The sequence below is a fragment of the Solea senegalensis genome, linkage group LG3, assembly GCF_019176455.1.
Source record: "Solea senegalensis isolate Sse05_10M linkage group LG3, IFAPA_SoseM_1, whole genome shotgun sequence".
NCBI classification, from domain to species: Eukaryota; Metazoa; Chordata; class Actinopteri; order Pleuronectiformes; family Soleidae; genus Solea; species Solea senegalensis.
Window position 1 is genome coordinate 29561585 of NC_058023.1, and position 59630 is coordinate 29621214.

At 40.3% G+C, this 59630-nt stretch overlaps 5 protein-coding genes across 7 annotated transcripts; 4 read left to right on the forward strand and 1 right to left on the reverse strand.

The window, feature by feature from the left end:
• Positions 1-1282: 1282 nt before the first annotated feature.
• On the forward strand, positions 1283-10632 carry smo (smoothened, frizzled class receptor). Its single transcript, XM_044021493.1, has 12 exons — positions 1283-2205; positions 3392-3591; positions 3803-4012; positions 4094-4266; positions 5237-5456; positions 5536-5659; positions 5747-5839; positions 6386-6494; positions 6855-7040; positions 8024-8172; positions 8611-8745; positions 9281-10632. The coding sequence occupies exons 1-12, from the start codon at positions 1932-1934 to the stop codon at positions 9889-9891; spliced, it is 2484 nt and encodes an 827-aa protein (XP_043877428.1). The 5' UTR covers positions 1283-1931; the 3' UTR covers positions 9892-10632.
• A 1897-nt stretch (positions 10633-12529) lies between these two features.
• On the forward strand, positions 12530-20310 carry cax1 (cation/H+ exchanger protein 1). 2 transcript variants are annotated; one of them, XM_044021494.1, is made up of 20 exons: positions 12530-12697; positions 13733-13909; positions 14900-15030; positions 15856-15958; positions 16057-16173; positions 16245-16306; positions 16400-16588; positions 16664-16849; positions 16996-17095; positions 17229-17370; positions 17480-17663; positions 17810-17909; positions 18035-18153; positions 18295-18332; positions 18414-18655; positions 18968-19104; positions 19510-19604; positions 19712-19790; positions 19905-20013; positions 20114-20310. In XM_044021494.1, exons 1-20 carry the CDS (start codon positions 12622-12624, stop codon positions 20185-20187), a joined length of 2460 nt encoding a protein of 819 aa, XP_043877429.1. In that variant the 5' UTR covers positions 12530-12621; the 3' UTR covers positions 20188-20310. The 2 variants fall into 2 exon arrangements, with proteins under 2 accessions (XP_043877429.1, XP_043877430.1); XM_044021495.1 differs by having other exon boundaries at positions 18414-18541.
• Positions 20311-20511: 201 nt separating this feature from the next.
• klhdc10 (kelch domain containing 10) lies at positions 20512-25665 on the reverse strand. 2 transcript variants are annotated; one of them, XM_044022686.1, is made up of 9 exons: positions 25433-25665; positions 23966-24187; positions 23696-23850; positions 23402-23550; positions 23247-23331; positions 22993-23059; positions 22870-22917; positions 22638-22777; positions 20512-22538 (listed from the first exon to the last, which is right to left on the reverse strand). In XM_044022686.1, the coding sequence occupies exons 1-9, from the start codon at positions 25506-25508 to the stop codon at positions 22329-22331; spliced, it is 1152 nt and encodes a 383-aa protein (XP_043878621.1). In that variant the 5' UTR covers positions 25509-25665; the 3' UTR covers positions 20512-22328. The 2 variants fall into 2 exon arrangements, with proteins under 2 accessions (XP_043878621.1, XP_043878620.1); XM_044022685.1 differs by having other exon boundaries at positions 25418-25665.
• Positions 25666-27207: 1542 nt separating this feature from the next.
• On the forward strand, positions 27208-32085 carry zc3hc1 (zinc finger, C3HC-type containing 1). Its single transcript, XM_044022838.1, has 10 exons — positions 27208-27374; positions 28259-28361; positions 28573-28723; positions 28838-28921; positions 29028-29155; positions 29338-29477; positions 29660-29933; positions 30035-30211; positions 30558-30770; positions 30859-32085. The coding sequence occupies exons 1-10, from the start codon at positions 27241-27243 to the stop codon at positions 30964-30966; spliced, it is 1512 nt and encodes a 503-aa protein (XP_043878773.1). The 5' UTR covers positions 27208-27240; the 3' UTR covers positions 30967-32085.
• A 748-nt stretch (positions 32086-32833) lies between these two features.
• ube2h (ubiquitin-conjugating enzyme E2H (UBC8 homolog, yeast)) lies at positions 32834-53594 on the forward strand. Its single transcript, XM_044021628.1, has 7 exons — positions 32834-33116; positions 46652-46728; positions 47676-47750; positions 47867-47906; positions 48630-48682; positions 49564-49692; positions 50050-53594. The coding sequence occupies exons 1-7, from the start codon at positions 33064-33066 to the stop codon at positions 50172-50174; spliced, it is 552 nt and encodes a 183-aa protein (XP_043877563.1). The 5' UTR covers positions 32834-33063; the 3' UTR covers positions 50175-53594.
• The last annotated feature ends 6036 nt before the right edge of the window (positions 53595-59630 follow it).

A 59630-nucleotide genomic window follows, 5' to 3' on the forward strand; every position in this document is an offset into this window, starting at 1 on the left:
CACCTTTACCGGACGAGAGGAAGCTCTGTCCATGACCATCTCAAACATGCTCTCAAAACATGCTCTCTTATCTATATTATAGCATGTTTGTATTTTCAAAATAAAGGCTCCTGCAGTTTTTAATAGATATGGAGTCAGAGAGTGACAGAGAGCACGTGTATGAACTCTGTTTACGATGCTGTGTTATAGTTAAAGTTATTGGAAAAAAATATTTAAGAATGAACAGATACGGTGCAAATATCTTCTTGTTGTTTACATGTTTTACACAGTATTTGTTTTTAAGTGCGTTATATAAATGAACTTTGATCTATTCCAAGATTCAAACCTAATAATAATAATAATAATAATAATGAATAATGAATGAGAAACGTCTGTGTGTCACTGAGATTCATACATTTAACATTTATTGGTGATTAACTACACTAAATGAACAGCATGGGTAATTGTTGGAGCTATTTATTATTAGTTTTTGTTCTTTAGTAAGTCTTAGAATAGTTTGTTTACTGTATCTTATTTTGTTTACATTATAGTTCTGTTTTTAATAAGATCGCTTAAGATTGCTTAAAATATTTATTTTTTTATATCTTTATTCGGGCACTGGCAGGAAGCTAGTAGGAGACACATTTGTTTGTTTGCTTCATTGGATTAAATAAACCATCAAAACTATCAGTTTTCTTTTGCCCGAGTGTTTTTAGTGTTTTTAAGTTTATTAAGATCAGTTTTGAACATACAGTCTTTTTTGCTGTTTCTGTTATGGTTAATACACCAGCATGTAGACGTATATTTTAATGATAAAATGTTATTATTATTGTTCTTATCCATGAATTTTTCACATATGCGGTTTGTTTACATCATTATTTCTTGATTTAAAATGTCAAATTACAGTTAAAGGTTGAATTCAGTTTGTTGTTTGCCGAATAACTACCAATAACATTTATAGTTGCATTAGTATTTTTCTATTTTCATGACATACGTTTGTTAAGCACTGTATGGAAGAAGAAAAACAACAATTTGTAAAGAGAAAACTACCTTTATTTTGTCTTTCAATCATTTCTTGTACATTTAACTCAGTGCTCCATGAAAAGCAGATATTTGTTTGAGGTCCAAACTAAAGGTCACATCACCTTCACACTCCAACAAACATCTTCTCACATGAGAGACTGGACTTTTTTCAGAGTCTGAGCTGTTTCAGACACATTCTTCCACTTGCAGAGGAGGGGGATGATGGGATGTGATGTGATGTGATGGGAGGGGAGGGAGAGTTGTGTTGCTTTGGCTCGACCATGTGCATACCAGAGGAGGGAACACAACAACAAGAGCTTCAGCAGCTCCTCAGCAGACGCGTCACACAGGAGAAATCACGTCTGTGTTCATGTACAAAGATGTAGAAGAGCAGTTATCATCTTGTTGTTTTTTTTCTTGCCTGTGTTTAAAAAGAGGGGGCTGTGGAGGAAAAAAGAGGGCGGAGCTTCTGAGCTGGAGATCTGGTTACACACACACACACACATCCAGACTTTTTCATGGCAGGTTTTTTGGAAGTGGGGGGAGGGCGAATCTGCAACTTTTTCCTTGGCCTTCATGCCTTTTCTTTTCTTTTTCTTTTTCTTTTTTTTTTAACCAAATGAAGACTTCATCTTAAGTCAACTCAGCGCCTGTGTTTTTTTAATCTTTTTTTTGTCTGGATAATAAGCGGATTCAACAAGAAACGGAGGAGAAAGAAGAAGTGCAGACTAAAAAAAAAGAAAAGAAAAAAAGAAGTGGCCCGGAGACGAAACTTTGAAGCGCAGCGCAGATCTTCTTCAAACATGCCGCGTCTGCAGACTCATTTCAAACCAAACAAGGGAATCATCCTCTCCGGAACTCTTTGGGAACGAGGTCATTAGAACTGAAGAATTCCTTTAAGTAAATCACTTTTTATCCTGCTTCCCAAGATGTCTTCCCACAGTTGGAGCTCCATTGTTGGATTTCCCTGGATGCTGTGCTCGCTGCTCGCTGCTGCTGCTGCCTGGCTCTCCGGCTGCGGGGCAGTGTTGTCTCCTAACGGCACCATGTTTGAGGACAACTGCAAGAAGACGACGACCTGTGAGGCCCTGAAGTACAACACATGTCTGGGGTCGCCTTTGCCTTACACACACACCTCTCTGGTCCTGGCTGAAGACTCCACCACACAAGAAGAAGCCTTTGAGAAGTTGACCATGTGGTCTGGTAAGAAGATGTTCTAGTCTGACATTTCTATAGTTATGATCATCCTGTAATAGCATCAGAACACTGTGGACACACTGTGGTAATCCCATATTTGGTCCCTGTGTAGGTGCTTTCTTCGCTTTAATGTGTTAATAGTGTTAATTGGAGTGACAATAGGCTGTGATGGGCGAGGAGGAGTGAGGAGTCTGGGAGGAAATGAAGGGTTAAAGGCCTTTTAAAGGAAACAAAAAGCACTCACTCATAGGTGTGAGTGTGGGGAACAATACAGGAAAACAAGGTGCAGATTATTCTGCTGCAGGACAGATTATTCAACAATGACCTGTCAGTGACTGACAGCTGTGACTGTAGCACATTAGAGGGACTGAATCTTCTATTTATATAGTAATAAGAATACTTATAAACTTTAAAAAAAGTGTGAAAACACTATTAAATATAAGAATTAGTATAATATAGAATCATGTATACAATGTAAACTGTGCAAAAGCTAAATATACACAACAATATACAAAGAATTACCAGAATCTAGTTATTAAAAGTTTTATTTTTTAGGTTATTTCTCAGACTGTGTTTGTCATGTATCATGCAGACTAGTCTTTACTAAATTCCCTGTATTATTTATCACTTCTGGGATCGTTTTTCTACCATTAAGTTCTTTATCCTCCACTTCTCATGTCAATAAAATAAAATATCTTCATCCTCTATTAGAGGTCAACATATTAATCCATCAAGCAGATTTTTGTAATCTCAGAATTTGCACTGGCCACATGAATATACCTTTTTAGACACTTGTGTTCCAAAAAACTTGATAAATGCTGATAAAAGTGCACTGTAACTTTGTTTTTTTACCCAAACAGTCATTTAAAGAAATCATAATTTTTGATTGCTTTTTCATTTATAATATTTAGTGTTTTTTCTATCTACTAGTGTCACAGTGGACAATTTTGTGCATTATTATCTATATTATTAATTTGTTATATTTCTTTTATATCAAACGGCCAGAAAAACGGCTGCTCCCACTATAGAAAAACCCATTTTGGTCAACCGCTGTATTTTGAAAGACATTGGGGGTCTAGGAAACTGTAATAACATGAAGTCACTGTCCTCTAACACACACACAAGCCATGACCTTTGAAAATCATCTTTTCTCACGCTCAACTGTTTTTACTCTTTTTTTTTTTTTTTTCAGGACTAAGAAACGCTCCTCGCTGCTGGTCGGTCATCCAGCCGCTGCTCTGTGCCGTCTACATGCCCAAGTGTGAGAACGGTCACGTGGAGTTGCCCAGCCAGAGTCTGTGTCTGGCCACGCGTCGGCCGTGCAGCATCGTGGACCAGGAGAGAGGCTGGCCCAACTTCCTTAAATGTGACCACTTCCCCGTCGGATGTTCGGTACGAAATTTACTACGTGAGCGGATAAAAATGTGTCATTTCTGGTATGTAAAGGCCACCGTAGATTACTCCAGCGGGAACAAAGGAGTCTTTCGTTGTTTACGAGCTGCAGTCTTACCAGTTGAATGTCACTCATTTTCACACCTCAGTTTAAAAGTTTGGGTGTGACTTTACATATGTGCTGACTGAAGTGAACTGACTCCCTGTGCAGAACGAGGTGCAGAAGCTGAAGTTCAACACATCCGGTCAGTGTGAGGCTCCTCTGGTGAAGACGGACATTCAGTCCAGTTGGTACAAGGACGTGGAGGGCTGCGGCATCCAGTGTGACAACCCTCTGTTCACTGAGGCCGAGCACAACGACATGCACATCTACATCGCCTACTTCGGCACCATCACCCTCCTCTGCACCTTCTTCACCCTGGTGAAACACTAGTACACTCCTTCAATCGTTGACTTGTTTTGATCTTGAGGTTTAACTTTTACCTTTTCTTTTTTTTCTCAGGCTACATTTCTTGCTGACTGGAAAAACTCCAACCGCTACCCAGCTGTCATTCTCTTCTACATCAACGCCTGTTTCTTTGTGGGCAGCATCGGCTGGCTGGCACAGTTCCTCGACGGAGCGCGCGACGAGATCGTGTGCAAGAGCGACAACACCATGCGCCTCGGAGAGCCGTCGTAAGCAAGCGTCCTCAAACAGTTAAAGCAAATTATGAAATGGATTTATATATCAGGAGTGAAGCGGTCACGTGTCTGTGTTTGATCACAGAAATCAAGATTCAAACTGTACAATGCCGAATTGTACATCAGTTAGAAAGACTTAACAATCCTGAAAACGTGGGTTAATCTCCCAACATTTAGCAAGGAAATGTCTAAAATCTTCATCATTTAGCAAGGAAATGTCTAAAATCTTCATCATTTAACAAGGAAATGTCTAAAATCTTCATCATTTAACAAGGAAATGTCTAAAATCTTCATCATTTAACAAGGAAATGTCTAAAATCCTCATCATTTAACAAGGAAATGTCTAAAATCCTCATCATTTAACAAAAGTCTAAAATCTTCGTCATTAACAAGGAAATGTCTAAAATCTTCATCATTTAACAAGGAAATGTCTAAAATCTTCATCATTTAACTAGGAAATGTCTAAAATCCTCATCATTTAACAAGGAAATGTCTAAAATCCTCATCATTTAACAAGGAAATGTCTAAAATCTTCATCATTTAACAAGGAAAAGTCTAAAATCTTCTTCATTTAACAAGGAAATGTCTAAAATCTTCATCATTTAACAAGGAAAAGTCTAAAATCTTCTTCATTTAACAAGGAAATGTCTAAAATCATTTAACAAGGAAATGTCTAAAATCTTCATTAACAAGAAAAAGTCTAAAATCTTCATCATTTAACAAGGAAATGTCTAAAATCTTCATCATTTAACTAGGAAATGTCTAAAATCCTCATCATTTAACAAGGAAATGTCTAAAATCCTCATCATTTATTTATATATATATATATATATATGTATATATGTATAAAACAGAGTCACGGCAGTTTTGTGCGGCCACTGTGATGACTCCGCCTTCAAATCTTCATTGAACTGCAAATATACAAAAAGTAAAGTCACACTCATGTTTGTCCACTTGTCTGCAGCTCTTCAGAGACACTGTCGTGCGTCACCATCTTCATCATTGTCTACTACTCGCTGATGTCGGGTGTGATTTGGTTCGTCATGCTGACGTATGCCTGGCACACGTCCTTCAAAGCCCTGGGCACCACCCATCAGCCACTGTCGGGCAGGACCTCCTACTTCCACATGGTCACCTGGTCCGTCCCCTTCATCCTCACTGTGGCCATCCTGGCGATCGCCGAGGTGACTCTCACACTTGACTGTTTTAATGCGTTCATTTCGTTCCCACAGTGAGTGAAACTGTTTGTCCGCTGCTCCACAGGTGGACGGAGACTCCGTGAGCGGCATCTGTTTCGTCGGCTACAAAAACTACAGATACCGTGCCGGGTTTGTGTTGGCACCCATCGGTGTTGTGCTTGTTGTCGGTGGATATTTCCTCATTCGGGGTCAGTTCACACACACACGGCAGCAGCAGCATGGCATGAGTTGATCTTGTCACAGTGATTTAATTTAGTGAGTTTCTCTGTTTTTAGGCGTCATGACCTTGTTCTCCATCAAGAGTAACCACCCGGGATTATTGAGTGAGAAAGCAGCGAGCAAAATTAACGAGACCATGCTGAGACTCGGTATGTTTTTAGTTGTTTTTTTTGTCCATTTCTATGATTTTTAACCAGTGCTGAAGCTCAGAGTTGTATTTATTATTGAACCTTTATTTCTTAACCAGAATTACCAGAATAATCCCATTGAGATTGCAAATCTCTTTCCCAAGGGTGTCCTTGGCAACACACACACACACACAACAAAATCAAGATAACTCATCCAAATTGCAATAAGACAATAAAACCGAAAAAAATGTGAAATGATCCAGAAAACCAGATTTGTCTGTTTGTACACTGAGGAGAGAGAGTGTGGAAAAAGTCCTGACATGTTTATGTTGAATATAAACAAATGTCGTGTTTAATGTGTCAGTATCAGTTTGTCATTGATCACAGAGAACACACTGTACACAACTGTTATACTGATAGGATATCCCAGAATTCACTGTGGGTCATTCTGATTAACTATCCTGAGAATGAGAGGAATAATCAATACAATCATTTTCATTTTTCTGTACGAGTTGTGTTGGTGCTGAAATGTAATTTCACCACTCTGCTTCTTTTTTTTTTTGTCAGGCATATTCGGGTTCCTCGCTTTTGGATTTGTCCTCATCACCTTCGGCTGCCACTTTTACGACTTCTTTAACCAGGCTGAATGGGAGAGGAGCTTCAGGGAATATGTGCTGTACGTTTTCTTTTCTGCTTTCTTTTGTAAACAGAGGTTTCACACCTGTCTGTTTCACAGCTTACTCCGCCGTCATAGACCCCCTTTGCATCCAATCATATGCAGAAATCCACAAAACGTGATTGTGGTAAGATTCCAAACCACTGCTTAACTCACGACTGTGAATGCAGCCCTGTCCCCCCACAGTGTTGACACTGGCTGCAGTGCAATTAATTTAGCCTCAAAAATGTAAACAGCTCTTTCCTGCTCGGCCATGCAACAGTCGTCCTCATTCACCAGAACCAGCGTTTGAATGAACCACGCACACGCAGCGTCGTGTGGACACTGACCCGATCGTGCGTCTGTGTTATTCTCCCACAGGTGTGAAGCCAACGTGACAATCGCCTCTCAGACCAACAAGCCAATCCCAGAATGCACCATCAAGAACCGGCCGAGCCTCATGGTGGAGAAAATCAACCTGTTCTCCATGTTTGGGACGGGAATCGCTATGAGCACCTGGGTCTGGACCAAAGCCACCATCCTGATCTGGAAACGCACCTGGTGCAAGTGAGATATCTTTCATTATCTAGCTATCATTTCACTCACCAAGTGTGAGCATATGGTGGCTGCGTACCCAGAAAATGTCACATTAATGACATTTGGGAGGTTCTTTAACTGCAGAAACTATATATATATATAAAGTATATATGAATATACTTACCCTAAGTATGCATGTATATGTGTGCAATCACTTTTTTGTTGTTTGTAGCCTTAGAATAAGTATTTTACAGGTCCTTTTAGACAAGGCTTGTGCCTCAAGGACTCATGTTTCTACAGCAACCCTGAAGTGACGAATCAGGCGTGTTGTTTAAGTGTGTGTTTAGCATTTCTAAGCAAAATCTGACAATGATAAGAAATAGAAACAAGTCTTTCTGGTGTGTAAAGACTGCCATGGATTTTGTGAAGCGCTTACAAAAGTGAATTTGTCACATTTGGACATTTTATCCTCCATATAAATATGTTATCACGTGTGTAATACTGTTATATCATTATTTATCTATCTATTTATTTATTATTTATATATATCAGCTTCCCTGGTAGATGGCAGTATTTTGTTGTGCCCATTGTCCATTGATTTTGTGGCTGGCTCAATTTTTTGATTTTATTTATTTATTTGAACAATTATTTATTATTTATTGTGCTGAATTCTTGGACTCTTTTGTTTTTTCTGTCGTTTTTGATGTTGAAAAGACAGTGAAGCTCAAAAGCTCAGATGTCAGCGTTGAAAACACTGAAGCATAGATATTTAGCCAAAATCTTCAAATAATTCAGGATTAAATCCCTGGATTTATAACCACACTCACACTCATATTACTGTGTTCTGGAGGAGAGAACTGAATAATCCAGCTTTGGAATTGTTGTTCTTAGTTTTAAGTCTGGTTTATCAATGGTTTTCAGTAGCCACACAAAGATGTAAGATGTTTCCTGGTTCTAACCGTGAGGTGAGTTTGTTAATCACTCTTTTCGTTTGCTTCACGTTTTCGTGTCAGGATTATCGGCCGCAGTGACAACGAACCCAAGCGGATCAAGAAGAGCAAGATGATCGCCAAGGCGTTTGCGATGAGGAAAGAGCTCCATAAGGACCCAGAGAAGGAGCTGTCGTTCAGCATGCACACGGTGTCACATGACGGCCCAGTGGGTGAGTGACAAATAAAACATTAACTCATTGTTTTGTTATACAGAGAAGACTATTTTAATTAGTCTTTGATGCTACGAGTATTGACTTCATCCTCCACTCTTTGGAGTGAGTTATCAACCGTTGGAAGCCTCATCTGCACTGCCACCTTGTGGTGAATTATTGAAACCACAACCATGACAATACTCAAATTGTGTACTGATGAAATAATGAACGTCCTTGTGTCAGTGTGTTTATTTTTGCCTCTACGTTAGTTTTTTTGTGGCTTAAATGCTGCGCGATCAGAGGCGACTGTTAGGTCTGTTGCTGAGAAGTGAACGACGGCTGAATAAGCTGCCGCGTTTATTCACTTTGGAGCAGTTCAGAGCTGTTGAGGCACCACAGGGGAGCCATTGTAAGAGTATGTTGAATTTAATGATTTTTTTTTTTTGTCATTCATAGCTGGAATCAATTTTGAACTCAACGAGCCCTCCAATGAAATGTCATCAGCATGGGCGCAGCATGTGACCAAGATCGTTGCTCGACGAGGGGCCATCCTGCCTCAGGACATTTCTGTGACTCCTACTGGTACACCAGGTGAGAACTGAGATATTATACTTACTTCAGTACATGCTTTTCTATTAGCAATCGTACCTGGTCCTAGGGTTCAGAGGTTAAGATTTTGAATAAATATCTCGTTGCAATTATTTGTGATATCAGAGGGAATGGTAATTTTTACAAAATGATTCCCATTTTCATTTAAATAAGATATTTGAAATGATTACTGTGTGATGTTTGTGCAGATTTGTGAGAAACAAAGATGTTTTCCTCAGTCTGCAGAATATGATCTGCAAACGTCGGGACAGTATTTGATCTAAAATGGTATTTTGATTGGTCAGAGCGTGTCGTCACTAAGAGAGTCATGAGCGCGGCGTCCGACACAGGAATCAAAGCGAACAATGCCGAACTGTAGATCAGTTGGAAAGACTTAAAAATCTGGAAAACATGTGTTAATCGGCAACATTTAGCAAAGGAAATGTAACACACAAAGACACTGAATTTCAAGCACATAAAATGTACATGGATATACGTAAGAAAGTGAGATAACAGGTTGATCACATTTTCTCCACAGTGCCACCACCTGAGGAGAGGAACAGACTGTGGATGGTGGAGGCCGAGATTTCACCCGAGATGATAAAGAGGAAGAAGAAGAAAAAGAAGAGGAAGAAGGAGGTGCGTCCGGTGAAAGAGGGGGCGGATCACCAGACGTATCGCCAGCGCGAATTCGGCCGCAGTTCCGTGCCTCGTCTGCCGAAACTGCCCTGTCACCCGAGCCTGGTCGCCAATCTACAGGAGCAGCAGAAGCTGGAGGAGGAAGTCCTGCCAGGTTCTTACCCAGACTTCCAAACCTCACACCCTCTGCCCTGCGAGGAGCGATGTCCTTACCCGCCCTACCAGAGCAACCACGTCAGCTACGGCCGCAGCCTGCGCTCCAATCGTCTGGCCCTCAGTGATCGTCCAGAGGATCTGGGTCTTGGCCCACGCTGTCCCCCCTTGACGTCCTCCTGGCAGCATCACGGATCTACTCACTACCCTCGAGAGGTGGATCTTACAGACGGTCTATCAGAGAGGTTGGCCCATGTGGCCCGAGTTCCAGCGGGCCGGAGGACTGGCTATGGACCAATCCACTCCCGGACCAATTTAATGGAGGCGGAGCTAATGGATGCTGACTCTGACTTTTAAGACTTTTTTTCCTTTGCGGTACACAGACAGTAAGCTATTAAAAAAAAGTGCTGGATACTTCTTATAAATCCTTATTAAAGTGCACCCAAATGATGACGTCCAGCCGTCACGATGGAACTGAGCTGTTCATTTTCTTTTTTTGTGTTTTTACAGAAAAAAAAGGAAAATGATAAAATGAAAAAAATATGTTGTGAATAAGTTAAGGTAAAAGACTTTTTTTTGTCATTTGTGTCATTATCATTTCAAACGGTAACGCCACAGTGATGAGACATGAGGCAGCTAAACTGTACGTGGCGAGGAACGATATATATATTCATTATATATAGTCTGAAACCCTATAAGCTGTCAGTCACATGACAACATTTATGACGGACAGTGTTTCGTATTTCAATGTTTTACACAGTGGGTGCTACGTTTTAAGTTGTTTTGTTTTTTTAGGTGAAATGCTATGAAACTGTTTGAGAGTTTAATAGTTGACCTCTAATTGTACCAGTTCCGTAAAATCAGACTTATATACTTCACCTTTTTTAAAAACAAAACAAACTACAGGCTGCTTTCAAACACAGGTTCTCCTCTTGTATTATATGTTATTGTTTGTAAGCCTCCTCCTACTATTTAGCCCATAAGTGTTAGTGTTTATGTACAGAGTGTTATCTAACCATTACGCCCCCCTTGCTTTATTAGAATAAATATTACTGCTAAACGAGTGCACACTAAAATAAATGTTAGTTTGACAAATCATTAATGAATCAACTTCACTCTTTTGGCGCCATTTAAAAAAACTAAATGTGGCTTGAACACGTCATCTGTTGCCTGGTGCAACAAAACCAACACTTGTTGCAGTTAAATTAGGTAAAAACAAACTGACTGACTTCTCTTTGTATATTACAGAATGAAAAAAAGAGGATTTTTGCCTTGTACAATTATTTTTATAGGATTATTTTTCTACAGCCGTGTTTCTCCTTGTTGTTTATTTTCACTATAAACTGGGCTTCATGTGCGGTTTCCTCTTTACAGTCCAAATGCAAATTTCTGGTGGTTTTTACACTGCGGTCAGCACAGAAATATATTCTACCTTAATTTGAACAACACATGCTATTGTTCTGTGGCTTTTTACCCCTCCTTAAATGTGTTTATTGTACATAGGCTGTTCATAGATTTCTCAATAAGGGTATTATTTGTACAGATCTCTAATGAATCCCTTGATACTGATGTGCTGTTACCAAAATATCACTTTGTGTTGTCATTTCACTCTCGTTGTAGTAAATGAGGCTTCAGTAGACTGTGCTAGATCAGGACTTGGCCAATGAAACGGCTGAATATGTCGAGTTACTCGCGTGACAAGTGTTTGACAGAGGACTATTTATGTTAGCAGTAGTTAGCGCTCCACTATGAAATCCACAATATAGTAAAATCATATCTGCCCGAAAGTGTTGCGTTCAAAGACAATTAGAGAAGTATGTTACTTTTTATTCCTTTAAACGTAATCGTCTGTTAGTAAATGGTATCAAAAATGTATCATTGGACCTTTTTCAGTGTTGCTTTCTGATTTCCGTCTGCTCGCTGTGTAAAAAAGAAAGAAAGAAAAAAACACATTTACTGTCACCTTTTATTGAGCAAGTGTTTTGTTTTGTTTATGTTTTTCATGAAAATAAAAGTAAGCCGTCATGTTTGTGTGAGTTCTATATTCTAACAGTGATTCTCAGATGTTCTCCCCAACGTTATAATCATTTTTTGTTTATTTGTTTCATTTTCTACGCACTCTGGTCAAAATGACCCGATCACACACCCTGTGTGTGTATATATATATATATATATATATATATATATATATATATATATATATATAGGGTACCAGGTACCAACAGGAAGCTCAGGTACCACTGGGGGTACACGTACCACAGTTTGAAAACCATGGTGCTATACTGTCCAGTATTGCTGCAACAAGTAATCGATCCATCAGCTTCTGAATTAATGGTCAACTCTTCTGAAAATGGATTATTTAGTGAATTATTTAGGTGCTTATTTGTCCTTTTGAGATTTGTGGAAATAATTGATAGACTAATCAATTTTCTTTCTTTGTAAACTTCTGCCACAGTTTTAATTTTTGCAAAAACTTCACATGTAGTTTTCAAATAGGAATCTATATAAATATATCTAAATAAAAGAGTCATATTTTGGGCTGTTTATTTCTTCTTTTTTGTGAGAACTATATTTTTTTAAGTGTTTGACATGACTCATGAAATGTGTTGTTAACAGCTTCATACGTTCATAAGTGTTCTAAAATGACTGATATCGGACTAATATCAGTATGAGCAGAGTTTGTGATATTGATATCAGACACAGAAAAGTGGCATCATCCCACGTCTAGTTTTAAATTTCCTTTTATATATTATATATATATATATATATATATATACGATAATTATTATATATATATATATAATTATTATTATTATTATAAGTTAATTTCCAAGTATATCCATCTTTAATGGACATAATTCAGAGCTGAGCTGAAAGGAAGTGGGGCTTAAATGTTTAGAACGTGTTGAATTGTATGTAAATGAATACAAACTCTCCCCACCCACTCCGGGCGTCAGTGCGCAGTCACTGCGCAGTGTGTGCGCAGTTTATAAAGAGCGCAGGAAAGCTCGACGCTTCGATTAAGGAGCAACACTCGGGGTGAAGTGAAGACAAGTGAAGCGAAGAAGTGAGTGGTAAACAGACAACATGTCGGACAGGAAGTCGTTGTTGGTGCCTGCTGAGGTGGAGAACCTTCGCAGAAGATCCGCCGCTGATTCCTCAGGTGAGAACAAACAACTTAAAATTAAAAAAAAGGTTATTATTCATGACATACATTCACTGCAGCAGCATGTGTGAGAGAGGTTGTTCTTATTTTGTGTTTTACCTAAAACCTGCTCGCCAAACAACTATATTTAATAGTGTTCTGACAGACAGACAGACAGACAGGTACCAGGTGAGGATGGTTTATGACATCATAGGCATTGATTGATGCACGTCACTGAATATGAGCAACTATAGATGTTTCTGAGGCCATGCATTTCCTTCTATCAGTTATGTATTGCGTTTAAAAACTATAATAAATAGAATAATTCAATTGCAACCTTAGTGATTGGCCAATTTTACACTACACTACAACTTTAATTGTCCTCAGAGAAGCCTGATATTCACATACACAACACTGGATCATGTAGATGAATGAATTAAAAATAGAGTAAAAAAACAAACAAATTACATTTTCTCACTAGAATTCCCAGTTGTTTACTATCACCTATATTGACATTACATATCTATTTTCAGATTGTACTTAATTTATTGAAATTATATGCAAATAATACATCATTTCTGGTAGTTTGAGTGTTTAACCTACTGTATATTGTCTTCTTTTAATGTGAGTGTGTGTGTGTGTGTATTTGGTGTCTTCACATCCTTCAATCTACCCGAAAAGTCGATTTCTCATGACCCACATTAGCAGCTGCAGTCTCAGTGCCTCCTATTTTTATTTATAAATCATAGCACACTCTGCAAAAATGTGCTTATTTCCATGTGTGTCGCAGCAATGCATGGCTAACAGGATCAGTCTTGGCTGGCAGCAGTTGACGGGACAGGGGGAGAGGACACTCTGCATGACTCTCAGGAGGTTTTTGTTAGTCACACACATTTCCCACGGCAGAGCCTCTGGCCGTCTCTCCTGGATGCGTGTTGTCCTGCACACCTTGAATGCATCACCTCTGTGTTCACTTTCTGTTACACTGCTGAAAACAGTGGGGTTTATATGCTTTAATCGTTTTTTTTTTTTCCATGCCATGTCCTTATTCAGAGAACTATGTTGATCCTGAACAGCATCGGCGGTTTCCACAGCGACAGCCCCACACGGACAGACTCTGTGTGGGCCCCCATCATCCAGAGCTGGGAACGGTGGCGACGCCTTCCCCGGAAGCTGCTGCGCCGCACTTCTGCCACTACTCGCCCAAAGGCTTCCTCGCTGTGCACAGAGGTAAAATGACACAGTAGCTGAAGCCAGAAAGGAGCATCGTTGCCATAGAAACCCTTCTTACAAAATGAACTGACGGTATGATGATACCATGAATAAATGGTTTTATTTCAAACACATTTCCTTTTCATTCTGGTCACATGTTTGAAAAGGAGTAGGCCGAAGTATAAACTTCAAACTCAATTTATAGACTACTTCTTCTACTAAATATTTACTTTGTATTTTATACAAGTACAACACAAGAATATGTCTGGCTTTAAGAACGGCTGTTCTTCATCCTTATATTTATTTAAAATTAGTTTTTTAGTATATTCTTTTAAACTGATTCATTCAACCCCCGAGATCTAAACACACATACTTTTTAAAGTTGTCCTGGTACGCTGCATTTTTACATTTAGTCCCGCCTGACTCTCTTAAAACAACGTCTTTTTTTTAAATTTGGAAGTAAGTTATTTTTTGCTTTTGAATATTATTTGCTCTGTTTTAAACTGAATCAGATCTCATATGTTTGTTTTAGTTTCTAAGGCGAACGAAACAGAAATGACAGTAACGTGTCATTTAAATGATAACAATTGAATGTATGAAAGTGGAAGATCAAGTCAAGAACTTTTTCTGATCCTTTCTCCTTCTTTTCCCTTCTTTCTAAAACTTAAAAACTCAGTCAAATCAATGTGAACCAAATCATGTCATTTTTCCCTTTTTTGTTTTTTTACAATTGTCTAAAATGTTTTTTAAGGACCACTCACTCGCTGTCTACTGCTTTATCCTCAGTTTAAACTTTATTTCTTCTGTAGATTTCCACATATTTACTCTTTTTTAACAATGATATTCCCATGTAGTTTGATGGAGGTGTTCAAATATAGACGGAGATTAAGTGAAAACTGCAGGAACAGGAAATAATCATCATCATCGTCATCTGCTGCTGTATTTAGGACAATGTTCTTCTGGCCTCACCCGCAAAGACTTAACTGACGGTTGTGATTTGTGTAACAGGACACGGCACCTCGGCCCGCTCCACTCCTCCCTCACAGTACGCAGAGGAAGGTTGGCATGAAGCCACGACAAAGACCACCATCAGAGCTGAGAATGAAGTGGAGGCTCACAGGGAGGCCAACAACTACAAGGTGAGCCACGAATGGGTCCATTTACTGTAGAATTAAAAAAAAAAAAAAAAGACTATTGTCGCAGGATGTCTGACAAGTCCTCCCTGGGGTTGTTTTTATTCTGGACATGAGTTAATCCTAAAAGGTGAAAGAAAGTTTCCACCCTTTTTTAAATGAAGTTACATTCAAGCATGTTCGTGTATGATTTAGTGACATCTAGAGGTGAAGTTGCATATTGCAACATCATACCTACACTTACTCCCAAATTAAATGCCTACAAAAGATGACAAAAGGGACAGGGGGCACTGCAATGACCCGGAACACATGCAGAAGGAGAAACGAGCTGTATATTCACAAACGCTGCAGATTCAAAAACAAAATGTGAACACGCTGCAAAAACAAAACCATGCAAAACCCAAGACCCCAAATCCCGAAACACCAGCAGGAGAGAAAACACCAGCTTGATCAGTGATCAGTGTTTTGAATCTGCAGTAGTTTGCTCTGGGCGTAGTGAGATTTTGTCCAAAAGTGGGAAAGCCGTCATGTGACCGTGCTAGACCAATAAGGTGGCAGCTTTTTGTAAACACGATCCAATCTCTGAAAATGACGACAAAAAGCCCTCCCTCTGTTTGATTTGTCCAAGATGGGCCACTGTACAAAGAGGACCTGCTCCCTGTGTACTATAAAGGGCACATTCATTCAAATGATATTTGTGTATTTGTGTATCTTGTGTATTTGTGTTGATGTATTCCTCCTAAATCTGAAGTTCTCATAGTAAAACATTATGAGACCATTCTGCATCAGTGCAGCATATTTATTGAATGTTTTATTGTTGTTTTTTTGTAGTTTGGCTTCAGGAAGTGGAAAGGCAGCGTCACAGAGAGGCCCATTGAAGAAAGATCCTCAAGAGAGCTGTACACTGATCTAAGTGTTGCCAAGCCTCTAAAAGGTCCTTCTCTTTCTTTATTTTATAAAAACAAAATAAGGTGGTTGTTGTAAAGTAAAATGGGAAGCAGTAACCTGAATGTTATGTCTCCTCTCTTTTAGGCTCGGTGGTTACCTTTGGAAACATCATTTATGTGTTTTTATTTGGATGGTGGATATCTCTGTTCTACTTCCTCCTCTGTGCTCTCATGTTTCTAACCGTCGTCGGCGCTCCTTATGGTACGTGTGCTGCTCTGTGAATGGCTGTGTCGGCACATTGACATGATGTGAAACATCTTTCCTGTTTCCAGGCAAACTTTGTTGCAAGATGGCCTGTTACTTTCTCTGGCCCTTTGAGAAGACAATAGAGAAGGTGATAGTTGGAGTTCTGATGATGCACAATACTTCATAAGCTTTATACGCTTCAGCCTCAAATCTCCCAATATGCTTTCATGTCCTTTTTCAGGCCGGTGGTAAAGTGAAGAGATCCACTGTGATTCTGCCAAAGTGTGAGGTTATAATTAAAGAGGGGGACACCGAGGACAGCAGGGACCTCACCAGTGACAAGGATACAAAGCCCCTTCTCGTGTCTTCCCCTGTCTCTTTGGACATTCCCGTCCCACAACCACCGACTAAAACCACGTCAAAGCACTGGGTACGCAAGGCAGAATAAACATTATCACGACACATTTTGATTTCATTTAAATCATTCTCCGTGCGCCTCCTGCAGTGTCGCGTCAGTACGTATGTTTGGTTGTTGCTGGGTTACCCTGTGCTGGCTGTGGTCCACTCGCTTGCCTGCGTGATCTCCTGGATGCTGATCTTCACCATCCCAGTTGCTAAGATGAACGCTCGCACGCTCACCACCGTCCTCCTCATGGCACCGGAGGACGTCACCATCCGCAAGCGGTCAAAGGTACAGGGTGTGAGATGGATGCGAGCGGTGTTCTTCTACTGGACACACTTGCGTTTGCGTTGTGTAAATAATGTGTGTTCAATTTATAAATGTGTGTCATATCCCTAACCATCTCGATGTTGAATGTCTCATCCTCCGTCTTCCAGACGACTGAATACGAGTACAGAGTGACCTTGTGCTGCTACCAGGCGTGTAATGTGTATTACTGCAAATACACTGTACATGGAATCAACATCTTTGCTCTCAGTATCCTTTTTCAAGGTGGTTGGACCTTCACAGACTTCATATGCTGTAATGGTCGAGTGCAGGGGTCAAGGAGGCCCGGATAACCATCAGTACTGGTGTCTCTTTATTCTCCTTAAGTCCGTGTTCCCTACAGACCTGCTTCCCCTGGTATTGATCACTTTGATTATTGGCTATACTGACCATGACCACTATTACTTCAGTGCGGAGACAAAGTTTGCGACAGCCATCACCTCCATCATTCCTCTGTCTTACTATATCGGCATGGGAATCGCCAGGTACGTGTGAGCTCCTTTTGCAAATTCTGGCTTATTTCTTTATTGTTTGATTGCCTTTTGCGTTGTCATGCATTGTTGTTTTTATCCTCTCGCATGCGTGCGTCCACAGCATTTCTGCACAGAGTAACTTTGCAGTGGGAGCCGTGGTGAATGCGACTTTTGGCTCCTTCACTGAGATGACGTTCTACATTACAGCACTGCTCCAGGGATACCAGACCTCGAACAAGTGTTATGAAGAGATCGTTAAATCGGCACTCACTGGAACCCTGCTTGGATGTATTCTGTTCATACCTGTGAGTGAGTGCCTAACAGGAAGGATCGTGGGGCAGCTGACACTTTAACTTCTTGATTTTTGCATCCATGAGATTCAGGTCTGATGTGGTTGGGTGTGTTCTTGCATCCATCTTCTGGTCATGTGTGTTGTGTGTCACCTGCACAGGGCATCTGCATGATCATCGGTGGAATCAAACACAGGGAGCAGCGGTTTAACAGTCGCTCGGCTGGAGTGAGCTCGGCTTTGCTTTTCATATCCATCGGAGGTGTGTGTGTGTGTCTGTGTGTGTCTGTGTGTGAGTGTGTGTGTACACACAGCAGCCACGAGCACAATCCAAGATTTCATCAAATTCAACATGTGACCCACGTGCTGCACACGTTGTGTCCACAGGTGTTTTTGCTCCCACCCTTTTCTCGAAGACGTTCGGTAATCTGGTGTGTGAGAGCTGCACCAGCATCCCGAGCAATGTCAGCGTACCCTTAGTCTGCAAGGACTGTCACTATGACACGGTGGGAAGCTTCTCCAAAGTAACTTGTACCTGTTCTTCGTTGTGCTTTGCGTGCTTGTTTTTGCAAACTTTTCTCAGAAAATATTTAAAAACTTTACTTTAAATAACTTTTAAACTTTTCATTGTCTTTCTTTATTCTCAGATTGGAACTGACGCACATACCATTCTCTTACATATAGAGTAAGAATGAATGAATTCGAATAGATTCTGCTGTGTTTTTGTCTACTATTAATGGTGGGGGATAAAACCCATGTTTTTCAGGCCTTTGGTGTACACCATTTCTGTGCTACTGCCTGCTGCTTACCTGATAGGCCTCATCTTCACACTGAAGACCCACTCCCACATCTATGATGTCCACATCAGTGACGGCCACGGGGGCCATGCACATGGTCAGTACACACGAGAGGACGTCCTCACCTGCCTCCCGGTTACTGCAGGTCATCCGTATGCTGCCAACGCGTGTATAAATGACAGCATTTTAACCACCAGCGAGGTCGCAGAAGGTGTGTGTGTGTGTGTGGTGTGTGAGCATGTCCTGTTTATCGTAGCGGTCCTAACTGCCTGCTGCCTGCCACATTAACCCGCTCGCATGCATGGGGAGTTACAAAAAGGAAAGATGTTCCTCTTGTGCCTGTTGTGCATGTCTACGCTCTGAAGCACGAGAGAGTGAGAGAGGTGAAGTTACAGGAGAAAGTCTCGGCTTTGATCGTGAATGGATGTGTTTTGAAACTTAAACGTCAACATCAAGGTAAGTCAGAAATGTTAAACTCACCTGCTCGTGAGTCTTAGAAGTGTGTGTTTTTTAACGTCACCAGGAGGTCACCATGTCGTCCTCTGGTCACGATGGAGGGCTCTCGCGGTGTTGATCGTTGCCACGGTGCTGATGGCCTGTTGTGCTGACCTCAGCACAGAGAACATCGGACCCATTCTGACCCATTCGTCCGTCTCACAGGTATAGAAGACAAAAAAGAGACATTTAGGTTGGAGGATGGAAACCTTCCAGTATGATTGGCACTGTAAGTGACTGGTTTTATATTAAAATACACAGAGGCAATGGCTACACTGTGTGCAAGCAACGTGAGACCTAAGAAAGGTCTCGGAAGTTAATTCTTCTGCTCCAAAAAACCCCCCCCAAAACCTGCGTATTCAGATGATTAACTGGATAAGTGCTTCTTGCACCCACCCTCTCCTGCACTGCTGATAATACTGATTTGTCATTTGTGTTCACCAAGACTAAATTGAGGAAGAAGAATACACACTGCAGCTAGAATATTTAAAAACTGCTAAGGTAATGCTTGGTTTATGTTTTATAATTGATCTAACCTTCTCTTTACTTGTGGTGTTTGGTTTCTTTCAGTGCTTCATTGGTGTCACAGTGTTGGCCATGGTGCCAGAAATTCCTGAGATTGTTACTGGGATTCAGTTTGCTCTGCAGAACAATATCAGCCTGAGGTATGACTGACTGTTCTCTGCTGTACTGTGGCAGTATGAGAAACCAAATGAATTTATTTATCTTTCAAATACAGCAAAGTTTGTGTGTTTTTTGTTTGGTCCCGCAGCCTTGAGGTGGGCAGTTGCATCGCTGTCCAGGTCTGCATGATTCAGATCCCACTGCTTATCCTCTTCAATGCATTCTATGTGAGTTTAAATGCTTGTTTTATTTTATTTTATTTTATTTTATTTTATTGTTAGCTTTAATATTTCCCCTGTGCATCCATGGTGATGCTGACTTTGATATGTAATACTTTCCAGGATGTTGGATTTGTGCTCGTGTTCAGTGATATCCATCTGTGGGCCAGCATCTTCAGTGTCATCCTGGTCAATTACATCTTCATGGATGGAAAATGTGACTACTTTCAGGGTAAGTTGAGCAAAACTGATTTCATCACTTGAAAACCATCAAAAATAAATGTGCATGTATGTATAGAAATGTGGATTGTAATAGACTGTTCTGTCTCCAGGCACTGCTCTTGTGGTGATTTACCTCATCCTTTTGGCACTTTACTTCTTTGCTCCTTCTCCACAGTCTTGTTGATCTCTTTGTTCAAGAAATTTATGTAATATTTGTGTGCTGTTTAAAGTTAAAAAAAAAAAAAATTAAATGTGCCTGTTTAGGGTTATTTTTTGTGTACTTTGTGGTTTGTACTGAATATAATAAATGCAGTTTGTAAAAAAAGAAAAAAAAATGCATCTGAAGTTTTAGTATTTTATTTATTTTAACTGGCATTTGGACACGTGTATACCAGGCATATGTGTATATTGTAGCCATTATCTAGTGTGTGTGTACAAGTTTTAAAAACGAAGGGTTGTATCGTGGATCGTGCCGTTGACTAGTTAGGCAAAGAAAATGGAGCAGAGCTATTTACGGAACACTTTTATTGACAACTCCAACATGACATTCACATTCAAGTCTACTGTACAACTATCATCTTAGAACTATGTCTCAAAGTAAAGTTATGATGATGATGATGATGATATAAAAAGAGCATTATGGAGCACACATTTTGTTTTTTGAACATAAAGGTAGGGTGGAGAAAGAAAGCAGGCAAATCCATGCATTTGTGGGAGTCCAGTCCAACATCCCTCTCCATCATTTATAATCATACTTTGCTCAAGGTGCAGTATTATTTGGCAACGGTGAATTCACTTAAATATGACCTTTAAAATGGTACAGATGTTCTTGTAGGATTAATACTCAGAAGACTTTGTGCTGCCTCAATGTTGACAGGAAGAGAACTATATCTCCCTGATGAGTCATAATTTTAACTACCAGCATGTTTACTGATTATGGTGTATTTTTTTTTTTTATTATTAATGGCTGGATTGTTTAGTCGTTAAAATGTTCACTTTTAAATCATTCATAAAATGTTCCAAAATAGAACGCATTTGTCTAAACATGAAAAGCTCTTAATACTGCTAATCATAGTAACATTTCAACTTCATCAGGTTTGAAAGGCACTAGAGTACAGTACACACAGATGTTTTTACAAGTCTGCTACTAAAGTGACTCCCTGTGACAAATGACAAGAAAGGGAGTAAACTTAACAGTTACAGCAAGTCTTTATTTGAATAAAAGCATTTTAAATATTTTTTATTTTAAGAGCACCAAATTCACAGTGATGGGTTGCATGATTTACTTTACAAATGAGAGCTGCAAGCAAACATGATGAAAGATTTCATTACATACCCACCTTCCATTTACCTTTTTTTCCCAGATTAGTCTATACTGTAACAATGTAAAATGAAAACACCAGGGCTCAGACAACCAACAATCAACCCTTTCTTCAGATTATAGTCAATTTCCCACAAATAATAGTGCTTACGACCAACTCCAGTGTGTTTTCCTTACCACAAGGCAAACACGTTTAAACACATTCATATAAAAACAAGGAAAGACTGAAGGTTTGAGATTCAATATCCCCGACAGTGAAGGTTATGTCTAATTTTTATTTATGTCAACATTTTGCAAGTATAAGCTAAACAGTCAAAGTAATGGGTTTAATGTGAATACCTTAAAGAGAAAACTGAAAAAACTTCCAACTAAAAAAAACAAAACTACAGCATGTCAACAGCAATTAAAGTTATGACATTTGTATTAAATTGACTAAAACTTGCAAAAATACTGGCATGAGCCTTCTTCAAACCCTCTGTGCCACTTTTAAAACCATTTGTCCCCTCTATTAAAAAAAGTAAAGACAGTGTGTGCAAACAGCAGTTTCAGGTGATGAGAATATCCCCAAAACAGATCTAGTCTTTCAAATAAATATACATGCATTCTTCCTTTGCATTGATTTCCTAAAAGTTCTAGAGAAAGTGGGTTAAAAATAAATTGGGAGAGGGCAGTCTGTGAAAACATGGAGCAAAATAAAGTACCTCCAGCGGTCAATTTGGCTGATGAGAAGCAGGATTTCATACTTGACACAAAGGCATCATGTCAGGAATCAAACATTCCATGTTTGTATCCTCATTGTCACTGGAACTGCAAAAAACAATGAACAAAAACAAAAAAGGCACCCCACTGTTTTTGGTTTTAAGGCAGGGCTATGTTAGGCAGGGGAGTGAGAGGGCATTTCCCCAAGAATTTTGTCGTGAATCAACTTCTGTGCTCTTTCAGACCTCATCCCCTTAAGTCCAGCCCAAATCAGCCATTCCTCGGTCCATCCTCCACTGTGCCACTCATTTCAAGCGTTCAATGAGTTCCTGCGTTAGGCCCAGGTTGAGCAGCTGGATGGTGGGAAGTGAAGACAGATGGGGGAAAGCCTTGATGAGCTTCTCCCAGCATAGCTCCAGTAGGCTGGGCACTGCCAGCCAGATCTTAAATAGAGAGCCAGTCCTCTTGTTCTCGTGAATGTTTACAACACCGCCATGGATGTACATGCAGCCAGCCTAAAGACAGAGTGAAGGGAAGACAGAAAGATGCACATTTTATATGAAATAGAGACTGAGACGCACACAACGTTTAGTAAAAGGTAGCATTACACTTACTGGAGTGACAGCAGCACAGTGAAAATAGGCCGGCTCGGGCATCACTGCTGGTAATTTACCCCACTGGAAAGTCTGCAGGTTGAGCTTCCACAGATCAGCCAATATCAACTCCCCGTTGTAGCCTCCACAGATAAATACATCTGCAACAGACAAAAACAAACAATCTGATATTGTTCAGACTGAGTAGCTGACAGTTACTTTCAAATAATAATAATTAAAAAAAACACCTCACCATTTCGTATTTGCACACAGCTATGGCATCTCCTAGGAGCAGGATACCCTGTAAAAACAAACATTTTAGAATCATTTGACTGAGAACATAACAATATCAGGTAATGTCGAAAAGGTTACACACCTATTTTGTCATGAGGTTTTGTAGTGATCTCCTCCCAGGAGTTGGTCTCTAGATTGTAAGCATGCACCTGTTAATAGAAAGTGTATTTACCATGGCTTTAGCGACCTTTCATAAAGATGTGAATTTTTTTTAATTCTTATAAAATTGTCTGCAAAAAAAAATAATTTGTTTAGAGTTTTGCTCATGTAACATTTTAAATTTGAAACTAGTTGCCACACAATTTTGGGGTGATATCATGGTGTAAAGCCCAGTACCTTGTCCAGAGGATAAGATGTCCAGGAAGTCCCTCCTCCAAGAATGTAGATCCTTTGTCCATCATGTGCTATTTCATGCCTGTAGCTGTGACATGCATAACAATGAGCCATGTGAGTTCCTACAACAATGAAAAGGTGAAAAAATTACAGCTTACCGCTCCTCAGGCAGATCGTCAGGAGGATTATTGGGTTTGAGGTGGATCCACTCCCTGGTGGTCAGGTCCAGCCTGTGCAGGTCTGTGCTGTAGATGTAGCCCGTCGTTCCTCCAAACACATACAGGAAGCCATTAATAATGACCATTGCCTGGAGGAGAAAAGATAATAAAGTCTAATATATGGTAGCTCAGTAAACGCAGTTAAAATATTGGATCTTTCAATAACTGGATAAAAAAACCCCGTTTTTTTAAGAAGGTGGAAACATGGAATACAAACTATATTTCTGTAGCTACCTGTCCATAGATTCTGTTTGGCTTCTTCCCACGGCAGTTGAGCAGAGACCATCGCTTGTATTTCACATTACAAACGTGAACATCGTTGCCGTTATTTTCACCAAAGGGGATCCCAGTGCCTCCAAACACCAGGAGGTTGTTTCCGTGCAAAACAGCTGAATAAAGAATATAAACATAATTATTTTCCATACAAATTCAACAGATATCAGGACTCTAATTCATTTTACTATAGCTCCATTATTGTAAAAATTAGGATATAAAATGTTTCACCTGACATGGATGCCAGCTCTGTGGGCATGTAGCCTTCTGTTCGAATCTGCTGCCAACAACCTGTGACAAAGTGGTACCTCCACAGCTCCCTGAATAGTGGATAATCTTCATTGTCTGAGCCTCCCGACTCATCGTAGTCGGGGTTGTAGCCTCCAAAAACGTACAGGTTTGTGTTGTCTGCAACACAACGATGCCCACTGCGGGCAGGAGGAGTGCGATAACCTGGAGATGGAGGATCCAAATTTTCAGAGGAGACAAAAAGAGAAACATGTGCAAACATCTACAAGTAAACCAACAATAAAAGCTTTCATCACTTTCCTACAATACAAGTAGGTCAAACCAAAATAATCTGATTTAATTTACCATACAGGTCTGACTGAATGTCCAAATGAATTGTTTGTTAATCCAAAAAGCTCCTTAAAAGATAATAATAACAATAATAATACTCTCCAGGACAGCCAAGAAAATAAGAGTATACTCTTATGTCTTTGCGGCAGCACTACTCGGATGAATGAGGGAAACTTAGGCAGAAATTACTAGGCTGAAGAAGAAAGTTTACAGTGGGAAAATGGTGGAGAAAGTAATGTAAAGAGATGGCCCATCCATGTTCAATGCATACACTTTATGCACTTTGTTCTTCATGTTGTGACTAAACAGAGAAATCCTGCACTTTCAACTTCTCACAGACTTTTTCTTCAGTTAGACAGATATCATGATGTATCACTATATGACTGTTTGCAATATACAGTGATTATCACAGAATCATTGAATCGTGGACCATGTATCGTGAGGTAATAAGGTAATTAAAAGTTTTAAAGGAGGAACCACTGAAACAAGTATTGCAGAGGAAGAGCTACAGTACTATACATATACAATAGTAATTAATAATAAAACTGTTCCAAACACGTTGAGGACAGAAATAAGATTAGGTATTAAGGGGACATGGTAAAGGTTAGGGGTCTGTGAGTGTCCTCACAACATAGGCAGGCCAATTTTGAGTACATTTACTTGTTTATTTACTACGTTTATGATTATTATTATTGTAGTTTGCTGTGAAGAGAAACTAAAGTGTAGGAGCTGATACCTAAATGCATTCATTGTAAGCCATCAAAGTGAAAGAGTTGAAAAGACAACAGTTTCGAGACAATATTTCACTCACTGTAGAAATTACATGTAAAAATGATTCTATCTTAGCCGGGATTTGTAAAAAGCTATAAATAAAATATAAATAAACAAGCACCATGATTGATGTTGCTAGCTCGAATGCCATGGTTAGCAATGTCGACAGTTAGTGCAGCGTTTACTCTTTTTACATGCAGCAAAAAACATGAAGCGGCAACAGTACTGGTAGTAGCAAGTAGTCAAGCGCTTCGTAACAAAATGGTCAAATTTAAACTGGCATAGATTCAAATCTGAGGTTAGCATGTTCTGCTAACAGTGCCGTCAACGAACCTGCTAGCGTCTCACCGTGCGGCGGCCTGCCTGTCAGTCTCTCGAATTTGTTCAGCTGGTCAGGACTGCGAGCACCTTCAGCGTCCGACATCGTTTATCCAGTCCTGGAGAAGGTCACATCAAAATTAAAAGCCACATCTACTAAAGTGCTGGTAAAACCTTTTAAGTCATTTCACATTTTTGTCCCTTTGATGCCACACATTTTAGCCTCCGGCCGTCAGACCATCAGCCAATCAGAGGGCTACTTGGGGACGGTGCGTCATCAGTGATGGGCGGGGCCGCGCGTGTCCGTCTCATGGTTTGTCTCCAAAACAACTACGAACCAAGTCTAGACTGTAGTCTTGTAATTTCTAGATTTGTACAGCAGAGATTCTCCATGTTATTTATATCTACCAAGGGCCCTCAAAAATGCAATACAATGAGATGGAAATTATATTTAAATGAAAAATCCCCATCATGTTGGAATAATTTGACTAAAATGTGATTGGTTTGAAATTATGTATTGCAAAAGTACAGAAACACTGTGTATTCTCACTGAAAAATAGTTATTTGAATTGAATTGAATTGGATTGCACTGAACTGAACTGAACTGAATTGAACTTTGCTCTGAAAAAAGAAGAAAGAAACAACATGTTCCGGAAGCTACTAAAGTATAAAAGCAAACAGTAAAATAATTATTGTTTAACATGTACAATAAAGTAAACACAACACACTAAATACCTAGTCCTTAGAAAGATTCTGAAATTGAAATTAATAATCTTTCCCATCAAAAACCCTCAACCCAAACAAGTGTAAAATGTACTCAGTATTTATAAATGACTAATGCCCTCTGCAGTTTGAAGTCATTTATCACAGTTTGACATTAATTAATATTTATTGTACGTGTAACTAAACCCAGTATTGTAATGTACTTGCGTACAAAATTCCCATATCTGTACTTCACTTTGTTATTTATATTTCTAGCTACTTTTACATTTACTCCACAGCATTTAGTAAAATAAATTGTATACTGTACTCCACCACAATTCCTCGAATTGTTACTCGTTTCTACCAAATAAAATAAGAGGAAGAAGAGTTGGTAATGGTCTGTATTTATATAGATCTTTTCTAGTCTTGAATTGCTTTACACTACAGTTTTGCCATTCACAATATAGACTAGCAGGGCCTAGGAACTGAACCCACAACCTTCCAGTTGAAAGACTACTCACCCTACCACTGAGCACTCACTTTTTTTATACCTTTACTTCTAAGTACATTTTATATCAGAAAATTACTTTTGATACTTTTACTTAAGTAAGACAGTAGTAAGCAGAACAGTAACTCAACTTCATATGCAGACACTCTTGATAAAATAAAAGTCCCTTTAAACTAAATATTGTATCCAATCATAGTGAATATCAAACATTTGACTACTATAATGTGTTTATAAAATAAGTCACTTTGTCAAGTGAGGAAGTTTGAAAGAAAAAATATTAAATTTTTGTCCTGATTTAAATCAAATAAAACAAAACTTGAAAAGGCACAACATAGATAACATTTATTTTTCAATTATATAAATTCCTTATCTTTTAGTGGCTATACTCAAATCCCAAATCAGGATCAATGATGGGTTGTGTTAGATGCTTCGATCCTGGTTGGTTATTGTGGTGATTATCATCTACAATGTTTTAAATACGTATAAATGTTTTCTGAGAGCATGTATCAATTTTAACACATGTAAAACTGAGGCTGGATGAGAAGAGGGCAGGGGACCCTCACCCCTCCTCTTACAAAGCGGAACGTTTGTTTGCTGGGTCTATTTTCTGGGGACACCAGAACCGAACATGGCGACGCTCAGCAGCAGTAGCGGGGATCGCCTGGGCAGCTCTAATCTTCAAAGATCTTCTGTGGTATCTCCGGAGAAAGTCCGCGAAATCCTCAGTGAAGGGGTGTCATCGACAGACAGCGGATCCAACAGGTGCAATTTCTGAACAAACGCACAAGTGACTGATTTAAACTATAGGTTCACGTTAGCTAGTGTAGTTAGCCACTGTAGCCTGGCAGCGCTGCAACTTTAGCCGCCTTCAATCCACGCGATTTGAGCAGAAACAAGTTTTGTTTTTGTTTTTTTTAAAGAAAATGTTGGTCAGAATTAGGAGTTCACATATGGCTACAATGTATTGCGTTAATTAATTTTGCTCAACAATGTTTTGCTCTGTTGCAGTCGTTGTCTAATCGCGTTTGTGCAGGGTAGCATATAAAGGGGGTGGGGACCTTAAAACTTAACTCTTGTGTGTCTTGGGTGTAAATTTCCTGTCAGGTCAAATGCATGTAGTTTGATTCTATTCTGCATCGGTTCAACAGGCAATTGATGTTGATTTAAACAAAAGGGAGGAGTTGAACTTTGCTCCATGTTTTCTCTTCACAAGGTTCAGTGAAGTTTACAGCCCATTCACTGTTTACCAGCCCAAATAGACCTTGTCCTGCCTGCACCAAGCCTTTCTGTCCATCAGTCCATATGTATTTAAAGAAACAAGATGTACAATGTAGAGTACATTATATTTATGTTGGATGGATATTGTATTTATTCTTTTATTATTCATGTCCATGATGCTTGTGCATGTCTTAATTAAAAAGTACAGAATTTTAAAAACGCTGTTTTCCAGACATCTGGTTGGGGAAAAGTCTAGCTCATAGTAGAATTTTAGAGTCTGCACAAAAGCATTTTAAAAATACATATTACATAAAGCAAATAAAAACTCTATGAATTATATATACATTCTTCCATTCATTTGTGCAGATGTGTTCTTGACATGTATAAATGACAATAAAACATCTCTCTCGCTCTCTCTCTGTCTTCAGTGAACATGGAGATTTGAAAGTTCTGGAAGCAAAGAACAACACTCTCACACCTTGCGACGCAACGAACAAAGAAGCATTTTTTTCAAGAGTGGAATCCTATTCAATATCCTTTTTAAACTTGTGACCTAGTCTAAGGCATGCGATCACTTATAATGAAAGCACTTCTTGATCTGTCTTTTTGATATGCTTTTGATTTATCATGCAACTTAAAGTATCCACCTTGGACATGCATAATTATCTCTTTTAATTTGAGTGATAATGAGTGTGACAGTACTTGTTTTGAGGCTGAGTGAAAGTTTTCCTTAGCGGAGCACTGCTTGAAATGGACAGGCAAACCCCGCATATTGTCCCCACTGATGTGCGCCAGATATGGCTGGGTCAATGTTGGCTGCGATATGCTCAAGTGCTCCAGCTGCCAGGCTTTTCTATGCACTTCACTACAACCAACTCTTGACATTGAAAAATGTAAGCATATTTGTAAGAGAAGGCAGAGAATGTCAATAACATAACAAGGGCACACTTTATTTTGGAAAGGTTATGCTAGAGTAACGGGCTAAGAAACTCTCTTCTTTTAAATAGATGAATCCCGCATTGCAGAGATATCAAGGCAGCTTCAGACGCAGCATGAAAAGTTCTGTCCTTGGCCCGATTTTCCATGTCCAGGTAAGATCTTTTTTTTTTTTTTGCAAGCACTATGTACATGGTCATTTCATTTCATTTGAATTAAGCTCGAGGTCCACATCCAATGTGAATGTTGATTTTATTTTAGAGCGACTCTGGCTCGTTCCAGCCTGTGAACCATCAACACTCCTGACAGCCTTCTTGGAACGCTTCCACGGTGCCTGTGTCCTTGCACAGCAGCTGCCAGCCATGAAGCCAGAGCAGCTGAAATCTATGGTGAGTTATGAGAAAAGTCTTAACGCTGTGACAAAAAAACACTCAACGTTATTCATATTACAGGAAAAGGTTATCTTTGATGAATGGGGATTATAGAGAGGATGATCTGATTATTGCAGAAATAATATGAGTGTTACAGGATTTTGAGTTATTTACAGGTGCTCTCCACTCTTTCTTTGTAGTCTTTGACTGAGGACGTTATCAGTGTTATACTGCAACTTGTTGAGGAAGAACAAAAAAGAAAGGGAGGAACTCCATGCTCTGAACCTCTGGCTGTCCAGGTGGCTGCATGCATCGTTTCTCTCTGTGGCTGGGCCGCAAGGTAAGACAAAAAAAACTTCCTTCCATAAATCACTGATTTTTGCTGTAAAGATTCTCACAGGAGCTCCAACACAATGTCTATGACTAATGTATAATTAAAGAATATGTGAGTGTGTTCTTAAAACTGCCCCCACTCCCCCACCTGATGATGTCTGAACCAAGGATTATTTTTTTTATTCCCAGCCCAGCTCTGTATGCCATGAACCTGCCCATCCTCACCTGCTCCTGTTGTATGCGAAAGGTGGGTTTGTGGAACTTCCATCAGATGGAGGGAGCAGGTGGTGATGGAGAGGCCCTAGTAAGCACTGTCGGCCAGTCTCCTCAAGCAACAGGTACTGCCGCCGCAGCAGCAGCAAACGAGGCCCAAGGAGACCGTTCCTCATCTGCCTCACCCACACCTGCTTCAACTCCATGTCGCATGAAACTTAGGAGCCAGGACACCATGCGCACTGACCAGGTACGTTTAATGCAAATGAAGGTTAACCGGCTACGCTGGGCTTGTAATCACATACTCATTTTAGTAAGAAATCATTCCAACAATGTTGTAATGTATATTAGGGTGAAGGAAACTCTCCTGTGGCCCTGCGGGCTCGAAGCAGGGACTCACCAAGCCCCAGTGAGGAGCTGCCAAGTCCTTTGTCCAAGGGAAAGAGACCTGCAACTCGCAGCAGAGGACAGGGAGACAATCTGCAACACCCCTCTAAACGCCTGTGCTTTTCCTCCATTGGTGGTCCTGTAAGAACCAACATTTTTGTTTGAAGTTTTGAAGTCATGGCAGACTTTGATCTGTAACTGATGGTGATATTGAAATAGTCTTTTATGAAAGGTTTTGCCTTTTGTTATTGAGGGCTGAGTGATTAATCTTTAACTCCAACTGTTGCTCTCCATAGTGCTCCACCACTATGGACTGCAGACTTTCCTTAGAGGGACTAACAACACTAATACATGGCAACAAGCACTGTTCTGTATAATGGCAGAGCCTGCTACTTTGTATTAAAGCATATTCTAGATTTAGAAGAGAGTATTTTCAGCCATGTGCTATCACAAACCACGTATTTGATTTACTTCCCTTTCATTTCAGGATGAGCTCCTTCCCAAAAACACATTTGACCCTCTCACTCAGCACAGAGACTGGTGTCCATGGATCTCTGTGGGACAGGAGAATGTGGATGAGGGGGTTATTCCATTTGTTGATGGAGGCTCAGAACTTCACCAGCAGGGCTGGAAGGCTGCACTTGATCTCCTCATGCCCATGAAGAAGAACTCTGGCACACCAGGAGGCAGTCCAGCACAGGCAAATCAAAATTTCTGGTGGTTATATTTCATAATAGAGTGATCAAACGTGGAATGTCCCATTTCATCTTTTTCCTCTGTCTTTGCAGGATGCTCGTGAAAAGTCTAAAAGAGTGTTTGCTATATTCCGTCAGTGGCAAGTATCCTGCACTCCGTCTCAGCAGATTGCTTCCAACGAAACGCCATCTCGGCAATGAATAGGTGGACCGACGTGTTTTTGCAGTACAGAAACGGAAGCATCAATGACAGCCGTGTCCTATCATATCAGTGTGTGTCATCCCATAAAGTCATGTTTACAGTCGAGGTGTTTCTGGAGGGATAGAAAGTTCATTGTGCTTTTAAACTAATGAGTAAGTATCTTCTCTGTGAACAGTTAAGTAAGTGAAGAACGCCTGTATGGCTTTGAAACACTTGAATTTTGTGAAAAGCTTGCAGTCTATATGGCCTTGCATTCTGTGTGTGCATGTATAGTCATTAAGTAATAGGACATGACTCGGTATAGATACTGGCCACAAGCCAGGCACTTACTTAAAGTCTGCCTCAGTAGTGACTCAGTCGTGACATCCTGATGTTCTGTGTTTCTGTGGAGTGTATGAGACATGGAGTCCTTGATCATAAAAAAAGAAAAAGAAATGGCTCAACACTGGATTGGTAATGTTTACCTTCATTGTATATTGAGTCATTTATGGGAGTGAAACATTAACCTCAGATTAGCAAAAAAACAAACTGTGAGTAAGTCCTTTTTGTATTTGTACTGTTTTGGTGTGGATATGAGGTGTCTTTGTAAAGAACATTCTTTTTATTAAAATAAGAAAATACTGATTATTGCAGGCAGGCAGAAATGTGCCATGAGCTTAAAACCTGTTTTAAATTAGAATCAGATATCCTGTGTTTTCTTATTGCCTCCCTGTGACATCTCAATGCTAATCCAGTCCTCACTCTTTTCTCTTAGTAGAATTTTCTTTTAAGGTTTGAATAAAAATGCTCATCTGGAGGCTTTCACGTCATTTGTTGTTGCTCTGATGCAAAGCAGGAGTAACAGACATCAACTTCAAAAAGGCAGCCATTTTGTAGTCTGCACACATTTTAACCAAATGCCTGATGGTGTGACATTTAACAATGTGTGTCACCACTTTTGAAATATGTTCAACAGTAAATCAAAAAACTACCTTGTCAAATAAAATTTTGAATGATGTGCATGATCTTTATTTGGTTTCAGATATTGTTTTTGTACCAGAGTTTCCACCATTGTATTATGAGATTGATATTAAGAATTGTCATCTAATGCAATATTAAAAGGCACTTTTGTACTGTGATGGAGGTCATGGTCATGGGACTAAGAATTGCTTGTGAAAAGTTTCTGACACAAATAGATGACAATCTCACAGTTTGAATTGCTCCTAGATTGTATCATCTATTGAACAGTGTAAGAGGCAAAAAATGAGATTAGAATCACAACACTCCAGATCATGATCGGATCAAGCCATGTCAGGTTAAGGTCATCAGATCGTAGTATCCCATTCAGACAGTTGCTTTAATCTGGCAACTATCTGTTCTTATAATTGGTTTGGTTGACTAACGTAAATCAAGTACAGCGCAAGGATATTTAAATATACAGGGACTTGGTCATGACTTCATATGGAAGTTATTGTACTAATCCAAGACAGATACATGTTTAGCTGTATTTTTTAAAATGGAGTGAGGCTATACATTTCTTTGATTTGCTTGTATGAATGTGATGTTTACCAAATAATATTTACTAAATGTGACATTGCATCTGAGAGACAGTCATTTAAAAAAATAAAACCTGATAACTGTCAAAGGAATGAGCGTCTGTTGCAACGTCCAGCCAGATCCAAAACTGCATTACATAACTGGACAAGAGAAAAATAAACGTTGAGTGTTTTCAAGGCTTTCCAAACACAATCCACACGCATCAAGTTCAGTTTGAAAGGCACTTTGTTGTCACATCAACTTGAAAGACAAGAAAAAAGAACTACACAGATGGCCTTTGATTATGACGTATTGTCGCGCAGGTATGACGGCGCACGCGGAGGGATCCCAGCTTGTCAGAAACATGGTCAGAACGCTGGAAGCCTCTGAACAGTGTAGGTCTAACGTAAGCTCAGCCAGTCAGTAGGACAGAGAGACATTGAACTGTATAGACGTTTTGTTGGGAACATTTCCGAAAGCAAATGTTAAATTTGGGGTAGTGCCGTTAGCTAGGTTGTCTAGCGTTTCGGGGGCTAGCGTTCAGTTTACTCACTGGTGTTCTGCGGTGGAAATAGCCAAAAATGTCGTCTCCAAGTCCGGGTAAAAGGCGAATGGATACCGATGTGGTGAAACTGTATCCTTTCTGAACATAAACAACAGTATCTCAGTCGCTGCATATTCAAGTGTGTCCAGTTAAATGCTTGTATAATACGAGGAAACCGTGTTTGTTGATGTATCTTGTGTGTAATGCTAACCTTTAGATACAGAGCTCTCATTGTGAATGATTGGTGTTTTTGTGTAAACAACATTTTGCTAGCAAAGCCAAGTGTTAGCTATTCCTGTCCTGCGAGCCTTCCTTTGCTCATCGGGACAGCTCTGCTAGCTAATCACGTCGGTCCCGTGTCCTTTCAGCCGTTTTCCAACAAAAGTATTTTTGTGACGTTGACGTTAGCTGACTAGCTTGTAGTCTTTATTTGAAAATGTACTGCAACACCCGAAAAAAACTCGTTTCACACAATGTCTCTTATCTCGCTCCAACACCTATAGATTTGGCAGCGGTTGGTTTTATTAGAAAAAGACATAATGTTAGTTGAGTTTCTTTATCCAGCCTGTTGTTTGTCAAGGGAGTCAAGTCAAACTGTCCGTTTACACGCTGATACAGGAGCTTGTTTACATAACGTAAGGCTAACGTCACCTGAAAATGCTGCTGTCTTTTGTTCTGCTTTTGTAAAGATATCAGCTCTTTTGAAGCTCGTATATAAATCTAGGCCCAGTGTGCTTTGGTTTGTAACCTTACTTGGGGTTTTTGGCAATGTTGTTATTTTATCAGCCACTTGAAATGTTACCTTGTGACGCTGCTGAACTGGCTTGTTGGTCTGCTGGTTAATTTCAACATCAAAATGGCCACCTGATCTGTGTTTCTCACTGTACTAAAGTGCCTGCAGGGAAACATGTGGAAGGTCAACTTACATCAGTTTATAGTGGTTATAATTTGTTGTGTTATGAGTATTGGAAGTGGTTATGAGTTTGTGAAGTGGCACAGCAGGTGTCATGAGTCTGCAATCGATTTTCACTGTGAAATGCTTGAACTTTTAGACAACATCTACTCTGCTCTTGTTGTCACCTCTTTTATGCTTAAACTGTACGTTATTTGTCCAGGGCTGACTAGGAGACTCTAAAAATAAACCAGAATGACATATTTCCATTCCACACAGTGTTTCAAAGGAACAGTATGAACAGGTATTTTTGTTTTTGTCCCAGCACAGTGAAAGCCAGCTTAATGATTGGGTAGTCTGTTACTAGCCGGAAACCACTAGAGGGAGGGCCTAAGAACAGCTGATGGGATGGCAATAAAGCTTTTAGTCAAATATGGGGCTCAAACTGAGCAGGTCAAAAGAAACCAAATGTGTGGAGATGATTGCCTTAGTGGGCCTACCAAGTAGTTTTATCTTTTAAGTTTTTGAGACAGTATTCAAAGTTATTTTAACTCTGAGACATAACCTATCTGCCTTATGCAACACATTATGCATTTCATACTACATCCTGCCTCATACCGCCACAGTAAAGTGAGGTATATAACTGCATGTGGCTTCAATATGTGATTACACGTCAACACAAAGAGGCTGCAGCTAGTTCTATTAAATCAAAAATTTCCTTGTTGTTTTGGCCTGCTGCCTGAGGCAATTTGGTACATATGCTAACTAACAACAGTGCTTGTTTGAGCAAGTTTCTTTCCCCCCCTCCCCCCACACACACATGCACTGAACTTTGCTGATGTGTAGGCTATATGAACCACCGGTGCTGAAACAGACAGAGCAACAGCCTTTCAGAACTGTAGCAGACTCATTCACTCGCAGAGCCTTGTAGTAGTTGAACCCCCCCCTCTCCTTCCTAAGCCGCTTGACTGACGGGCAAGAGCAGGTTTGCTGCATGCCACCTGCTCAATTCCATACAATGACTGGTGTGTTTTAGGATACTATGAGTTAGCAGTGGTCAGCAAGTGTCGGGAACAGCTACAGTCTGTCAAAGACCCTGCCCACTGTAGTGTTTAGAAGTAGGTATGCAAAGTTGAGATTTACTTGCTTATATATGGCTCATTGGTTCACTGCTGACTATGCTGGCTTGTTGGGCTGAAGTATGGACTGCTTCGGGCAACAGTTCCTTCCTTCTGTTTCTGTCCCCAGAGCAAAACTAGCTGTAACAACCTCCTCTCTGTGCTCCATATGCCTGTGTCTCCCTCTGCTGTAACCAAACCCTGAAACTCACACTGCCTTTTAGACAGGAGCAGCTTCTTTCTCATGTGCTGACACTGTGAGCCCTCACGCATTAATTTGCCGTGGCCACTGGAGAGCTGAGAATCTGGAGCGGAGACCATTAGGGGATTCATGAAAATGAATGTCAGAATGACCTCAGCATGTACTTGAATGGCAGCCTGCTTTAGGAACTAATATAAGTCCTGTGTTTGCATTACTATGGTGATTGTTGTAGTCTGAACTCTTTTTGAAAAAAATGATAGTGGAAATGGAAAAAAAGTTGGTTTCCACCAACTTTACTCCGTTTTTTCTGAATTCCCTTAATCCTTCACCCCTCTCTGCCCCTGCAAACGTACAGCTTCGAATGGCTAGGGACAACTTATTTTCTGTCCAATATTTGCCAGGCTGTATTCCTGGCTAAAACCTTAAATTAGAGTTATTCTCTAGTGACCTGCATATTCTCTGAATTCACTCTCACTGTTGGACACGATGCTTTCTTTTGTGAGCGTGCTGCTCTTGAAAAAGAGTCTTATTAGACGGTGTCATTCGAAAGAGCTTTACGTTCAGCCTATTGTGTGGGGTTGACTGCACAAACTGTGTAGGTAGTTGTGCTATTATTTGTATGTATTCATCATTGGCCTACTCTCTTTACACATTCTCTCAAGCTGTAAGCTGCTGGAATTTGAGCACAGGTAGATTACAAAGGACTAAGCCTATTGTGAATGCTAACACAAGCCCTTATGGTCTCTGGCCTGTGGATGCTAATACAGTGAGTGGAACAAAAATGCAATATATAGAGTTATCTGTACATTTTACACAATCAACATGAGGGATGTTTATTTGCACATTTGTTTGATTTTGCTGCAGTTACATAGTTCATTGATCAAGATTTCAGGTAAGCAGTCTGTCAACTCTGTGTTTTATGTCTTTGAATTTTAATAAGCTAATGCATGTACATACATAAGATGAAGGAAAAGTAAAGCAACCTATAAAACTGCACTTCTTAGTGTCTGTTCGTCTGAACAGCGTCTTAGGTTTGGAAATTAGAGTTGTGTATTTCTTTATAGATGAAAGTCTCTCACAGTGCGGCTCGTAGTTCTGTGAAGCATGGCCTCCAGTCAATTGTATCCAAGACTGTGACGAGTTGTTGCGAGGGGTGTTGCATGCTTCATCAGGCCCAGTATCATTACGATACCCGGCATTTATACCAGTGTGTGTGTGTATATATGGTCTTTGTCTTTTAACCCAAAACAGAATTATCAGATGATTTAAGCACGCCATGTGTCATGTTTGTGCTTCTGTCTTTCACAATTCAAGGTGAGTTTACATTTTCAAGCTGTTAATTCCTCAGGATTTCTTTTCATCATGAATTGACTGTTGAGACAGCTCTTGGCTTTCAGTAATCCCGATTCATTCAGTTGTCCACGATCAGGGTTAGCTTGTTGGGGCAGTATCTGCCACATCACTGCCTTTTTTTTCCTTTCTTTTTTTTCATTTAAACCTTTTCCCACCCCCTTCATCAACACATCCCTCTCCCCTCCCTGAGTGGAATACCAAACCATCTCTCCTCTCTGCTTGGTGTTTCAGCCCCATTGTACCGTTGTAAGATGACATCCGGATAGCATAAGCAGCAAAGTCTTTTGTGTTTTAGCCGTTTACAGGAGCCCCTCAGACGTCCACCTCCTGCTGCTGTGTCAGATCATGTCATACAGTCGCCAGCAGCAAATCTGCACCAGACGCTATAACGCAAAACTAAAACAATTACATGCACTTTAATATAGGGAAGGAACTAGGCCTTTTTTGCCTGTTTCTGTCCGAGAGATTAAAGGAATTGATAGCAGCAGGGTTTCTCTGCCATTTTTCTCAATGTTAATATTTAACCCATAGTAAGAAGCTCAAACGCTGACCCAGACAACGTTGGGAAAACCTATCCAGTGTACACAATTGACCAGTAATGGTATGGAATTACAAAGTCTGAACAGAGATATTTATAATATTTTCATGTCCTCGGCATGCTAAATATATAATGCCGAAATTCAAATGGTTTTGTTTTATATACAGTCAAATACAGTGTATGCCTTAAGATTTATATTTTGTGGTTTTTGGGCTGTGTGCTTGTGGAGAGTCATGAAAGGAATGTAATTAGTGGAAAAATGTTTTTCTTCTCCAACCAAGTTATGTGATATAAAAAAAGCTTTGGCATACAGTGATTCATGTAGATGTTATGTGCGTCTTCATATCTTACCAGTGTCGAGTCCAAGTTGCTGTTGTGAGATGCGTTTTTCTTAATGTTATCTTCTTAAGACTAAATGTTTAAAACGGCACAGTTTCTTCTTGTGCTTAAAAATGTGTTACTTCATCTAGACCCAAGGGAAGTCCTGCGCCTCCTGCTTTTAATTTCTCCATGACTGAGCATAATGTAACTTAGTAAATGGTAGATGAGGCCCCCCTCTAGTCATGGGGTACCCCACCTTGATTGGCAGTCCTGTTCTGGGTGCAAGGCATCTCTGACGGTATGAGATTTGAGGCCCTTACTGTTAATCCCAGAGTACAAATAGCGAGGCTTCCTGCATGCATGGCTGAGTTCCCTTACAAAAACAGATGGACTGAAGTTCCTCTCTTTGTTTTGCATGATATTTTTTTCTGGCACCTGGGAGTTCAGCCTGCTTTGGCTGCTGACATCCACTGCTGCTTTCATGTGGAAAATCGAGTGACAACAGCACGTTTGGTCTTATGGGCCAGTGACACTGAATCCAGTTGTCTAAAGATGTTGACTTAAAGTCGTAGGCTAAAATATCATACACATATGAGCCTTATCAAGTGTACTCTACACTAGCCACACCCTTTACTTTACTATATCTGGTTTTTACACCTCTCTCTCTCTCTCATGTGTGTCAAGTTGATAAAATTAGCTTTGTATCTTTCTTACACACAGATGCTGAAATTCTGGGAAGTTTCCTCTGCATGGCACTGTTGAAATTTGATGTTTTCTTTGTCTTCACAACTCACAGTGGATCTTGTCTTTTAGATTTAGATCATTAGACAGATGCCTCAGATCCAGGTCATTGTTCCACCTGGCTCAGATTTTGATCATTAATGGTCATTTCATTTGTGTGTACATGCACGACTCAAGCACATGCATACACACAGACACTCTGCCATTGCTGCAAATGGGCTGTTGATTTAGTGAGGGGCTGAGAGCAGACGCAGCTGAAGGATTCACATTTGATTGCAGTGGGTGGGCTCTCATCCCTCGCCAGTGAAGACAAAGAACTTCGCCTGAGCAGTACTGTGCTGGCCCAGCTCTCATGCAGCGAGGTAGCCGTCAGCTAAGCACAGTGTCTTGAGGCCTGTATCTAATGGAAACCAAATTTGCATTGATTATGGTATTTGTATTAACTGCTTAGCATTGTATGGTAGTTTTTATTGCATTCTTTTTTGTGGGTGCTTTTAAAAAGTTGGCCTTTATTGTGTTTTGCTGCATTTGCATTATGCAAATGATGATGGTCAAAGACTGCTTTTAGAATTTCCAAGACGTGTGCTGTATTGCTTGTCAGAAAGGTTCATCCAAAGGTGTTTTGGCCTCAGGGGTGAGCTGAGTAAATATACACTTGTTGCAATTCAATTTAGCAGATTTTGTTTTTTGGTTAGGGTTAAATATATAAAATATAAATATAAAACAAAATGTGATGTAGATGTTGACTTAGATTTTCTTTTCAAAGCAGAAATTAAACAGGTGTTCATTTGCCATAATTTTCTTCACTCAACAGCTACCAGACAATTTACATGTGGATTTCAGTGAGTCAGCCATTTGGGGCCGTACGTCTATTGATATGTAAAACCTGCTGGGATTTTTTTTTCTTTTGCACAGGCTGCACATGCTGGCACCAAGTGGCCCATCAGTATTCAAACACTTGAGTGCTTCTAGAACAGACCGTGTAAACCAGCCGTTGCATTATAGTGACATGATGTTGCAAGGGTATTAAACATTTTAAACTGATGTTAGTGCAGTACAGGATATTCTTCTTTGTTGTTTTATAAAGTAGCTTTCTGTCCAAAAACGTCCTGATTTTTGCAAGTGTGCTTGTGGACCTTGTAGTCATCTAACTATATTGTTTTTTACAATGTCTCCTCCTCACATAGTTCTGCTCAAATCTCTCTGTAAATCAGTACTTTTCGAGCCCACTCTTTGAAGGAATAATCATTCACTGTGTCTAATTCTTCTGCTTTGATTCCACATAGAACTATCACGTGTTAAATCTGTTTACAAGTACAGTATGTTGTAGTACAAGCCGTTAAGACCCCTCTAGCTCTGTTGACTTGCTCAGGTTGTCATAGTTGGATCTCTTAGAGCAGCTGGAATGACTCCAGTGCTGTTCCTATCATTACACCTGTAATGAAAGGTGTACATCTTTTCTTTTATCAAAGCCTGCAAGTTGTAGCATGAGTCTACTTCATAGTTGTGTACTATCAACATGTATAAAGATATAACATGTAACATTTCTGCATGAATATATGTAAAGAACAATGAGCTTTAATGTTATATATTTTCTTGAATTTTGTACTTACATGAGTCAAGATTTCTCCAACACTCTTTAAATCCATGTAAATAATTTCTATTAATTCAGCTCTTAATGACATCATGTGCTTTAACCTGTCCCATGAAACATCAGGTTGAGGAATGAAGTGTTCAATGCTACTAGTTAGCCAGTGCGATGTCTTTTGTTTTTCATTTGATTTGTTTATTTAATAAGTCACATCTATTCATTGCTGCACGCTCTGCCGTGCTCCCCCCAAATATGCAAACGCTCGGGGGAACCAAATGAGACAACAGTGCCCGTGATTCCATGCTGCTTTGGGATGTCATCAAACTTGGCCTTTTGTTATTGTTTTTACTGAGAGACCTTAGTGTTAGACATGTGCATTTAACACATTATTACCTCCAGTACCTCTGTTCTGTCATGACAAAGCCCACGGGCTGTGCATCACTGGTAAAGTGGGCCATTCTTCAACTGGAAGGTCATGTGTTTGATTCCCGGCTCCGTTAATCTACTTACCAATGGAGACCCTTAACCCCTAGTTGCACCTGACAACTGTGGCAGCAGTGTATGATTGATGTGTACAAGAAAACGTGCTGCATGTAGATGTGCTATATGTGTAGATGCTGTGTAAGAGACGGGTGAATGGCAAACGGTAGTGTAAAGCAGCTTTGATTGGTGATCGAGAAGAGAGAAGTGCTAGATAAATACAGACCATTTACCATTCTTTACCATATCTTGTACTATGTGCAAAGTGGCACCTACTCTACTCTTACAGTGCAGTTAATTGTGTTGTCATTTTTCCTTCCAGTTTCTATTTTTTCTAAGGAGCAAATGAAATTCACTTGTGTGCATTCGAGCACCCATGGGTGTGAACATTTGTATTGAGCCATCTGCAGGCTGGCTGAACTGGAGATTTAGTTTTTTTTGTCTCTTCATTTTTTGGTCTTCATCCCCCTTGAAGCCCACAATATAATGACAGGATTATCTGTTTACAGAGTCATTGAGTTGGTGTTTTCAAGGAGCTGAAATCATCCAGTAAGGCACCACATCTTCATTAACATTAAGTAGAGTTTGACTTGATTGGGAATAAAAGGAAGCAAACAGATGGGTGAGAGTTGACCTTCGTGTGAGAGGAAAAAAGCAAAGAAGAGGGTCAGCGAGGTTGACTGGTAACGGCTGCAGAGGAACCGGTGTTTGTTTGGTGGTGAGCTGATTAAATCACACTCTCACAGCAACACCCCTGCCTGTCACTCACCCTGCCTGCTATGGCAGGCTGGTTGCTGTGCTACACGAGCTGCCTCTGTTTTCAGGCTGCGGAGTGTTGTTGAGGTCACACAATAATCCTGCTTGGCTCAGTGCTTTGCACTAATACATAGAAAGTTGAATTGAGAAACACAAATACATTTTCAAACAAGGCTAGAATGCAGTTAAAGATAAAGGTTTGTGCTGGTAGAGAATACAGATGAGCAAAAACAAACCATACAAACAATAAGCATAAAAAAATTAATCTTCCTCTGGCAGTCTTTCATTAAGGCCCCATATCAGCAAGTGGGCACAGAGCCTGTTTTAGAAGGAAGACGAAGGCACTGCTTTGTTGTTTTGTTGGTATCAACTTTGTTTAAGCTCGACAAAGCTTTTTTCTTTTGTGCCGAGTGCAAAATGTAGCTTGCTGACTTAAAAGTGACCATTCTTTCTTAATCATATGTGGGTAATAATGAATATTAGCCTTTGCATTTTATTTGATACGGTATGATTGTGTATTGTCTGTCGTTGGAGGAAGCCTCCCCATTGTTAACACCCCCGAGGACTGCTGCTATATTTCCTGTCTTTCATCTGTAAGGCCTTTGATTGTACATTTGCTGTTGCAATCTCTTTGTAAAGAGGTGAAATGAAAGAGACATTGCTGCCTCTGAGTACCTCCTATCTGAACAAAGCTGTGGCCAAATACACGTTAGTTGCCATTTAAAAAAACAAAAAACTTATTTGACAGTAGCATAATCCAGTCCATGTGCACTGAAATTCATCCTTATAATTATCATTTCATTTCTTTAAGCCAACGCAACCAAAACAAAGACTGTTGTTGTCAGTATTAAGCAGTAAACTGCATACCTACACTATACACTATAGATGGTGCTTACCAGTGGCAGGATGTGGCATAAAAATCCGCCTCACCTCTATTATTAGCTGTTAAATATCATCAGGGTATTTATAATGTGAAATATTATATGTACAAAATGGATGGGATAGACCGACATCTGACGGATGTAGCATACATTACCTGGAAATGTGGATCAACTTAAGCCATTCTAATCAAATCCAGACCCTGGGTTTGCCCGTTGTCTGTCTGTGCTGTGCACTCAGGCAAAACTGTCATCGTTTGTCTGCAGTCCACAGCAGTGATGTCATTCACGTTCACAGATCTGCCTGCAAGGCTTGATTGACATTTACTCTTTTCGTTTATTATCTCTGCATCACTTTCTCTTTGCCTCTCCTCTGGCATCACTCTTGGTCACATTTCTTTTTCTCACTTAATTCCCCAACAGCTCTCCTTATCTTCCTCTCTTTTCTCCCCCTGTTGCATCCTTTTTTGTTGGTTGAACTTATGCTACTCTCTTTTCTTTTTTTTTTACATTGCGTCACCCTGCTGGCATTTGGGAGGTATTGGCATCATTGAAGCAGAAATCTTAGCTTTGTTTTCTTAGTCTGAAACACAAACACTGCTTCTTCTGTCCATTCTTAAATTCTACATAGTTTCCCTCATGTTTCTCTCGCTGATCTTTTAGACAGTGCGTCCTTTTCAACAGATCCAACAGTGCCATGAGAGAAATGTCCAAGTGTCGCTGACAGAGTGACAGAGCGCTGTTTATGATTCTCCATCATGTTTGTTTTCCATATTTAGACACTTGGTTAGGGTGGGATATTTTGATCTTGGGTCACACAGGGATAGTGGCCTGAACGGACCAGAATGAAAACAAGACATGTCTAGACCACAACTGTAAATGCTATTTACTGCATATTTTTACACTTGACCATTTTATTATCCTTTATAAAGTTCAAAATCAGCATCGCGTTGACCTTGAATACACTTTTTCACGTTTTCAACAGCGTGAACGTTTGTCCACAGTCCGATTTGTCTCTATGAATCAGATTTTATATATATATATATATATATATATATATATATATATATATATATATATATATATATATATATGTGCGTGTGTAAGGATATTGACCCGGTACAATCTACAGATTATGACTTATCTTTACTAATCCATGGTTGGTTGGGGGGCGGGTGCTGAACAGACAGTTGTGTTGGGAATGCAGAACATTTAAATGCTTGTCATTTGGTAGTGAAACTGAATCGTGACTGGGTTACAATTAGTGTATTATATGGGTCGTGAGTCAAATCCTGTTTAGAAAGACATGGGCACCAACAGATTTGTTGTTTTAGCAATGCTATAATGACCATACAGTGCAATTATGTCTCAAAACTGTAAAGTATTTAGTGTGACCTACCCTGACAGTTGAACAATAGCATGACCCTGGATGTCTTAGAGCTGGAGTGGAATCCCTAATTAATGCCAATGGTATAATCTATGTTTGTCCTACTATTTCATGTCGAAAATGGTCTGCTGTAAAGTTTATTTGTTGCTTGAGCATTTCATACATGTTGTGTGAGTTAAGCTAATTGACATGTATATAAAATAATGTTTAAGCCCAACTTTCAGTGGCATTATTACAACCCAAATCACAGAAATTGACTGACAGAAAAACACAACTGTTTATACTTATTTTCAAATCCATAATATGCACCATATTAGTGCAGTGGCTGATGTTTGTCAATTCAGGTGACCTGAAATCTACACACAGCAGAACATACATTTAGACACGGCAAATGTAAATGTCCCTGTTGTCTTCCTTTCTGCCGTTGAGTTAAAACCAGTTTGCCCTTCCTTGATGGAGTGTGTGTGTGTGTCATGTCACATTCATTTAAGAACCCCAAAACAAACAAGTGAGATTTATAGCGTATATATAGTATGCACTGTATGTCCGGCCAATCCAGTTCATTTTGTCTGTCATCTTTTGTCATCGCTCACTCTGCGTGTGTGAATTTACAAGCTCTCCTTGGGAGCTGTTCTCATAGACTCGCCAAACTCCTTTAGCGCCAGTGGTAACCAGTGAGACTTGTAGTTGTTTACTAGGTGAGATTAAGAGGGAGTGCTGCTGGGAGCCTTGGGTGTATCTCTGTATGAAAACACTGTGACATGATCTCATAGAGAATGGCAATGCTCCCGTCGAAATAAATCGACTTTGGTTCAGAAACCGATGACACAATGAATGAGCTGCAGGTTTTGTGAGGAAGCCCAGTGTTCTTTGACTGTGTGTGTGATGTGGAGTTGTCGGATGAAAGCAGAGTGTGTGTGTGTGTGTGTGTGTGTGTGTGTGTGTGTGTGTGTGTAGGTTGTATTTGCATCATTATCAAAGTATTGCAGTATGTGGCAAGTCGGTTGTTGCAATGAGCTACATCCTTTCCCTAACTCTTTAAGACACTGCCTGCTTGTTATTGTGGTAAAAGTTAAGTTCTGCATACCTCTACTCAACCCTTTTTAATGGTTAAAAGGGGTTCCACTTCCATAACATAACACACACAGGTCTATACCATCCCCCCTCTCTGCATAGCTGGTTAGACTTGCATTAACTCCACACCAGTGGTTTCACTAGTGGTTTGGTGCAGTTTTAGATTTGTGTGAGCTGCATAAAGTAAACATAATGCACGTAGTCCGACAAGAAATGATGTTGCTTCAGATCCACATTGCACTGGTGGTGGTAGTGGTTGTTCGTGCTGCTTTACTTATTGAATCAAAGAGTCACAGTCAGGCTTCTCCAACATAAGCCAGTACAGACAGGTTCCTCTTCTGTCTGACAATGACACATTTCCTTGCTGAAGCCAGGGATTCAGTCTCTTGCAGACTCGACCAGAGCTTAAAATACCCTCAAGTTTGATTTAACCCTTTGGGGGTCAGTGCTGTAGCTAATGGGATACACACTCAATCTGGATTGTCAAGCCATCTGCTACTGCGTGGCAGAGAAAAGTGTTTTTTCTCCCCCCCTTATCTCTGTCTTTAATGTGATGTGTTCTGTCAGCCTTTAACTCTTTCCTCTCTGTGAGATCATTTCCCCTCTTTCTTTTACATAGTTTGTAGTTTATTTTCTCCTCAGATGAACTTTATTCACTGTGCTACTTCCCTCTGCTCTCTTGAAAGGGAAATAATTTTCCTGTAAACGGTTTGTGTTCAGACTGGGGACCGTGGTTGGTTATTATTTTAATTACGTCCATAGAGGAAAACAGTGGATGATTACTTCCTCTGTTAACTATAAACCCTCTGGTGGATGAATGCAGTTTTCCTATAGCTCCGCCTTTAAATTTGTGCATTAGATGTTTATGTTTTAGTCACTTAGGCCCTGTTCAAACCTGGGATTAACATCCACACTCAGTGATCCTATCGTGGCTAGGTCATGTTGACTAGGACTGTTCACACCTGGAATTAAAATGCATCCTGAATGTGACCACATGATCAGATCAGCCTGTTTGTCTAGGTTGATTTGTGTGTGTGTGTGTGTGTGTGTGTGTGTGTGTGTGTGTGCGCGCACAAGTAGTAGAAGAGGGGAGAGAAATGAGCTTGATTTGATCAAATCTCTCATTGTGCTGAATTTAAAGTTTTGGCCACTGGTGAGCAGATTTTATATTGCGGTGGTGGCTGAAGATAAATGAATTTATGCGGGCTGCTTAGTGTCATAATCGTGAATCTACGACATCAGCTGAGAAGGCGGTCTCTAATCTATTCCGAGGACAGGCTGCATTCATGCAGCTCAGGAATGTGCATAAATGCGTCTGCGAACCACCTCCCAATGTGGTTTCTGTGATCAGATCTGAGGATTAGGACCTTTTCCGCTCAGACCTGTACTTGGCGTGATCTGGCCGTGAGCAGATCACTGAGGATAGATGTTTATACTTGGTCTGATTGGGGTCCGACTTGTTGACTTTCCATAAATAATGGTAACTGTATCCAACCACAAACAAGCGCTGCACACTGACATTATAGGTAGATATTGTGCTTAGTAAATTGATTCGATATTTAGGATTGGTAACATCCGATACTGCTCAAAACAACCTGATCAGATATTGGCAAAAGGACACTGTCGAATGAACTGATATTGGTATCAGAAGATAATCAAGGCTATGATTTTATATTTGTCTCAAAAGTTTCATTGAATCATTCCTATACAGCTGTCATTTTACAACAAAGTCAAGGCAGGGAGCCGTTGTTTGCCAGGTTTGTTACCAGCATGTGTGGAAACAGTTTACTGCTGCAACGTAAAACCTTCTGTGCTTGGTTTTATCCAGCAGGACTTGTGTTTTATGTCCAGTGGTGCTGTTAGAAAGTGACAGGTGGGAGGAGGCCTGTGTGCTTCATAAAGATGGCTCAATATGCTCAACTGGCCAACTTAAGTGTGTTTGTGTGCTTGCGATTCCGAAACACAAATCATGCATTGATTTGTGTTTACTGTCAGAAGCTGTCGTTTCACTCATTAGTCCTCGTAAGTCTGTGCGGTATGGAAGAATGATGTTTGGGTAGAGGAGAGGTGAAAAGGTCACACAGCTAATGTCTTTCCTGTAACAAAACATCACCAGGAGAAGAAAAAAAAAGAAGCTGCAGCTGAATTAACAATCTAGAGAGGACATATTGTCAGCGAGTGACCCTGGATACTATTCAAGCGCTCTTCATCATTGTGGCGGCACAGGTTGAGTACTTGTTTATGTGCACGCGCTTGGTCACATGAAACTTTCCCCTCCTTAACGACATTTACAGCATCGAGAGCAAGCATGAAGTCACCATCCTCAGCGGACTCAATGAATTTGTAGTCAAGTTTTTCGGACCACAAGGAAGTAAGTGTTTGTCTATTCTGATTTCAGCTAAATGTTGTTGTTTTTTTGTTTTTTTTTTACCAACACATTGAACAAGCTACAGTATATCCTCCTTGGACTCAAATGAGTCCCAGATGTCTGTGTTCTTGGCTGGTTTTTCATCCAAGAAAAAAAAAAAGTGTTTGTGTGTACTCCACTTAAGAATCTTCACTGTTCTTTGATAAACCCTCCCTCCTTTTTTTTTTGCTCAGACATGTTACATTGTCTGTTGTTCTCCTGGTTGGAAAAGCTGTTCTTTCCAGCAAGCCAGGACTGAAACCAGGCCTGAGGGCCCCTAAGTGTGAAGCAGAGAGGAGACAGTCTTGAGGGGAATTATGACAAGAGCGCTTTTGGCATCAAATGCTTTGGCATCATCTGTCACACTCAAAACCACTGTCACTTTTACACCAATAAATAGAGGAAGTGGGTGATCTACGATTCCTCAAAACTATGCCGAATAAGATGATACTGGTGTCAGTATGCGCAGGATTACTGCCATTTATCCTCAGTCACTGTGTTTGCACTTCATCTACATGCTCTGCTCAGTTTCAGTCGGGCACATGAGGGTCCTGTTACACACAGCTATTCTGGGACAACACCGCACACTCAAACACAATCTAATTCTCCATTCTCTTTGATGTCGGTGCATTTTGTGAAGTGATTTGGAAGTGAAGATTTCTCTCGGGTGCAAATATATTCATGGAATGAAATGAAGTGGCAGAGGGAGAGGAAGAGAGAGAGAGAGAGTGGAGGCATGTATAACTCATTTCTCAAGCAGCTCTCCCCCTCTGTTGTTTTTTGAGTAAAGGAGAAAAGAGTGTGAGAGAGTATGGGTTTAACTCCGCTCCAGTGTGCGGAGGATGGAATATGAGGCTCAGTGGATTGTCAAGTCATGTTCTCTCTTCTCTGTGTCCCCTCGTCATGTGCAGCACCATATGAGGGAGGCGTGTGGAAGGTGCGAGTAGATCTTCCAGACAAATACCCTTTTAAATCACCATCAATAGGTAGGAAATCTAGTGTCATATTATTATATTATTATTATCATTACTGAGCGTTGTTATTTCTTATTTACCTCCTTTTTATGCAGTTCTCATCCCTGCTTCTTTCTTTCTTCTTTCAGGATTCATGAACAAGATTTTTCATCCCAACATTGATGAAGCGTAAGTTGAATTACTTTGTGTATTGAACCAAGTGGTTATCCTGTCATTTTAATATACAGTCTATCCTAATGTTTCCTGTGTTACTTTTTCCTATTTGGAAGTTTTAGAAAACAAAAGAAATTCTATGCTGTTACTTGATTATAAGCCACCAACTTTAGCACAGTCACGCAAATATCCAAATATCCAAAGCATTTTTGTTTCCCTGGGCAATCCATAAAGGTGGGTGGGTGTCTGTCTGTCAGGGCGGACAGGCTGAACCTGTGCCTCCTCCCTGAATGAGACTCTGACCTCACAAAGGCCAAGAATAATACTGTGTGTCAGTGGATATTATTGCATTGTACTTATCACCAGGAACAACATATACCAATCTTAACAGTTAAAGTATTCCAATGTTGTGTAAAGTGCAGTGTAACTGTAACGTGTGTGTGTGACCTGCTCCCCTCTGAAGTCACAGTGAGTTGGTGTTTTTTTTTGTCACTTGACTGGCCCCCACTGACCAGACTAGATGCTCATTGGCCCTTAGGTCATTTGAGTTTGAGACCCCTGGTGTGATATGTGTCAGGTTTCTATTATTTATTCTGTCCTCTTCAAGTCATAATACCCTGTATGTTATTGCAACTCAAAATGAGACAATAAATATATTTGGATCAGAAAATATGGATGTAAGCAGACCTTGTTGACCTTACCCGTCTTAACTCGTAACATTTCTTCTCGGTCTCCCAGGTCAGGGACGGTGTGCTTAGACGTCATTAACCAGACATGGACAGCCCTTTATGGTAAGTGACACCGCTGTGTATGTGTTTGTATTAAGTTTCCACACTGGCGTATCTGATTATGTGCGAGGACGCTTGAACCAGTGCCACCGAAGCCTCAAAGGTGACTGCTGTGGCCCCATGGCTACAGAGAAGTGGGCGCATTAGACACCGGCGCACAATTGGCCCTAATCTACTTAGCGAGGGGAGAAGTGAACTCTAATGAGGTAAACCCTCGCCCACCAAGGTCAGAGAACAGTCACCTTTGACAGGAGTGATTTACTGTCTGTCAGCTGTAAGAGACATGAACACAAACCCCCAATACTTAACTGTTCCTGTAACAGTGTCTCTCTCTTTCTGTGTGTGTGTGTGTGTGTGTGTGTTACCCACCTATCCTTGTGCCCTTCTCTCTACTATTGTCCTAAATGGCTTTTCAGTGATAATATCCCCAGCAGATGTATGAACTGGTAATGTAGAATAAAGTCAGATTCAGATGTTGTTTAAATTACTAACCAAGTGAGGTGTCTTTTAAAAAAACATCGACTATACTCACTTTTGTGATATTTAGTTTGAACTTGCTGCAGATTTTGTTCTGTGTTTAAAACCCAGCATTGTGTGCAATGAGGAGGGGGAACAAAAGCAACCGATTGAATGGCTTAAAACGTGATAATACCGAACAATGGACTGTAGGAAAAACTTGAACAGACCCAACACTGACACCTAGGAGATGAAACGAGAATTGCAGGTAGATTTCCTCTCAGGCTGCAGCTCTGAGTGAAAGCTCAGAGATTAGAGCGGGTCCAGCATTTGTCGTCGGCTCGTACATAAGACACAGGATGATGACGGACTGATGCGTGTGAATGGATTCTAATGTTCTTTTGATATCATGTCGTCCGTTTCTTCAGACCTGACCAACATCTTTGAGTCGTTCCTGCCGCAGCTGCTGGCTTACCCCAACCCCATCGACCCCTTAAATGGAGATGCAGCTGCCATGTACCTTCACCGGCCAGAGGAGTACAAGCAGAAAATCAAAGGTTCAGTCCAAAAAAGATCAATATCATCCCTCTGTGTTCTGTGGCCGGGGCCACACTTGGACGCGTGAGCAGTCGCACGTTAGCTGGCGGCAGTTTCTTTTGAGAATAAGATAAGATGTGCTTTTATTAAGGGGGAAATTCAGATTGACACAGCCGACAATAAAGTAATAGAAATTAGAGTTTCTCGATTAAATAGACAGTGAAAATGATTCCGTGTGTCCAGTGTGGCCCCAGCCTTCCATAACAACAACAAAAACACATCACGTTCAACATCCAACAGCTCTATTTTAATTTCCCATGCGGTTTCTGTTGAATGACCACCCTCTGTTTCTGTTTCTGTCGCCTCTCTCTCTGCAGAGTACATCCAGAAATATGCAACAGAGGAGGCTCTGAAGGAGCAAGAAGAGGGGGCAGGCGACTCTTCATCCGAAAGCTCCATGTCTGATTTCTCAGAAGACGAGGCCCAGGACATGGAGTTGTAGTGATAGGAGGGCTCCCCCACCTTCCCAACCCCTCCTTTAACCCCGCCCACCACCCCCAACCCCACAAAGACTATATTTGATTTCCTAACCATGAGAAAGCAGACTTATAATATTCATATTTAAACAAGTTGATTTTTTTATTATTATTATTATTATTATTATTATTATTACTAAAAACAAGGATTTTTATGGATATCTAGCCTTTGGTGTGTTTGACAGACACCCTCCCATTCTGTAGCCGCCCCCCGCCCCCTCCCCCGACAAAGACGTTACAAATGCTTTCACATTTCTCTCCCCGTTATCTCCGCATTTTTAAGGTGTGTTATATGACGTCATAGGCGGGGAAAAAAACTATAATGTCTGTACTCAAAATTTCACTTTTTAAAACATAGTTTGACCTGAATCCCGTTTTCCTCTCTTTTTTCTCCCCCACCTCTCCCCAACAATGCTAACTGGTTCTGACCATCACCGAGTTTACAGCTTTACAACGACAACCTGTAGACGAGACAGTATTTCTTTTGTTTTTGTTTAAGTTGCACAATCACACCTTCCGTAAAGATACAAAATGTGTAGTGCCAATATTATAAAAACACTGATACATCAGTACTAAAGGCTGCCTAAACATATCTCTTCTTTCTTTTCTTTTTTTTTTAGCGTATTGATTCAGACACGAGACCGTTAAATGCTTTTTGGACGCTACCTTGGCTGTTACCGAAGTTTTCGTTACGCTTATTGTTTATCAGCTGTCGCTGTGCAGAACAAAATAACTGCTTCACAAAGTCAGGACATGGGGAAACAAGTGAATTAAACCACATGGTGTGCGTGTGTTTGACAGTGTGGTGAATGGAAACACGCACACACACACACACTAGCTGCAAAAACTATGGACTCTTATGTGCACAAAGGCAATAAAAACATAAAAGGAGATTCTGGTCAGACTCACTCAGCATTGCTGGAACTGAAAGAAGACCAGAGCCACAGTTTCACGTTCAACGCAGCTCAAACAAATCGCCTATACCGACGTATACTCTGGCTTTTTTGTCCTCTATATATTCTTATTATTGGTCAAGAACAACTTTTCCAGGCAGAGAAATAATGTAGTTGTGTTGAATTTTAGGAAAACCAGCATTAAAATGTTTTAATTTAAGCGGAAAAAGCAACAATAACAAAAAACAAAATGTGTGATTTATTGAAGATCCAGGTTGGTGTAGTGTCAGTCCTCACATTCCACTGTTACCTGCACTCTGCTGCAGTGCATGCTCACCCCGTCATCACGGTCAGACCCGAGGTCTGTTCCCCCGACTGCATCGAGCAGTGTCTGCTTTCAAAATAAGAGCCAGACCTTTTGACCTTTTTAGGCTTCGAGCAGTGTTGCGTTAAGGGAGTGGATCTGTTGTTTAATTTCATTTCATTTCATATGTACAGATTTGGTTTATGATTGGGCTGAAAAAGAAGAAAAAACGTGTCATTCATTTGATGCATGTTTTGTTTTATTGTGGCGGGTGAAGAGATTGTATTGGTATCGCGCCGATTTTGAGTTTTTGACATTTCCCACCCGCTTTGATTTCTATTACACTTCACCTGTTGTCTTTTGAGTGTTTTACCTGTGGAGGCTAACGAGGCAGTCGTACTACCTAGAAAACCGTATCATGTATTGACTTAATTGTGGTAAGAAAATCTCAGTTTGTTTGTTTTTTTAGTGTCAGACTTGAGTCATGGTCTGGCGTTCACCGTCACAAACTGAGCCCAAAACTTATGTTTCAGCAAAAAAAAAAAAGCACATTGGGTTTTTTGTTTGTTTTTTTAACTCATCCCACTCTTTCTCTCTCTTTACTCCTCCACCTGTAATCTGTCCTGTCCCAAATTGTGATTTTCACATCTTAATGTTCACTCTGTTGCAGATTAGGGGAAATGACCCAAGGCTGAGAGGCGCTGGTGTCTTTGACCCGATGTAGGATTGTTAGACGTTATGGCTCAGGTTTGAAATACGTACAGTTTGGTTGTATCTTGGCTTTTTTAATTTTCTTTTCACTCCGGAAGGACGTGACTCATGCTTCATCTTTGTTGAATCCGTGTTTCTGACATGTCGGGATAGTTTAGTCTTTTTCTGGGTGGTGACTTCAACTAAAACAACATAACGCTATATGGCTGTATTACAGATAGAGTGTAGCTAGTTCTTCGGTATGCTTAAACCTGATAAAGCGCTCATGGCTCATCAGACCTTTAGTTAGTGTCTGTTGTGTGGTTGGTTATGTGTGAGATACTCCATAGATGTGCCTGCTTGTCCTCTTCCTGCAGATTCAGAGTTGTACAGATGAGTGTGAGGGATTTCAAACTAGTCAACACAGAAGAGCCAAAAAGAAACAGAAAATCTGCCCCAAATAATCACAATTCAAATATAGATTTTCACTTCCTTCATGTGTTTTCTCAGTGTTTTATTATTGGATGAATTTGCCCGGTTTAAACTGTAGGTTAATAATTGTTCTCATTCAGCCTGGCAAGGTTTTTTTTTCTTTTACCTCTTACAGACAGTCGACACGTTCACGGCAGTATGTTATAGAACGATGTGAATGTTTGACATGTCTTTTAAAGTGTGGTGAGATTGGTGATCCGCGTCCACTCGAACCGAACAAAACCTTTAAAAGCTGAGCGCAGATTCACACTTTCATAATAATTGGCTTGTGTTCTCTCTGTCTCTCTCTCTAAGCTGCCTGTAAATGTGTATTTATTCATTAAAGAAACTTCCTTTTTTTTTGTTTTTGTTTTTAGACTCGATCATGAAGTGCCACTGATGGAAGTTATGGTTCAGCTTAGACTTTACACTGATGACCATTTCCAATTTTTTTTTGTTTTTATGAATTCACTTTGGAATCCTTGTTTTACTTTACATTTGTGCAGTATTGTACTTTGAGTGCTGAAAATCCGGTTCTATCCGTGGTGAGAATAATAAAAAAAGAAAAGCACATTATTATGCAGTGGTGCAACAGGGAACTAGTCATATTTTGTCTTTTTCAAACAAGATTCCTGTTTTTGGGGGGTAAAATATTTGCATCTGCTGGGCAATAGACTGATGACAGACTCAGCTGCGGGCTGGTGTTGCTCTCGTTGAACAGGACAACGATCGGATCTCCTCTTTTAATCTCTTCACTTTTACTCACCGTCACTTTTGTGTTTTTCTTTCTTACGTCAAGAGCGAAGGGAAACGTTCACTTCCTATTGCAGCTTGAGTCCTAAATTATTTTTGGACAACGTCTTTCATTTTTACCTCTCCACGTCTTCTGCTGTAGCACAAACAAACGAGCGTACAGATTACACTCAGCTTAGATGTCACGTGACGGCACAGATGGAGACTCAAAATTCTGTAAAACTGTAAGACCTGCAGAAAAAAAAAAGGCCTTAGTCCTCCAGTTTGCACACCCACACACACACACAGACAGACACACACACACATACAATTACCAGGAAAGACCTGAGCTAAATGAATGCACTATCATTAATCCATAGACAGGACGTCCAGGGCCCGTTATCCATTTTTTTTATCAGCACAGCTGCAGAAAGCCAGCACCCTGATCCTGTGATATTACCTCCCCCACCCTCCCCCCCCCCACATGTGTTGACTGTGTCTACTCGTGCACTTGCATGCTTCTGGTGTGGAGTCGAGGCTCGATTGGTGCACATCTCCAATTCTGTCTTGTGCTTGTGTGGATTTGTGCCCCGCGCTGGCCTCTCGCTGCCATCGGGATGTGGCCGGCACGGCATGGAAAAGAAAAAAGAGAAAAAAAAAAAGGCAAATTGTTATTATTGATTATAAAAGATGTATTTGGTACCTAGTGTGTGATACTTGAGGATTTAAAAAGTTTAAAAAAGGTTTTTTTGGTTTTGTTTTTTTAAAGTCCATCCTTATTGGTCTTCTTTTCATTACCGTCTTTGCCCTCCTCTTCCTCTCTCTTTTCTTTTTTTGTTTCTTTGCATTGTGAAGTGGGCATGCTTGTCAAAAAAGACAACAATGCTCTCTATTAATAGGCTTATAACCTCATAAATAGTTGTGTATAAAATAAACTGTTATAACTTCTTTTTTAATAAAACATTCAATGTGTATTTAAACGGTGTCTAATGCTGATTCTCTGATGTGTCCTGAAATTTCCATGGTGTGTAAATCTTTAACTCTCGGATAACTGTCATTAATACAGTAACTTGTGTCTTTAATAACCTTTTTAAATTGTCAATTTTTAATACAAACTCTAGAGTCTAGATACACACAGAATTAAGACACATTTAACATTTATATAATCAGTAAATGTAATGAAAAACTCCACAAAAACAATGTATTTTTTCATATATCTGACATATTACTGTATTCCTTTCTATTTTCCAGCAGTCCATATTTATATTTACAGCATGTTTAATGTTTACTTCAATAGAGTTCTCTCTCTGACAGCAGAACTCTATGAATGACTGTGTATAAAAAAAGTGCACCAGCAATAACTTTAAAAGAAATCCTGCTATAACAAAAGTGTCCACAAGGTGTCAGTGTAACACCACTTTATGCCATTCTCCCCACCACTGGGCTCTGAAGTCAGGGTTTGCACAATATGGGCCACTGTGTGGCAGGATCACTGTGGAAGTGCTGTGAAACATGAGAAAGAGGCTGGAACCCCAGTGTGTTCCTGCTGAAAACGGTGGTGATGGATGACTGCAGACCTCCAGAGACACACACACACACACACACACACACACACTCGCTCCTGTATTTCTGTATATCTGCCTGTGGAGTGTGTTTCTAAATGCTGTTTATGGAAGAGAATCTGCCAGTTTGATAACTCCTCGTTACATTTGCAAGTATATGATAAAAAGTCTTCTGCTTTTCTTCCTGTGGCAGATCCGAGCCACTGATTGTGGTTTTATTTGTTGACACTGTGTGAGATTAAAGGAATACTTCACCAATTTGCCTTTAGCTTTGTATTACTAGAATAGGGGTTGTATTTGTTTAAAAATTGTGCTCCTCAGTTTCCTTTGAGCTGAGAAATCTCTTCTTTTCTTTGTTGCGTGCCCACCAGTGACACTTGGTCCTGTTAGCGTGACTCTTAGCAAAGATGGAGGACACTGTTGAGGACCCGTCCCCCTATGAGTGGGTCTAAAAAGTGCAGAATTAGCGTTGCAGTTTCAAGCCTCGGACCAAGTGTCACTGAGGTTGGGAAGCACAGTTCTTTCCAAAACACTTCCCCTATTCTAGTGACACGAAGCTAAATGCAATTCTGTGACGTATTCCTTTAACCTTCCACATGCACTGACTGCACAGATGCAGTTCCCCGTGTCGGCCACATGAGGGTGCTGCCTCAGCTGAAACCCCCTCATCTGTATAATCTCAGTAAAGGGGGGAGGGGGGGGGGAATAAATGCTGTGACATAAGGCTGTTTAATCCTCTGTCCTCTAAAATAGAAAAATGTATTCTGTCATGCAGCAATCTGTCTCCGTCAGCAGCCGAGACACGACATTACTCTCTGGGTTTGATTGTTCCTCAAGTGTTCCTCGAGTGTACCATCACTGTCGCTGTACTTCACTCTCTCGACTGTGAATCCAGCGTGTCCACCATCAGCCCAGAGGCCAGGGAATGTGATCAATACGTGGCCTAAAAAAAAACAACCAAAAAATCTAGTCTGCAGAGCAAATTTTGGCAAAAATGACACCAAATACAGCTTTATTTATGCAGCTTATGTAGCCGTGACGTGACAAACCGACCAAAAGGAGTACAAATGTTTACTCTATAATCTGTCATATCATCTTGTGAGTATTCACTTCAATTAATAACATTTTAGAAGATGCCAGCAGCATGTAGGAAAAATGTTAAAGCAACAAATGATGCACAAAATTCCCAGGGTTTTGATCTGTTGTTTTGAGCAGACTTTACCTGACTAACCCTGCCTCACAGGAGGATGGATGGATGGAGGGAGGGAGTGAGTGAGTGAGAAGGAGGGAGGGAGGAAAGGGCGAGGCTCTCTGTCTCTCCACAGCCCTGACCTCCACAAGTCCAGCAATCTGAGATCCTCAATGAAATATTTAAAGCCTCTGTTTTATCCGCAGTGCGCCGGTCAAGAAAAAACCCTGCAGGCCTCTATGACGTAATGCCCCCGAGCCTTACACCAGTCGAGCCGTCTGATTGGTGCACGCCCAGCAGGGCGGTCAGGTGACCTGCGCCACTGAGGCCTTTTAAGGCATTATGATGCCCCAAGGCTCCACATTAGGGCTCGTGGACTGTCTGCTTTTGCGAGTTATGATCAATCACCGTTGGCTGCGGTGTTTTTCCGTAGCAAAGCTTTTAGCTGCGATTCCGCCGCATGTGTATGTTCTTTAATGACGGCTCTGTAGAAGCGTGCGGTCGCACTCATCTGTGCTTACGAGTTTGCTGACCTTCAGTCAGTCAATGAGCAGTTTAAAATGTGGCTTTTTGAATGTTGTATCACATCAAACCGAACCGAGGCTCCTCTTTTATCATGTATGTATAACGGCGGCCCGTAAACCGATCTACGGTTTACGAGCCATCACCAACATGCAGGCTGTGTGCTGGGTTTCTCAGGCTGGGCTTGTGTGGCTCTCTCAGGTTACCAGCTCTGTTTCAGTGGCACAGTGGGGGGTGTAGGAGGAGCAGCAGCAGCAACAGCAGCAGCAACAGCAATACAATGATCCCCAGGACTTTACTAATAGATGATCCACTGATTAACATGACCCACCAACACACTCACCTCTCTGCTGTAACAGAGGCCCAGACCAGCAGCAGCAGACGAGACGTGGTCACTGCAGCGTGTATAGAAGATAAAAACTCACATAGATCGTCTTTATCTTTGTCATCTTTGAATGAAAGCAGCGTTTGATATCATTAACAATTTTAAAAAAACACAATCCTTTTGTTTTTGTTTCTCGGACCACATGTGCTTTGGAAACAGATGTGTTTTACCACGTGACCTTATTTTTCCCCCAGTCTTTATTTTCCTGAGTAATGATGCTGCATGTGCTGGAGGCAGTGAACAACAATAATAATAATAATAATAACAACAACAACAACAACAACAACAATAATAATAATAATAATAATAATAATAATAATAATAATAATAATCCCCTGCTCAGTAATCCCTGAAGGAAACCAGGCCCATTGGAGCTAAAATGCTTTATTTCATATCAGGAACAGAAATGCAGTTTGTTGAAAATGTCTTATTTTAACGCCCTTTAATTTTATTTATTTATGACTGTAACAAAATGTAGAATTCAAACAGGACTAATTATTTTATTTGTAATGCCTGTGATACATTTAAGTGGAAAATGGGATTTTATATATGTTTTTTTGCAGCACCTCTTTAAAGATTTCTGTTTCTTGTGTGGATCCATGATTGCTGTCAGTTTAATATGGTTTAAAGGCTCGTTGATGTTGTGTTGTGATATCAGTTTGCTGGTGAAGAGGCAACAATTGTCAACATTTCATTTGTAAATTTGGTTTATTTGAGTGGACACCAGGAAGATTGAAAAACATTTCATTTTTCTTTTTGGAGAAAATGCTTAATACATTTTTTTTAATAAAGCACATTTAAAAAACTGTTTCTGTACAGTAGTAAAATTAAATAAGTAAACAAATACAAATAAAGTAAAAAAAACATGAATTCTATTGTTCTATTGTTTTTGTTTCTAAACGCATGACTATTATTCTTATTCTTATTATTATTATTATTCTTATTATTATTATTATTATTATTATTATTCTTATTCTTATTCCATCCAGCGTCCTTATCGTATCATATGGCCCGTGCGTCCTTCACGGGTGGCGTGGCACAAACGTGCCCGGCGTCCATCTGATCCCTGCACCGGCACCTGTCTCAAACACACCAACCAAATGAGTATTTTAAATATTCATCGCGGCTCGTCCTCGTCTCCTAAACACGCCCGCCTGTCACACACACACACACACACACACACGCACACACACGCGATCCACGGCTCCAGTTTCAGCTTTTCCAGGTGGAAACCACGTCAAAGGCCCGTGGACTGAAGCGCTTCATCCTCAGCGAGCAGCAGCAGCCACGGTGACTCGCCTCGGATTGATTTCACTGTCGCTATTCACTCTGAAAGGAGTGTAACCGAAGCCCAGTCTCCATCAGCTCTAAATATTAGACGAGTTTTGTCCACCTACGGTTATCAGCCTAATTATCAACAGCAGGTAAATGGAGAGGCGCAGGGCTGAGAAGTCGCCCTCATATATTTAGGGCGCCCAGAAGTGAAGTGCAGTGCAGGGACAAAGAGGCGCAGGCTCTTCCTTCCTCTTCCTTCCCTCAGCTGTGGCTCCGCTGGTGCGCAACAGCCGTGCGTAAAAGGGCTTTGGAGGAGACCGAGAGGGACCTGCTTCTGAGAGGGAACGCCAACACCGGGACTGCATCAGGTTGTATGGTTCTGACTGTAAAGGTTTTTTTTTGGTTATTCCGCTTATTCAAAGAGGAAATATCGCGATATTTTGATGTTGGATAGCGTTTTTATTTTCCTCCTTACACCAAAATTGAATGATGCACCTCTTACCTCACTGGAATTGGACAGTGGTATGTACAAAATTGGGGGTGGAGTGGCTCAGTGGTTAAGACCGGTACCCTGTGTGCGAAAGACATCATAGTCGCAATGGTCGCAAGTTCGATTCTACCCCTGGCTGATTGTACTCCATTCAATTGTAAGTCGCTTTGGATAAAAGCGTCTGCTAAATGACATGTAATGTAATGTAATGTAATGTATGTAGCATGTACAAGAGAAGGTTTCTTTTTCATTTAATGGAACTACTACACGTGTAGCCGCTCCTTCAACTAATAAAATAAACACAATTTAGTTTAGAAAATAAAGTTACTTTACGGACGACACTGATGATAAACTGGCGACTTTAAGCTGTTCCTGCTCATCGAGGTCTTGGAAATTCTATAAAAACATCACAATGTATAAATAAAATAGGCTGCAGGTGGAAACAAAATATGAGATAATGCTTATGTTCAAGATGGAGCTCAAGCACCTTTGACCTTTTGCCCTCTGACCAGTTTTTTGAAAGACACAGTTTGTTTGTTTATTTTTCCTTATTTTAGATTTGAATTTGATTCAATTCATCTTTATTTATCAGGGACATATGTCTGTGGGCTTTTCAGAAACAAAAAGAGTATCTATCACATGTACAGTAAAACAAAAATGTAGAATAATATAAGACAGTCACACACTCACACACTTCATAACAGTCTGTTCTTATTGAGACGACGTATTCAAAATAACAAGACTCAAAAATGACACTTGATTTTTAACATAAGGACATACAAGATTAGCTTTTTTAAAATGTAATAATTAGGAGGGTGGTGCCCCCTTTTTACCCCCCCTCTTGAGCCCCTGAAATGTATGTGCACGGCCGTGCTGTGTGGCCATTATTACAGCAAAGGTATTTATTTC

Excerpts from the sequence above, each read along its gene's own strand:
- ube2h (XM_044021628.1), top strand. The coding sequence starts at position 33,064 with ATGTCGTCTCCAAGTCCGGGTAAAAGGCGAATGGATACCGATGTGGTG. Across the intron at positions 33,117-46,651 it reads GATACCGATGTGGTGAAACT|CATCGAGAGCAAGCATGAAG; the intron begins GTATCCTTTCTG and ends CGACATTTACAG. Across the intron at positions 49,693-50,049 it reads GTACAAGCAGAAAATCAAAG|AGTACATCCAGAAATATGCA; the intron begins GTTCAGTCCAAA and ends CTCTCTCTGCAG.
- zc3hc1 (XM_044022838.1), top strand. The coding sequence starts at position 27,241 with ATGGCGACGCTCAGCAGCAGTAGCGGGGATCGCCTGGGCAGCTCTAAT. Across the intron at positions 29,478-29,659 it reads CTCTGTGGCTGGGCCGCAAG|CCCAGCTCTGTATGCCATGA; the intron begins GTAAGACAAAAA and ends TTTTATTCCCAG. Across the intron at positions 29,934-30,034 it reads ACACCATGCGCACTGACCAG|GGTGAAGGAAACTCTCCTGT; the intron begins GTACGTTTAATG and ends AATGTATATTAG.
- cax1 (XM_044021494.1), top strand. The coding sequence starts at position 12,622 with ATGTCGGACAGGAAGTCGTTGTTGGTGCCTGCTGAGGTGGAGAACCTT. Across the intron at positions 13,910-14,899 it reads CTTCCTCGCTGTGCACAGAG|GACACGGCACCTCGGCCCGC; the intron begins GTAAAATGACAC and ends TTTGTGTAACAG. Across the intron at positions 18,154-18,294 it reads AGGACTGTCACTATGACACG|ATTGGAACTGACGCACATAC; the intron begins GTGGGAAGCTTC and ends CTTTATTCTCAG.
- smo (XM_044021493.1), top strand. The coding sequence starts at position 1,932 with ATGTCTTCCCACAGTTGGAGCTCCATTGTTGGATTTCCCTGGATGCTG. Across the intron at positions 2,206-3,391 it reads GAAGTTGACCATGTGGTCTG|GACTAAGAAACGCTCCTCGC; the intron begins GTAAGAAGATGT and ends TTTTTTTTTCAG. Across the intron at positions 5,457-5,535 it reads CCATCCTGGCGATCGCCGAG|GTGGACGGAGACTCCGTGAG; the intron begins GTGACTCTCACA and ends GCTGCTCCACAG.
- klhdc10 (XM_044022685.1), bottom strand. The coding sequence starts at position 25,508 with ATGTCGGACGCTGAAGGTGCTCGCAGTCCTGACCAGCTGAACAAATTC. Across the intron at positions 23,332-23,401 it reads GACGATCTGCCTGAGGAGCG|CTACAGGCATGAAATAGCAC; the intron begins GTAAGCTGTAAT and ends TGCATGTCACAG. Across the intron at positions 22,918-22,992 it reads AAAACCTCATGACAAAATAG|GGTATCCTGCTCCTAGGAGA; the intron begins GTGTGTAACCTT and ends TTGTTTTTACAG.